At 43.6% G+C, this 60,948-nt stretch overlaps 2 protein-coding genes and 1 long non-coding RNA gene across 11 annotated transcripts in view; 2 read left to right on the top strand and 1 right to left on the bottom strand.

The window, feature by feature from the left end:
- Positions 1-1,765: 1,765 nt before the first annotated feature.
- LOC106575657 (uncharacterized) lies at positions 1,766-20,531 on the bottom strand. 5 transcript variants are annotated; one of them, XR_006760035.1, is made up of 5 exons: positions 18,992-19,326; positions 18,849-18,909; positions 18,586-18,699; positions 18,093-18,210; positions 1,766-2,812 (listed from the first exon to the last, which is right to left on the bottom strand). It is a non-coding gene; the product is annotated as an uncharacterized lncRNA (long non-coding RNA). The 5 variants fall into 5 exon arrangements; XR_001321817.2 differs by lacking the exons at positions 18,849-18,909; positions 18,992-19,326 and adding an exon at positions 19,350-20,458; XR_006760037.1 differs by having other exon boundaries at positions 18,586-18,909; positions 18,992-19,330.
- Positions 20,532-20,547: 16 nt separating this feature from the next.
- LOC106575656 (sentrin-specific protease 7) lies at positions 20,548-48,065 on the top strand. 4 transcript variants are annotated; one of them, XM_045699206.1, is made up of 22 exons: positions 20,549-20,753; positions 21,025-21,132; positions 22,457-22,545; positions 24,687-25,052; positions 25,441-25,541; positions 26,831-27,018; positions 27,604-27,967; positions 32,980-33,101; positions 33,957-34,103; positions 35,785-35,818; positions 37,291-37,515; positions 38,052-38,290; positions 41,736-41,812; positions 41,940-42,056; positions 42,403-42,522; positions 42,810-42,902; positions 44,582-44,754; positions 45,333-45,376; positions 45,483-45,526; positions 45,615-45,683; positions 45,799-45,949; positions 46,135-48,065. In XM_045699206.1, the coding sequence occupies exons 2-22, from the start codon at positions 21,025-21,027 to the stop codon at positions 46,276-46,278; spliced, it is 3,015 nt and encodes a 1,004-aa protein (XP_045555162.1). In that variant the 5' UTR covers positions 20,549-20,753; the 3' UTR covers positions 46,279-48,065. The 4 variants fall into 4 exon arrangements, with proteins under 4 accessions (XP_045555163.1, XP_045555162.1, XP_045555161.1 ...); XM_045699205.1 differs by having other exon boundaries at positions 27,601-27,967; XM_014152277.2 differs by lacking the exon at positions 37,291-37,515 and having other exon boundaries at positions 27,601-27,967.
- Positions 48,066-56,168: 8,103 nt separating this feature from the next.
- The window catches only part of LOC106574749 (interphotoreceptor matrix proteoglycan 2), a 37,632-nt gene continuing 32,852 nt past the window's right edge, over positions 56,169-60,948 (top strand). The window contains exons 1-5 of one of the 2 annotated variants that reach the window (XM_045699203.1): positions 56,169-56,462; positions 56,539-56,790; positions 58,558-58,724; positions 58,871-58,899; positions 59,143-59,175. In XM_045699203.1, the coding sequence (XP_045555159.1) occupies positions 56,390-56,462; positions 56,539-56,790; positions 58,558-58,724; positions 58,871-58,899; positions 59,143-59,175 (554 nt within the window). In that variant the 5' untranslated portion in view covers positions 56,169-56,389. The remainder of the gene's footprint in view (positions 56,463-56,538; positions 56,791-58,557; positions 58,725-58,870; positions 58,900-59,142; positions 59,176-60,948) is intronic. The other variant, XM_045699204.1, reaches the window with a different exon arrangement.

The following is a 60,948-nucleotide window of genomic DNA, read 5'->3' as shown; positions in this document are numbered from 1 at the left end:
GGCCAGTGGAGGCTGTGGGTGGCGATGTAGGTACCAGTGTGCATTAGTTACAATAAGAGAACAGCTCAGGGTTGCATTGTGTCCAAGTTCTACCAGTGTCTCTGTCAAAGCCTCAGTTCCAACACACAGTCTTAAGACACCTAAGAACAGAAGAATCCATGAGACACTTCATTTATTGTCAAATGAAAGTTAAATAAATAGGAAAAATAAATGGTCTTACAGAACAGACAGGCAACAATCCTCGACATCCTCAGAGCTGTGATAAATCTTTGAGACTGAACTGACTTCCTCCTTCTAACAGACATCTGACTGAACACACAGTGCGACCACATGATCAAACCATAGTTTACAAAAAGCTAAAAGAAACACTCTTTAATAAAAAGCATTGAGGAAGTGAATGTTTTTCCTTTAGTAACACTGTGGTGTTCAAGTAAATAACTTTCTAATTGAAAAGTTGACTAAAATAACAATGTTCTTCCTGTGCACCACATGTTCAATCTCAAGTTCTCAACAAAACGTCTGTCATTTGGTAGTACAATATTAATAACTAATCTTGAAATATTTCAAAATCTAAGTAAGTAAAGCGGCATCTTGTTGACAGGAGGGACACACTGACTCAATGCTATTTCAATCCCATTTCCAATTTTGACTTTACAGACGGCCGTGGTTTATGCATTGACTCGGAAACAAATATTATATTAAAAGTGCATTAAATATAAGTTGCAATGGTTAGTGCGTTGGGCCAGTACCCGAAAAGGTTATTGGATCGAATCCCCGAGCTGACAAGGTAAAAATCTGTCGTTCTGCGACTGAGCAATGCAGTTAACCCACTGTTCCCCAAGCGCCTAAAATGTGGATGTCGATTAAGGCAGCCCCCCGCACCTCTCTGATTCAGATGGGTTGGGTTAAATGCGGAAGACGCATTTCAGTTGTACAACTGACTAGATATCCCCCTTTCCCTTTAAGTGGTCCTATCAGTAAACACACCGTGGCTACAAGCAATTTGGAATAGCTTTTTTCCTCACCTCTAGAAAAGTGGTTGTTGCAAGAGGTATATTTGCAGTCTTCTATTACATACATTCCAGAAAACAATAAGTATTTCATCAGTTTAAACACTCAGTACTTGTCAACAGTTTCATAAGAGGTACAATGACGAATTTCTGTGCTGTAAGTCAAAGGAAGTGGAGAGTTGGACTGAGGAGGAGTAACAGGAAGATGCTGAGGTTCTGTCCTCTGATGCTCATGCTGCTGCTATTATAATCACCTTTAGACTCAGGAGCGGTTTGTCTGTAAAATAAAGAGTTATCATAGCTGTTTAGGCCCCTTACTTTTTTCAGTCTTTACTAACGACATGCCACTGGCTTTGAGTTAAGTTCGTTTCAGAATGGGTGGCAAGGAATAAGTTAGTCCTACATTTTTCCAAAACTAAAAGCATTGTATTTGGGACAAATCATTCACTAAACCCTAAACCTCAACTACATCTCACAATGAATAATGTGGAAATTGAGCAAGTTGAGGTGACTAAACTGCTTGTAGTAACCCTGGATTGTAAACTGTCACGGTCAAAACATATTGATTCAACAGTAGCTGAGATGGGGGGGGGGTCTGTCCATAATACAGCGCTGCTCTGCCTTCTTAACAACACCATCAACAAGGCAGGTCCTACAGGCCCTAGTTTTGTCGCACCTAGACTACTGTTCAGTAGTGTGGCCAGGTGCCACAAAGAGGGACTTAGGAAAATTGCAGTTGGCTCAGAACAGGGCAGCACGGCTGGCCCTTAAAAGTACACGGAGAGCTAACAATGATATGCATGTCAATCTCTCCTGGCTCAAAGTGGAAGAGAAATTGACGTCATCACTACTTGGTTTTTGTAAGAAGTGTTGAGAAGCTGACACCCATGCATACCCCACAAGACATGCCACCAGAGGTCTCTTCACAATCCCCAAGTCCAGAACAGACTATGGGAGGCACACAGTACTACATAGAGCCATGACTACATGGAACTCTATTCCACATCAGGCAACTAATAATGTTATATGATGTACTGTTTTACATGCAATGTAACTGCTTTAATGTGTTTTCACCCTGTGAGGACAGACACTGGTAGAGACGAAAAGCAGGCACAGGGAGTGAACATTTAATGAACAACTGACATGGAACAGGACAGGACAGCGTCTGGAAATGAAAACATAACGACATTAATTCTGACACAGGGAATAAAGTGAGGAGTAGACCAATATAGAGGGGATAATCAACAAAGTAATGGAGTCCAGGTGAGTAAAATATTGCGCAGCTGCGCGTAATGATGGTGACAGGTGTGCGTAATGAAGGCTGTTTGGTGCCAGAGAGCGCCAGAGAGGGAGAGCAGGTGTGACAGTACCCCCCCCTCTAGGGGCGCCACCCGGCGTCCCACCTGGGCGAGCCTGATGGGCCTGCCGAGGCATGGGCGCTGGACAAGCCAGCTGGGGTGTAGAAGGCCAACGAACCGGCAGAGGCATGGGAGCCTGGTGAGCCGACTCAGGCGTGGAGCCTGACAATCCGACTGAGGCGTGAAAGCCCGACGATCCCGCTGAGGCGTGGGAACCGACAAAACGGCTGAGGCGTGGGAGCCTGATAGACCGGCTGAGGATTGATGTGGGGTGGGAACCTGCCGAACCAACCGGGGCAAGGAAACCTCTCGAGCCAGCTAAGGTGTGGAAGGCCGACCCGCCAGCTGAGGCACCCCTCGGTTCCATCGGCGGCGGCACCCGGATCCGATGTCACCAACCAACAAAAAAAACTCCCTGTTGCTTCCAGCAGTGGTGTCAGCATTCTGTGAGGACAGACAATGATAGAGACGAGAAGCAGGTACAGGGAGTGAACATTTAATTAACAACGGACAAGGAACATGACAGGACAGGGTCTGGACATGAAAACATAACAACATTAATGCTGACACAGGGAATAAAGTGAGGAGCAGACCAATATAGAGGGGATAATCAACAAAGTAATGGAGTCCAGGTGAGTCCAATATTACGCAGCAGCGCGTAATGATGGTGACAGGTGTGTGTAATGAAGGCAGTCTGGTGCCAGAGAGGGAGCAGGTGTGACAGACCCCAGGAAGCGTGCCTTGGCAGGAGCTAATGGGGATCCCTAATTAATACAAATACTGTATCAACTTCTTAAAACTGTTCATGTAAATTCCAATACTGTATAGATAAGCAAAAGCAGAATCATGACTATTCTCTATGAATTGTCTGCTAGACTTGGTTTTAATACAAACCTTGAACAGAAAGTTCCACTTGACAAATAATGTTCACTGTTGGTATGAAACATGAATAACTCCCACTATCGGTGTCCTTGAGATCAGTCAGTAGGAGAGAAGTTGCCGTTTGCCCGTTCCTCAGGGAAAATCCTGATTCTGTCACTGTACTGACGGTCTTGATCTGTCAAGATTTTCCACGGACAATATTGTAGACATTACGGTCATCCTTATATCGCCAAAATATGATTACCTCTTCAGTAGGCATTGTATTGTACCTACATGGTAAAATAACCTCCCCTCTTGTAACTGTGTTGCTAATTCACAACACCAATCTTGCAAATAAATCTAAATTTGATCAAATTTCTTCTTAACCTTACGTAGACGACCTGTTATAATTTGCTTTGCCTACACTACACGCCAATTGTAGGCCACTTAATAAATATACCGGCCTTGTTATGGGCACCAACCATCAAAAACAGGTTGAGCCTGAACACGCTTTCACCAATTTCCTATTAACACTAGAGAGGGGTCATGTCTTCTTCTTTGGGATTTGGTTGGCGGATCGCATCCAACCTACTGTACTGGTGTGTGAGGCCATTCACGGCCTACCTACATTATATTCTTTGATACAGTAATACAAAATTGGGGGAAATGAAAATTGCCCTATCACCTATTAGTCCTAGAAATGCACCACCCATTGCACTATTTAACCCTATCTAGTCCTACTCCAGACCAACGGTCTTAGAGGACAAATCACTACCACTCAACACCCCCTGCAGCTGCCACCACAACCTCTATGTTCTGTGACTTTCAATCCATTTCTACAGTGCAATGAACAACCAAGGTTATAAATGCTAAAGATCTCACTTTACTGAAGCACATATTATTCCCATCACTCTCTGTTGATCTCTGCCTACTCACATGAATCCTCTCAGGATCCCTCACCCTGTACCATCTTACTCTACCACTCTCTTCACTGCTACAGCATACACCACTTTCTGTACTACTCTGACCCTGGCAACCTCAACCTGCCTTTCTCTCACCGGACACCTCCGATCTCCAGCCTCATGATCACCCCCACAACCAACACAAACAACTTTCTCCACTGATACTACACATTCCTTAGTCTCATGCCCTCCTGCACACTTCTCACATCTAGGCATCTCACTCCTACACACCACTGCAATATGCCCATAAACTTGACACCTAAAACACTGTAATATTTTTGGAACATAAACTCTCACGGGATAACTGACAGATCCTACCTTGACCTTATCTGGTAACGACTCTGCATCAAAACTCAGCATGACAGATGTCTTTTCCGTATCCCACCGGATCTACGGCTCACCAAACGGCAGGCGTCACAGACACCGGGAACCGAGGTAAAGACAGTTTCAGGTTAGATATTCAACAGATATTCGCCTGTAGTTTTCCTTACGTCCACCAACAGCAGTTAGGGACCGTCAACATAGTGTAAAATCACATTTTTCAAATTTCATTAGCTCTTTAACCATTACTCCTAACATTTTCAAAACTGGTTGTAGCTAACCCGATGGCATAGACACACATTGCACACCCTTTAGTTTGTCCATTTTCATCTCACATGATTTTACATGAATCTTTCAAAATTTTGAATTTCAATAGCTCCTTGATCATGTGACCTAGTGACTTCGAACAAGGTTCAGAATATCCACTCAGTGGACCTACACATTGCACACCCTTTAGTTTGTCTATTTTCATCTCACATGGTGTTACATTAATTTTTCCAAATGTAGAATTTCAATTGCTCCTTGGTCATGTGACCTAGTGACTTCAAACAAGGTTCAGAATGTCCGCTGACTACCCTTCTATATTGCACACCATTTAGTTTGTCCATTTTCATCTCACACATTTGAACATTAATTTTTCAAAATGTAGAATTTCAATAGCTCCTTGGTCATGTGACCTAGTGACTTCAAACAAGGTTCAGAATGTCCACTCAGTGGACCTACACATTGCACACCCTTTAGTTTGTCTATTTTCATCTCACATGGTGTTACATGAATTTTTCAACATTTTGAATTTCAATAGCTCCTTGGTCATGTGACCTAATGTCCCACAGACTACCCTTCTATATTGCACACTCTTGGTTGTTAACTGTAAAATCACATGGTGTAACGTACATTTTTTATAGTTTCAAATTTGCAATAGCTCCTTGGTCATGTCAATTACACACCTAAGAAGCATGCAGTGGATATACACCCATATTGCATAACCTCTAGTCATGTATCTTCTATATTGTTGTACATTATTATTAGTTTGACAATTAGTTGGTTCAGTCCAGTGTTGTGTTTACCATTTTCTTTAATATTTATCTACAATAATTGGTAGTTCTAAGTACTTATTGTCCCTGTTTTTTATTTTTCCACAGTATTTAACAGTGGTACACAATAGGAGAGAGACAGATAATATCTCCTTTCATCATTAATATCAACCATAAAGGAAAAGGGTAAAGTACGAGAGTCATGTTATTAATTGCCCAAAGCAGGGATGGAGAGTGAGCTGGTGAGGTAGGCTCCAATGGGTTTGCTGGTCAATACATATACTGAACATGTAACCACAGTAATGGTGGCCAGTAAATCAATGAATAAAAATGTAATACTGAGAATTTAAACAAATTGTAGACTTTTAATAATTATAATTAATTATACTTCAGTATTGCATAGTAACATCTGACAAAAATATCTAAAGACACTGAAGCAGCAAACTTTGTGAAAATTAATATTTGTGTCATTCTCAAAACTTTTGGCCACGACTGTAGAGCGTTTGTAGACTTCAAGAAAAAAATATTAACTGACAGTTTCATCAGTACGTGCTTAAAGAAAGTCATATCACAAAGATCACAGATGACAGTGCCCACCAAATCTATGACACTAGAGAATGAATTGTAAGCACCAAAGTGTGTGTGTCAAAATAATATCTGAAAATGTCAGTTGTTGAACATAATACTTCTATTTGCAATAGCAATTTATGATATATGCAGTTGAGGAATATTCCATGTACCAACTCTACATGTAGGACGGACATAAGACATTCCCACATACTGTAATAAGGGTTGTCTAAAGGAGACCAAAATGCGGCGTGTGAAGTGCTCATATTTACTTTTAATGAAAACACTTTGCAAAATTACAAAACGACCAACAGTCCCATCAGGTACAAACAACTAAATGGAAAACAACCACCCACAAAACCCCATGAAAAACAGGCTGCCTAAGTATGGCCTCCAATCAGAGACAACAAAAAACACCTGCATCTGATTGGAAACCATACCCGGCCACAACATAGAAAATACAACATAGAACGACAATCTAGCCAACCCACATAGAAAACAGAAAACCCAAAATACATAGACAAAAACCCCCCCCTGTCATGCCCTGACCAATCTACTATGGAAAAATGACCTCATTATAAGGTCAGAACGTGACACATACAGTATTTTTAAATATTTTTTATTTCACCTTTATTCAACCAGTTAAGCCTGATGAGAACAAGTTCTCATTTACAACTGCGACCTGGCCAAGATAAAGCAAAGCAGTGTGACACAAAAAACAACACAGAGTTACACATAATATAAACAAACGTACAGTCAATAACACAATACAAAAGTCTATATACAGTGTTTGCAAATTAAGTAAGATTAGGGAGGTAAGGCAATAAATAGCCCGTAGTGGCGAAATAATTACAGTTTCGCAAATAAACACTGGAGTGAGATGTGCAGAAGATGAATGTGCAAGTAGAGATAATGTGGTGCAAAGGAGAGAAAAAAAATATATAAATAAAATAAATAACAATATGGGGATGAGGTAGTTGGATGGGCTATTTACAGATGGGCTACGTACAGGTGCAATGATCTGTAAGCTGCTCTGATAGCTGATGCTTAAAGATAGTGAGGGAGATATCAGTCTCCAACTTCAGTGATTTTTGCAATTCACTCCAGTCATTGGCAGAAGAGAACTGGAAGGAAAGGCAGCCAAAGGAGGAATTGGCTTTGGGGGTGACCAGTGAAATATACCTGCTGGAGCGCGTGCTACGAGTGGGTGCTGCTATGGTGACCCGTGAGCTGAGACAAGGCGGGGCTTTACCTAGCAAGGACTTATAGATGACTTGGAGCCAGTGGGTTTGGTGACGAATATGAAGTGAGGGCCAGCCAACGAGAGCATACAGGTCGCAGTGGTGGGTAGCATATGGGGCTTTGATGATGAAACGGATGGCACTGTGATAGACTGCATCCAATTTTCTGAGTAGAGTGTTGGAGGCTATTTTGTAAATGGCATCGCCAAAGTCGAGGATCGGCAGGATAGTCCGTTTTACGAGGGTATGTTTGGCAGCATGAGTGAATGATGCTTTGTTGCGAAATAGGAAGCCGATTCTAGATTAAATTTTGGACTGGAGACGCTTAATATGAGTCTGGAAGGAGAGTTTACAGTCTAACCAGACACCTAGGTATTTGTAGTTGTCCATATATTCTAAGTCAGAACCATCCAGAGTAGTGATGCTAGGCGGCTGGGCAGATGCGGGCAGCAATCGGTTGAAGAGCATGCATTTAGTTTTACTTGCATTTAAGAGCAGTTGGAGGCCACGGAAGGAGAGCTGTATGGGATTGAAGCCCGTCTGGAGGTTTGTTAACACAGTGTCCAAAGAAGGGCCAGAAGTATACAGAATGGTGTCGTTTGCATAGAGGTGGATCAGAGAATCACCAGCCGCAAGAGCGACATCATTGATGTATACAGAGAAAAGACTCGGCCCGAGAATTGAACCCTGTGGCACCCCCATAGAGACTGGCAGAGGTCCAGACAACAGGCCATCCCATTTGACACACTGAACTCTGTCTGAGAAGTAGTTGGTGAACCAGGCGAGACAGTCATTTGGGAAACCAAGGCTGTTGAGTCTGCCGAAAAGAATGTGGTGATTGACAGAGTAGAAAGCCTTGGCCAGGTCGATGGATACGGCTGCACAGTATTGTCTTTTGTCGATGGCGATTATGATATTGTTTAGGACCTTGAGCGTGGCTGAGGTGCACCCATGACCAGCTCGGGAAACCAGATTGCATAGCGGAGAAGGTACGGTGGGATTCGAAATGGTCGGGGATCTGTTTGTTAACTTGGCTTTCGAAGACCTTAGAAAGGCAGGGTAGGACAGGTCTGTAACAGTTTGGGTCTAGAGTGTCTCCCCCTTTGAAGAGAGGGATGACCGCGGCAGCTTTCCAATCTTTGGTGATCTCAGACGATACGAAAGAGAGGTTGAACAGGCTAGTAATAGGGGTTGCAACAATTGCGGCGGATAATTTTAGAAAGAGAGGGTCCAGATTGTCTAGCCCAGCTGATTTGTAGGGGTCCAGATTTTGCAGCTCTTTCAGAACATCAGCTATCTGGATTTGGGTGAAGGAGAAATGGGGGAGGCTTGGGCAAGTTGCTGTGGGGGGTGCAGAGCTGTTGACCGGGGTAAGGGTAGCCAGGTGGAAAGCAAGCCCAGCCTTAGAAAAATGCTTATTGAAATTCTTGATAATCGTAGATTTATCGGTGGTGACAGTGTTTCCTAGCCTCAGTGCAGTGGGCAGCTGGGAGGAGGTGCTCTTATTCTCCATGGACTTTACAGTGTCCCAGAACTTTTTGGAGTTTGTGCTACAGGATGTAAATTTCTGTTTGAAAAAGCTAGCCTTTGCTTTCCTAACTGCCTGTGTATATTGGTTTCTAACTTCCCTGAAAAGTTGCATATCACGGGGGCTATTCGATGCTAATGCAGTACGCCACAGGATGTTTTTCTGCTGGTCAAGGGCAGTCAGGTCTGGAGTGAACCAAGGGCTATATCTGTTCCTGGTTCTACATTTTTTGAATGGGGCATGCTTATTTAAGATGGTGAGGAAAGCACTTTTAAAGAATAATCCTCTACTGACGGAATGAGGTCCATATCCTTCCAGGATACCCGGGCCAGGTCGATTAGAAAGGCCTGCTCGCTGAAGTGTTTTAGGGAGCGTTTGACTGTGATGAGGGGTGGTCGTTTGACCGTGGACTCATTACTAGCGCAGGCAATGAGGCAGTGATCGCTGAGATCCTGGTTGAAGACAGCAGAGGTGTATTTAGAGGACAGGTTGGTCAGGATGATATCTATGAGGGTGCCCGAGTTTACGGATTTGGGGTTGTAACTTGTAGGTTCCATGATAATTTGGGTGAGATTGAGGGCATCTAGCTTAGATTGTAGGACGGGTGTTAAGCATATCCCAGTTTAGGTCACCTAACATTACGAACTCTGAAGATAAATGGGGGGCAATTAATTCACATATGGTGTCCAGGGCGCAGCTGGGGGCTGAGGGGCGGCAACTGTGAGAGACTTATTTCTGGAAAGGTGGATTTTTAAAAGTAGAAGCTCGAACTGTTTGGGCACAGACCTGGATAGCATGACAGAACTCTGCAGGCTGTCTCTGCAGTAGATTGCAACTCCACCCCCTTTGGCAGTTCTGTCTTGGCGGAAAATGTATACACATACTTAAGGCATTTTTCAGCTATGATTTTACCACTCAGAATTCAGAATGGATATGACAATGGGGCCAGCACAGGATGTAATACACCCTTACAACAATCTACTTTTTGTTCTTCTTGACTTGTTATCTGGTAAACTGCTACTATGTGTCAAGAAAAGAGCCCCAATTAGGGGTTAATGTACTCCAGTATAAAAGGGCTGGTTTAGATTAAAAACTATTTCCCTGTGTCCCCGTTCATAGGAGCATGAGACTAGTCAGTGGTAGAATTGAGTTGGCACTTTATTGGCCCAAACACCCATAGACCCACAAGGTTGAGGTTACTCATGGACAGTAATTAGTCATACATTTTTTCTGCATTGATGCATTGTGTCTTCTAACTGTCCAAGAATAGGATCCAAAGTGTTAGGAAATATTTGTTCCCATAAATACAAAGGAGGATGTCTCTCCTCATACCTTTGGCACTTTAGTCAGACTGCCAGACTGTGCACCACAGAGCCAATCAGGAGAGAATACATACAGGTCAACGGTGCCAATAGAAAGTCAAGGGGTGTGTCTGTGCCTTTTGGATTACTCTCTCTTTACAGAGAACCCCTGTGGTTCAAGTCTGCTCTGCGCATGTCTGAAAGTGACAGAGCCAGCAGCCAAGAGAGTTTTTCACAGTATGTCATAAAAAAGTATTACCCTTATGAATGTATGTAAAATGCTAATATGTATTAGATCCACTACAATGGAATAACTAAGACCTGCATTTGAATGCAGCGAGTTCCGATTCTTCCTTCTCTTTCTGTCCAGCAGGGTCAACCAAAAACACTTGGCCTGATGGTTCATGCAGATACTGGGGAAGCAAAATAGAAATGTATTGATCCCTTAAATGATTTTACTATTAAATGACCCATATCACAACCCTCATACCTCTTCACAAAAATGTACCTAAATCAATTTTGGAAAAAGGATTTTACTCACAAAAGACAAGGGAATTTATTTTCTCAGTTAGAAATAGCAGGCCATGCATTAAATAACTATTTTCATCAGAAAAATTAACCCTCAAATGCAATATTGCATTTTGTAAGTTGTCTGCAGGTGGCTCATTGTGAATGCGCTCAAATATCAAGTCCTTATCAGGTTATGTAAACTGCGTTCTAATACTCAACGTAGAAGGATTTGTCTTAATGTACTTACTGTACACTGCGTGCACAATTATTTGGCAAATCGTATTCCTCGGGATTAATTTTATTGTTGAACAAACACAATGCTCTCAGTCAATCCAAAATGTTATTGAACCTCAAACCTGAATGTTTAACAAAGGAAAAGTGAGTTTTGTCTTTCTCAGGGAAATATATAAGTGTGCACAATTATTAGGCAACTATTAGTGTGCAGAATTATTAGGCAACTAAATTACAAAAATAATTTCTCTCAACTCACTTGTTTATTCTCCATTTTTAGAGTAAGTGTAACAGATAAGTAACACAAAATGACAATTATATAACATTTTTGACCTTTCAAAAATATTCAGTGACCAATATAGCCACCCTTATTTTCAATAACTGCCATGAGCCTTCCATCCATGGAGTCTGTCAGTTTCTTGATCTGTTCACGATCAATTTTCACTGAAGCAGCAACCACAGCCTCCCAAATGCTGTTCAAAAAGGTGTATTGTCTTCCATCACTGTAAATCTCACGTTTGAGAAGGGCCCACAAGTTCTCAATAGGATTTAAGTCAGGTGAGGAAGGGGGCCAGGTCATTATTCAGGCATCTTTGAGGCCCTTGCTGGCTAGCCAAGCAGTGGAGTACTTGGGTGTATGTGATGGAGCATTGTCCTGCATAAAGATCATGGCCTTCTAGAATGCTGAGGACTTCTTCCTGTACCACTGTTTGACGAAAGAATCTTCCAGAAACTGGCAGTAGGTTTGGGAGTTGAGTTTCAGTCCATCTTCAACCCGAAAAGGTCCAACTACCTCATCCTCAATGATAGCAGCCCATACCAGTACCCCTCCTTCACCTTGCTGGCACCTGACTCAAAGTGGTGCCCTGTGTCCATTACTGATCCAGCCATGGGCCCATCCATTTGGTCCATCAAGAGTCACTTTCATTTCATTTGTCCATAAAACCTTTGAAAAATCTGTCTTCGGGCATTTCTTTGCCCAATCTTGACACTTCAACTTGTGAATCTTATTCAGTGGTGATCTTGTTTCAGTCTTCTTGACCTTGGCCATGTCTCTGAGCACTTGACACCTTGTACTTCTGAACACTCCAGGTAGGTTGCAGTTCTGGAATACGGTGGCACTGGAGGATAATGGGTTCCTGGTAGTTTGACGTTTAATTCTTCTCAAGTCTTTTGCAGTTCATTTGCGCCTTTTCTTCCCCATGCGTTTTTTGCACCCCAGTTGACTATTCGCAACAAAACGTTTGAATGTCCGGTGGTCACACCTCAATAGTTTAGCTATTTAAAGAGTGTCGCATCCGTCTGAAAGGCATTTAAAAATGTTGGCTTTTCAGTGTCAGTTAAATTTCTTTTTTGGCCCATTTTACCTGAGGTAATGAGGCTGCCTAATAATTATGCACACCTTGATATAAGGTGTTATTCACTTTTGCCACACCCTCCCTCATTACACAAATACATATCACCTGAAAATGATTAAATCCAATAAGTATTCAAGTTTATATGGTTTGAAGTTTGAAAATGTGAATAGAAACAATGATAAGATCAGAATACTCACTTGCCTAATAATTGTGCACGCAGTGTATATGAAAGTGATCCTATGAAAAGGATTCTTTCGCGTTATCAAGCTCACTGTGACTGACAAATCACTGCCTATTACTGTGACTAAAAAGAGCATATGAAACATTGTTTTTCATGAGGCCTAGCTGTGCGTCGTCCTTTAAGCACCTCTGTTTGAACACCTCTCCTGTCCTTGATCCATACCACATACAGCCATTTGCAGATCTTTTCAGTGTCCATGTGAAAGACAGTTATTGCGAGGATGGAATATTTGTTGACTTAAAAGATTTTTTTTAACACCCATGTAAAATGAAGGCGTGCAAAGCTTACAGATTTAAGTCTAATAGCATGAGATGAAAGTAGACAAACATCAGAGTGTGCGATATGAAGGTATAGTCAGTGGACATTCTGAACCTTGTTTGAATTCACCAGGTCACATGACCCAGGAGCTATTGAAATTCTACATTTTGAAAAATTAATGTAAAACCATGTGAGATGAAAATGGACAAACTAAAGGGTGTGCAATGTGTAGGCCCACTGAGTGGACATTCTGAGCCTTGTTTGAAGTCACTAGGTCACATGACCAAGGAGCTATTGAAATTCTACATTTTGAAAAATGCATGTAAAACCATGTGAGACACAAATGGACAAACTAAAGGGTGTGCAATGTGTAGGGCCACTGAGTGGACATTCTGAACCTTGTTTGAAGTCACTAGGTCACATGACCAAGGAGCTATTGAAATTTGAATGTAAAAAAGGTTTGTACTTGGAATACAAAATGCTGCTCACATTTCCACATGTTTATTAGCTTTGGAAAGCGAATGAATGTCCAAATCGTGAAAATCGCAATTTTTCCAACATCATGACACTTATTTGGAGTCTGTGGCTCAAGTGGTTTGAAAGCTATTGAGGTTTGAAAGCGCGAAAATCCATCTTGAAACAGTCTTTACCTCGGTACACCGGGAATCTTCCATTTCAGCTGCCCCTCCTCAACACTTAATGCCACCCCTGTTATCACTCCATTCAACAACGCCCTGCTCCGGAGAGTAAAGCACGTCACAATTCTTGTCCCTAATCTCATAATCCGGAGCTCCCGCTCCCTCTGGGTGGAGGAAACACAACAAATCATCACCAGTCCACTCCGAGTTACCTTCACCAACTCAACAGTCCCCAACCTCCTCCACCTAATCTGACACCACATATGGATCAACCAAAATGCAAGAATCCATTCTTTCTACATATCTCACTTCTACTGGACCGAAATCATCCTTATCATCCTTGGGACAAGGCCCAAACTCAGCGTTCCTCACCACAGGTACTTTACCCTCACTCTCAACAAGTTCCATCACTGTTTTTACACTTGATGCACACGTTCCTGACCTCACTACTTCCCTCTACATTCAACTTATTTTCTACAGTCGTCACTGCACCTGCCACCACATTTAATTCATCCTTACTCTCATAATGAGGGGTCATGTCTCGAAAGCATAGAGCTTTAGTCAAATATATATATACTGCTCAAAAAAATAAAGGGAACACTTAAACAACACATCCTAGATCTGAATGAAAGAAATAATCTTATGAAATACTTTTTTCTTTACATAGTTGAATGTGCTGACAACAAAATCACACAAAAATAATCAATGGAAATCCAATTTATCTACCCATGGAGGTCTGGATTTGGAGTCACACTCAAAATTAAAGTGGAAAACCCCACTACAGGCTGATCCAACTTTGATGTAATGTCCTTAAAACAAGTCAAAATGAGGCTCAGTAGTGTGTGTGGCCTCCACGTGCCTGTATGACCTCCCAACAATGCCTGGGCATGCTCCTGATGAGGTGGCGGATAGTCTCCTGAGGGATCTCCTCCCAGACCTGGACTAAAGCATCCGCCAACTCCTGGACAGTCTGTGGTGCAACGTGGCGTTGGTGGGTGGAGCGAGACATGATGTCCCAGATGTGCTCAATTGGATTCAGGTCTGGGGAACGGACGGGCCAGTCCATAGCATCAATGCCTTCCTCTTGCAGCAACTGCTGACACACTCCAGCCACATGAGGTCTAGCATTGTCTTGCATTAGGAGGAACCCAGGGCCAACCGCACCAGCATATGGTCTCACAAGGGGTCTGAGGATCTCATCTCGGTACCTAATGGCAGTCAGGCTACCTCTGGCGAGCACATGGAGGGCTGTGCGGCCCCCCCAAAGAAATGCCACCCCACACCATGACTGACCCACTGCCAAACCGGTCATGCTGGAGGATGTTGCAGGCAGCAGAACGTTCTCCACGGCGTCTCCAGACTCTGTCACGTCTGTCACGTGCTCAGTGTGAACCTGCTTGCATCTGTGAAGAGCACAGGGCGCCAGTGGCGAATTTGCCAATCTTGGTGTTCTCTGGCAAATGCCAAACGTCCTGCACGGTGTTGGGCTGTAAGCACAACCCCCACCTGTGGACGTCGGGCCCTCATACCACCCTCATGGAGTCTGTTTCTGACCGTTTGAGCAGACACATGCACATTTGTGGCCTGCTGGAGGTCATTTTGCAGGGCTCTGGCAGTGCTCCTCCTGCTCCTCCTTGCACAAAGGCGGAGGTAGCGGTCCTGCTGCTGGGTTGTTGCCCTCCTATAGCTTCCTCCACGCCTCCTGATGTACTGGCCTGTCTCCTGGTAGCGCCTCCATGCTCTGGACACTACGCTGACAGACACAGCAAACCTTCTTGCCACAGCTCGCATTGATGTGCCATCCTGGATGAGCTGCACTACCTGAGCCACTTGTGTGGGTTGTAGACTCCGTCTCATGCTACCACTAGAGTGAAAGCACCACCAGCATTCAAAAGTGACCAAAACATCAGCCAGGAAGCATAGGAACTGAGAAGTGGTCTGTGGTCCCCACCTGCAGAACCACTCCTTTATTGGGGGTGTCTTGCAAATTGCCTATAATTTCCACCTGTTGTCTATTCCATTTGCACAACAGCATGTGAAATTTATTGTCAATCAGTGTTGCTTCCTAAGTGGACAGTTTGATTTCACAGAAGTGTGATTGACTTCGAGTTACATTGTGTTGTTTAAGTGTTCCCTTTATTTTTTTGAGCAGTGTATATATATATTATGTTTTTGCATTTTAGCTAACCCTAACCTCTTTTCTAACCTTAACCTAATTCTCCTAACCTGCTACGTTCATTATCCTAATCTACTGTGTAACTTCTCCTAAACTTGCTGCGAAAAGTCACTTTTGACAAAAGCTTTTCAATGAAAAGTGAAAGACTAAAGTTACATACATGGGATGCTTTAGTGAATTTCAGAATGTCTGGACTAGGAAAGGCAGAAATAAAACAATTCAATAAACATTCACAGCCAGTCATCCAATACATAGCCCTATGCAGTCGTTAAATTCCTATAGAAGGTGGCAAAGGCTGAGGATGTGTGTTCAACAGGCAAACAAGTTTCAAACCATTAAAATGCATTCAAATCATTTTTGTGAAGAACTTTAGTGTTGTTGTGTTTTACTTGATAGCTACCCACACAAATAGCTAGCACAAAGTGTTAATAAGATAAAAATTCATTAAAAAGATTTAAAACCAATACAAATAAGTTGTCCAGTAGGCATCTACAGAGGGAGCTAACAATGGCAGACAAACATTATTTTTTTATCAGTCTTTTTACAAAGCAAGAGTTTTAATTAAAAAACAAATACTAGAGAGAACTCTAGGTAATGAACGTAAAAGACGTAAGTAAGAAAAGCTAAATTCACCGTGTTTGAAATAACGAGGACTTTGGGTGGGGTGTGATTGCCCTGCTCCAGGAGAGGATCGACTATGCAACATTATGTTTACACATCTGCCTACAGAAGTTTTTGGAAAGATTGAGTTTATTTAACAAAATATGGAGGACAGGAGTGCTGCCATCAGGATAGAAACATGCTGTGGTGTAGCCTTATGTGAAGCCTGGTAAAGATCCATCAAGTCCTGCAAGGGTATAGACCTATTGCACTTGCAACAAATCTCTGTAAATTAATGGACAAGTTGATTGTAGGTAGATTGATGTATCATCTGGAACATAGGGGTCTATTGAGTCCATACCAGAGTGGATTCAGAAAAGGAAGGACTACCCTTGAAACATTGTTTACAGTTTGTAGTGAAGTGACCAAAGCATTGGAAAGGAAGTGACGTCAATAGTATATTTTCACATTTAAAAAGCATATGATACAATGTGAGGGGAAGGTTTACTGATTAAATTGAATGGAATGGGTATTAGTGGGCAGTGGGAGAATGTCCAACTGGATTATGGATTTCTTGTTTGACCCAATCTTCCAGGTCAGGGTGGGATCGGAGTTATCAAGAGAATATGAGGTGGAAAATGGAACTCCACAGGTAGTGCTTTTAGTCCTCTCTTATTCACGTTGATGATGGATGATATGTTTGGGGATATCGGACAGGGTATAGGGGCGGCCTTATACGCAAATGATGGTGCAATTTGGAAAAGGGGAAGGAATACTCCTTATGTCATAGAGAACATGCAAGGTGCTTTTGTAGCTGTAGAGGAATGGTCCTTATCATGGCATTTCCAGTTATCTGTATCTGAATCTTGCCACAGGCTGTTTGCTAACAAAAAGATGAAGGAAGATGTCAGTGTTCGATTACATGGAGAATTTGTTTGCAGCACACCTAACCAGCCTGAGAGGATGATGTCACAGAGGGTATTTGGAAGCCCAGTAGAGTCCCTGTAGACGGAGACATTTCCCTGATATGTAGACCCCATAGTGCCAGGCCCTGGAACCTGCCTTAACTAACACCTGTACCCTGTCATAACACACACACACCTTGCCCTGCCACAACCGGGAAAATGAAGTGTCATCAAGGACAGACACTCTGAAGAGTTTTGTGAATATTGTATCATTGGACCAGAAGCTATGGCTAAATCCTTATTCATGATTTACTGGACATGTGTAGGCTATACCTTATCTCAAAGTTGTTTTTGTTTTGTTCAAGACAACTTTGTTAAGGCAGGGTAAGAATTCCTGTGAAGGCATTCATTCTAAAAGTGTATTGCAACAGACAACCTCTTGCCAGACAAATTCCTTCACAAGCATCACTGGAACAAATATTGTTATAAAACCACAGCCTGTGACCATTTACATGAGCTGTTTGTGTTGTGGTGAAATGTGTTACTTTCCACTGTGCAAGATCTTTCTCACAACTTCTGCTGAGTGGGTCATGAGTCATATGTTTCTTTTGTTCCTGTGATCTCCACTGCAATTTCATTGACAATTTCCACAGAAGTCACAGCTTTATAACAAAAAGGAAATTAAGCAGTTGAACTGTAATCATTACATTTTACTAAAAGATAGTTTCACTAATGGACCCAGACAAGGAGTAGAATGATAGCTAAAGAGACTGGTACCCAGGTAAGGAGTAGAATGATAGCTAAAGAGACGGGTACCCAGGCAAGGAGTAGAATGATAGCTAAAGAGACTGGTACCCAGGCAAGGAGTAGAATGATAGCTAAAGAGACTGGTACCCAGGCAAGGAGTAGAACGATAGCTAAAGAGACTGGGACCCCGACTAGCATTAGCCCAGGTATGATTTGAAAAGGAAGGGTACATACAGATATGGCACCTTATTAAGCAGTAGTTGTGAGTTCAGGATTTGAAAACTGGACTCTGGAGTAAATAGTTGAGGCTATGCGGTCGGGCCTTGGTCCTCTTGGTGGGGGTACCAGCTGTATCACGCCATACTGAAAAACAATATGGAAATGAGTGAAAACAACCTGTCCCTACTAGAGTGTACACGTTTTTCTCAATGTATACAATTTCTTGTCACTACAATTTCAATGTGTTATAACATTTATGTTGCCGCATCATCAACCCTTACAAAAAAAGATTGCACTTTTGAAACTGCAGTAACTGCAGTCCTCTGTGGTATTTCGGACCCAGTAATTGCAGAATATAATGCACTCTAACTGCAGTTACACTGCAAAACTACTGCAGCAAAAAAAGTGTTATTTTGGACTTCAGTCCTTGCTGGTTTGTGTGCATTATAAACATGAAAAAGGGCCTATTAAAAATATATTACAGACAAAATGTTATCATTGAATACTATGTGCGCTTACTAATGGTGATGAGTCTGTTGCCATTGTTGAACAGGAACTGTTGTTTTTCTTTCATTGCACAGTAGTACTCTCCACAATCATCTTCTGTTACATTCTGTATGACCACTCTAAATTCTGTTAGGAATAAATATGTCGGTTTTAACATAATGTATCATGGAAATAAGTACCATGAGAACTCACACAGAATATGGCCAGTGGAGGCTGTGGTTGCCGCTGTATGTATTTTCTGCACTAGTGGGTGGAAAAGTACAATTTATAGTCACATTGTGTCCAAGTTCCACCAGTGTGTCTGTCAAAGCCTTAGCTCCAACAGTTTTAAGACACCTAAGAACAGAAGAATCTATGAAACACTTCACTTAATACGTTAAATGAACAAGTCAATCCACATAAAAAGTAAATATCTTACAGAATACACTGGCAACAATATGTAATATCCTCAGTGCTGTGATCTTTGAGACAGAACTGACTTCCTCCTAAGGCAGACGTCTGACTGAACACACTGTGCAAGTGCTAACCACATGATCTAACCACTGATTATGGATGTGTAATGTGTGTGTGTCTGATTGACACTTGTGTGACCTTTGTACAGTATGTGGGGGTGCATGGAGAATGACGGAATGCAATGCCAGAGCTCTAGTGCTAAATACTTTAAAATACTTATATGAAACCATAAAGAATGAAGGTGGGAGTTCAAAAAGTGTGGCACCAACAAATGCGTAAACAATGGAACAATGACATTTTCAGATGCATGTACTGTAGCTTACTTGATTCCTATGATACAGTGTATGTGTCGTGGGAGAGATCTGAATCCTGGTCTCCAACGTCTTGACCATTAGACCAAGAGGAGGGCTCTCACATCACCAGAACTTGAGCCAGACTCATGTCTGCTACATATGTATTGCTCAAGGAATGATATTGCACTTCTTCTAAACATCTATGCAGACACAGAGTGCTCCTTTTGCTTTATTTTTCAGGGACATGTCACATGTTGACGTGCCAAATCCAATCAAATCAAATATTATTTGTCATATGCACAGGATACAGCAGGGTGTAAACCATGATTTAAAAAACAATCTATAAAGAAAATGTGAAAAACGTTTTTACCATAGGTATTATTTACATAAGTAGGGAGAGGGATAAAGTGGGATAAGGGGAAGCTCACATTCTGTCCAGACCTGGCCAGGAAATAGTTGTATTTGTAGTTTATTTGAAAATACCAACTTTTCACTTGAGGTTAGAGTTTCAAAAATATATATTTTCTTTGATATTCAAATACAAGTCTCAGAAAACCAAATATTATTTGAATATATTTTGAATACCTCTCAGAAAACCAAATAATATTTGAATTTATTTGAAAGCAAAAAAATATTCATTTGATGGCTGCCAAATATTTGATGAAGTTAGCTAGTTTCTCAAGTCCATATCAGATGAAAACAAAAGCAGGCCTAAAATGTTGATAATTAGTTAGCTAGCCTGGATCTAACACAAAGCTAGCTTGCTGCTAGCAACAGCGTCTGTTTAACTGGTAGCTAATAGTACGTGGTTAGTTCAACACCAACGGTAGATCGCACAAATAAATCCAAATTGTATCAATTTCTTCTTAGCCTTTCGTATACGACACGTTCTAGGTGCTAAATTGTCTAGTAGTTACTAAATATGCTAGAAAGCTATTTGTTGTAACGTTATTTACAGTAGATAGCTAGATACGGAAGTCTTGCACTGCGCAACCGTAGCATTACGCCGTCGCACTACTAGTATATTTTATTGTGCATTGTACACATTTGCAATTCATAAACCTCTTATGTATCACCAGAGCTGATCCATAAATAATGCTTTTGTGGCTTTATTGCCTTTGCCTACACATGACATACCAATTTTAGGTCTAGTAATAAACCTACCAGACCTGTTTGGGCTTTAAGAGTGCAAACAGGTTGCGGTTGAAAATGCTTTCAACAACTTCCTGTTAACGCTAGAGGCGCATCTGTTGTTGATGGCTTCCTGCTGCTAGATTGATGTAGCATTTTACTGGAAGCAGTCATCCCTTGCTTGCTAGCCAATATGATAACATTTAATTGGTTGCAAATGACAACGTAATGGCGTCTTTACAATGCTTCTTGTTTTCGTTCTTTAGCCATCTCTCCTTCTGATTCAGCACCCTTGACAGTTAAGTAAGTTTGCTTGTTAGCTAACTATGTTGGCAAACCAAAGGCTTTTCATATTACAGGTATCTAGCTAACTGTGTCACATCTTTCTGAACATAACCTGTGCATTGTTGTTCAGGCTAATTTGATTAGGAGGTGTTGGAAAATAGCTAGTTCTGGTCCAGTAACGTTAGTGGACGGATGCGCACTAACGGCCTGGACCAGAGCTACAGCATAGTTGGCTACAAGCAGGTCAGCGTAAGTGGCACCACCGTAATACAGTAATTCTTCATTTCAGATGGCAGTTCCCTTCAAAATCCCCAAGAGAAAACAGCCATCAGAAGCTGACAACATGCACATGCAATCCCCTCTCTCACGTCTCCAGGATACCTCCAGCCCATTCGAGGTATCCCGTATAATTTCCATTTGAAGTGGACATAGCCCCAATGAACTGCATTTTCACACAGTGACTCATTATTTGTGAATGAATATTGTGCTTATATTTGCTCATGGTGAATTTTTAAGCCTTGAGACAATTATGACATGGATTGTGTGTGTGCCATTCAGAAGGTGAATGGGCAAGACAGAAGATTTAAGTGTATGGTAGTAGATGCCAGGCGCACTGGTTTGAGTGTCGAACTGCAACGCTGCTGGGTTTTTCACACTCGACAGTTTCCCGTGTGTATCAAGAATGGTCCACCACCCAAAGGACATCCAGCCAACTTGACCCAACTGTGGAAAGTATTGGAGTCAACATGGGCCAGCATCCCTGTGGAACACTTTCAACACCAATGAATTGAGGCTGTTCTGAGGTCAACTCAATATTAGGTGTTAATAATAATATTATATGTCATGCTAATGAAACCTCCCAAAGTGCTGCCCAAATAACTCTACCTACATGTACATATTACCTCAATTACCTTGACTAACTGGTGCCCCCACACATTGACTCTGTACCGGTACATTTAGATTTACATTTTAGTCATTTAGCAGACGCTCTTATCCAGAGTGACTTACAGTAGTGAATGCATACATTTCATTTCATGCATAATTTTTTGTTGTTGTTGTACTGGCCCCCCGTGGGAATCGAACCCACAACCCTGGCATTGCACACACCATGCTCTACCAACTGAGCCACAGGGAAGGCTATGTACCCCCTGTATATAATCTCACTATTGTTATTTTATTGCTGCTCTTTAATTACTTGTTCCTTTGTATTTCTTATTCATATTTTTTACACTGCATTGTTGGTTAGGGGATTGTACGCATTTCACTGTAAGGTCTACACCTGTTGTATTCGGTGCATGTGACTAATAAAATTTGATTTGATTTTGAAATGGCACCCTATTTCCTATATAATCAATGCACTACTTTTGACCAAAACCCACAGGGTGGCTAGTGCACAACAGGGACAATGGCAGAGGAGGCTGGTGGGAGGAGCTATAGGACGATGGGCTCATTTTAATGGCTGGAATGGAATTAATGGAACGGTATCAAACATATGAAAACCACATTTGACTCTGTTCTATTAATTCCATTCCAGCCATTGCAAGGAGCCCATCCTCCGATAGTGCCTCCTACCAGCCTCCTCTGGAATAGGGTGCCATTTGCGACCCAACCCCAGACTAATTTAAACCTATCTCTCTCAAGACACTTTAAAAGCTGTAGGTCAATGTACTATGTAGCCTATGGGTTAATAGTTAAGATGAAAACACTGTGCGTCATTTCAGACAAGCTGGTGCAATGGCTCTTCAAATGGAAAAAGGCCTGAACAGGTTGGCTCTCTGAATGGACACATCTCCAGAGCAGGGAAAGAGAGGTATGTATAGAAATGATCTGTACATAGCTCTGGTCCATAGCATTCATGCTGCTGAGATTAATGAACAGCATCGACAAGTGACGTGACGCACTGGACCAGAGCTTATTTGGACAGTGCTGCTGGATTAAAAATGTCAATTATCTCTACTAGGTGACTTACTTGACTCACCTCTTGACCCCGTTGGGAGCATAATGTGTCAACCATGACACTCTCTCCACCACTTTTCTGCGCTTTCGCCTCATGCCTGGTTTTTGTTGGTTATTTTGTTGCCAGGATGCAGTGGTCATGGATATCTGCAGTGCTTACTATTTTCAGTAGATGGTGCTCTTCAACCAGTTAAATGTACCTGGTCAAAATGTCTAGTACAGTGTGTATAGCTGGAAATCATGATGACAAAAAAAGTGCAGGTTATATTACACAGATGATATTACCGTTACAGTTGAAGTCGGAAGTTTACATACACCATAGCCAAATACATTTAAACAATTCACAATTACTGACATTTAATACTAGTAAAAATTCCCTGTCTTAGGTCAGTTAGGATCAAAACTTTATTTTAAGAATGTGACATGTCAGAATAATAGTAGAAAGAATGATTTACTTCAGCTTTTATTTCTTTCATCACATTCCCAGTGGGTCAGAAGTTTACATACACTCAATTAGTATTTGGTAGCATTGCCTTTAAATTGTTTAACTTGGGTCAAACGTTCAGGTAGCCTTCCACAAGGTTCCGACAATAAGTTGGGTAAATTTTGTCCCAATCCTCCTGACAGAGCTGGTGTAACTGAGTACGGTTTCTAGGCCTCCATGCTCACACACACTTTATCAGTTCTTCCCACAAATTGTCTATGGGATTGAGGCCAAGGCTTTGTGATGGCCACTCCAATACCTTGACTTTGTTGTCCTTAAGCCATTTTGCCACAACTTTGGAAGTATGCTTGGGGTCATTGTCCATTTGGAAGACCCATTTGCGACCAAGCTTTAACTTCCTGACTGATGTCTTGATGTTGCTTCAATATATCCACATAATTTTCCTCCTCATGATGCCATCTATTTTGTGAAGTGCACCAGTCCCTCCTGCAGCAAAGCACCCCCACAACATGATGCTGCCACTCCCGTGCTTCACGGTTGGGATGGTGTTCTTCGGCTTGCAAGCATCCCCCTTTTCCTCCTAACATAACGATGGTCATTATGGCCAAACTGTTCTATTTTTGTTTCATCAGACCAGAGGACATTTCTCCAAAAAGTACAATCTTTGTCCCCATGTGCCGTTGCAAACCGTAGTCTGGCTTTCTTATGGCGGTTTTGGAGCAGTGGCTTCTTCCTTGGTAAGTGACCTTTCAGGTTATGTCGATATAGGACTCGTTTTACTGTGGATATAGATACTTTTGTACCGGTTTCCTCCAGCATCTTCACAAGGTCCTTTGCTGTTGTTCTGAGATTGATTTGCACGTTTCGCACCAAAGTACGTTCATCTCTAGGAGACAGAACGCGTCTCCTTCCTGAGCGGTATGATGGCTGCGTGGTCCCATGGTGTGTATACTTGCGTACTATTGTTTGTACAGATGAACGTGGTACCTTCAGGCGTTTGGAAATTGTTCCCAAGGATGAACCAGACTTGGGGAGGTCTACCATTTTTTTTATGAGGTCTTGGCTGATTTCTTTACATTTTCCCATGATGTCAAGCAAAGAGGCACTGAGTTTGAAGGTAGGCCTTGAAATACATCCACAGGTACACCTCCAATTGACTCAAATGATGTCAATTAGCCAATTAGAAGCTTCTAAAGCCATGACATACTTTTCTGGAATTTTCCAAGATGTTTAAAGGCACAGTCAACTTAGTGTGTGTAAACTTCTGACCCACTGGAATTGTGATTCAGTGAATTATAAGTTAACTAATCTGTCTGTAAACAATTGTTGGAAAAATGACTTGTGTCATGGACAAAGTAGATGTTCTTACTGACTTGCTCAAACTATAGTTTGTTAACAAGAAATGTGTGGAGTGGTTGAAAAGCGAGTTTTAATAACTCCAACCTAAGTGTATGTAAACGTCTGACTTCAACTGTACATGGTATTGATGTAGTTCCTGAGATGTTAGATAGACTTTTCTGAGACTTTGATCATTGTTTGCTTGTTTGCAGCACTCCTAACCGGCTAGTTTTGAGGGATGTCTGTGAAGCGCGTCTTGGACCTGGCCCATCAGACAAATGGACCTCCAGCCAGTCAACAGGCTTCCAGAGACCAGCTCAGACCCCAGAACACCGTCCAGTTGCCAGCCAAAGAGGGAATTCCCCGGAGCACAGCAAATGGAGAGAGACCCACATGCCCAGCACACTGTGGAGATCACCCCCTCGCTGTCAGCTAGCAGTCAACGGAACACCTAGGAAGCAGACAGAGTCTCTGACTCATAAGAATCCACCTCACATCCAATCAAGCCCTGTGACATCATCAACACACAAAGCTGAACAAAGACTCCCAGCAGTCTCTCCTCCCTGCTTCAAAAATGGGTATGTCATCAGGGCGGCACATAGCCTAGCGGTTAAGAGCGTTGGGCCAATAATCGAAAGGTTTTTGTTTCGAATCCCAGAGCTGACTACGTGAAAAATCTGCTAATGTGCCCTTGAGCAAGGCACTTAACCCTAATTGCTCCTGTAAGTCGATATGGATAAATGTAAATAAAATTACAATGTAATAGATTGATAACTGAAAAATGGAAAACTTTAAGTCTAGGAATTAGAACTTAGGTGATTTTTTAAATGTGAATTGACGTCTGATTCTGCTTGTTCGGTTCACACTTGTTCTGGTATCTGTCACTCTGTCAGAACTAGAAGTGACACCGACCATAGAAATCTGCTTGGAATCATTTGAACTGACTGTACCATTCTCCTCCACTAGATGGCGCCCCAAGAGGGCATCAGACACACTGTGCCGGAACAAGAATCAAGAGACGGGGTGTGTATCGCCACTGCTCAAGACGCGCCGTGCAGAGTTCAGTGGTCAGTGTGTCTCTCTCACACACACACACACACACACACACACACACACACACACACACACACACACACACACACACACACACACACACACACACACACACACAGAGAGAGAGTTCATGAGGTGAAATCCTAGCCTACCATTCAATCTTTCTCACACAGTCCAAAACAATCCCTAGACAATGTGCTCAGCTTAGGGAGGCCTGATGAAGACAATCTACACTTGTGGATGCTACGGTATTTTTGAAAAAATGTATTATTTGTCTAAAAACATTTTTCTTAAATCTCGGTGCCCAGTCTAGGCTGTAGATCCACAGCAGTTGGAGGCCACTTATATCTACATAGGCCTAACCAATTAAGGTTCAAACATACTTGTGTAATCAGGAGTTTTCCTCGTTAAGTGTTTTGTTGGAGTTTCAAATCAAATTTTATTGGTCACATACACATGGTTAGCAGATGTTAATGCGAGTGTAGCGAAATGCTTGTGTTTCTAGTTCCGACAGAAGGGTCGAGACCCAGGGTCTCGAGCCTAATGACGAGTTTGGAGGGTACTATGGTGTTAAATGCTGAGCTGTAATCGATGAACAGCATTCTTACATAGGTATTCCTCTTGTCCAGATGGGTTAGGGCAGTGCGATTGCGTCGTCTGTGGACCTATTGGGGCGGTAAGCAAATTGGAGTGGGTCTAGGGTGTCAGGTAGGGTGGGAGGTGATATGATCCTTGACTAGTCTCTCAAAGCACTTCATGATGACGGAAGTGAGTGGTACGGGGCGATAGTCGTTTAGCTCAGTTACCTTAGCTTTCTTGCGAACAGGAACAATGGTGGCCCTCTTGAAGCATGAGCAGTGGGCTTAACATTTAGCAGGTGTTGCTGTGTCTAACCAAACCTCCCCTTACGTTTCCCTCTTCTTCTATATTGTGTTGGCAAGCCTGACCATTTTCCTGGTTGGATAAACAAATGCTTAACTTTATGGCCTTGTTAAAAATGCCTGCAGTAAACAATCTCTTGCCGTTAGACTGCTTTTCTTTTAACTCTTTCTCGTTCAGGAGACGTCACATTTAGCTGTGTGCTTTAGCCAACTCCTGTGGCTATCGCTGTCATGTCATACATGTAGACACCCAGGCTACTGTCTCTTCAACAAGGGTCAAAATGGAACTGTTGCGTTTTACTAGCTTATTTAGTTGTTTCGCTTCCCGCTGGGGCCACCCATACGAAAACATTTATCAAAGTCACTTTGGATAAAAGTGTCTGCTAAATGGCATATATTTTATTATTCTTTTTCTTCCTCAGGAGATTCCCAAATGTCTGTGAGATGCAGCCCAGTGGAGTCGGAGCAGGATTCTGCATCAGAACCGTCTCCAGAAAGAGAGGTGGACACTTCCTCAAAGACGGACGACAGGCGCTCTGTCTCCCCGGGAGACTCAACATGGAGGAGACATGACTCTGGGATGAATGGATCTCCTCCACAAAACACAGAGGTAGGACTATAGCTGTGTCTCAAGTGGGACCCTCTTCCCTAGATAGTGCACTATAGTTAATAGGATGCCATGTGGGACGCATACAGTTGACTGGCCTCAGGACTCACATAAATATATGTCTAGTAGAAAACAATTCCTTATACTTACTAGTCTGGTACATGGTTATTGGTCGTAACCATACTTGTTAGCTAGCTAGGTTGAGCGTTGGCTAGCTTTTTCAGGCATTGTTTGTTAGTGTTGGCTAACTCAGTGTTGCTAGGTCTATTCCTCACAGTGAAATGACAACAGTGAACAGCCAAGTTGCTTAACTTCCACCCTATACAGATAGTCCTGATTCAGCGGAGCTGATAGCTCCATATCTTGCAACAGGATAACACCCCAGGGTAGCTTGGTCTATAGAATAGTATAAAGTCTTGTAAAGTGTAGAGAACTATATGAGAACAAACTGGTTAGTGTAGGGGCATATGCAGGCTCATAGGTTTTCGTTTAGGATTTCTTTTTCTAGTTGATCGTAATCATTTCTAGGGGAATTTCTGTTCGGTAAACCCCTGTGACTAGTAGTCCTACCTGGTGTGCTTTCAGAAGGAGAGGAAGGGAAGCTCAGGATCACTGCAGAACCAGATCAAGAGGACTAGTGGTTCACCAGGGACGGGCCCCAGGAGAAGTGTCCCTGTCCCAGCAGGCCACCAAAGCCAGAGCCCAGATAGTGACGACCCTCCCGACCGCCCCTTGACGTCAGGGGCCAGAGGTGCATCCACAGGGTCCCCGAGACGCCCCCGCTCTGCTGTGGCTTCAGTGACCCAGGCCACACAGGAGAAGCGTTTTTCCTTTAGCATGCCTCCCCTCCGGGCTAACCCCAACCTCACAGACAGAGAGAGGAGACCTCCAACCAAGTGTCTCTCCCTCCATCTCAGGCTGAGGAGGCCCAAGCCCACCTCCACAGAACCTAGTAAGTTGACCCACTGTTGAACCCTTCATAACATATTGATCAGAACATACCACATCACGCATAGACTGGCGGTTTGACGTCACATACTACTCTGTAATATGAGTGTTGTTACGCTGAACCAACATTCTAAACGAAGCAAAATGCCCTCCTCACCCAGTGGCGTCAGTATAGAATATCATCCGACACCAATGGATGAAGAGGCGAGGAAGCGGCTTCAGCTGTATGTCTTAGTGGGGTTCAGGGCCATTACATAACAGGCTGGCTAGTATCACCATACTCGATACTAAAACGTTACCACAACAACAACAGAAAGAAGGCCTATTAGCCAAATTCCCAGAATGGCACTTGATCCAGACAGATAAACTCAGCTACAGCTGCAATCAGTTTGACTTTCTTTTACTAATCTAAGTACCAAACAACATAATGGTCATTTATTTGAATGGTAAATCTGCATTGATAAACCGGGTAAATCAAGATGTAGCCTAGGTCTAGTCACAATACAGGTGAATGCATATTATTCAACAGGAGTGTGTGCATGCAGTGAGTTATTGAGCTTGTTTTAGCTGATATTATGGAGCTACAGATGATAAACAATCCTTTCTATTTAGGACTTATTTTATTGGCAACTGTTAGAACATATTTTATTGTACTGATCAATATTTGCATAGAAGAAGCAATATATTTTATCAAAGTGTGCGGTGTCTCTTTAAGAAAGTAATGAGGTCATTTGCAAGGCAGAATGTGGCTGTGGAATCTGACTTTGTGGCTATGCAAACCAGACTCGAGGCGAGGGAGACTAAGGGTGCGTTCGTAAATTCACTCTGGCTAGAGCCGATTAAAAACTGATGAATTTACAAACGCGCAACACCTGTTGAATATTACCGGTGTCAGTGAACGTTGGCAAAAAACAACTAAATTGTTGCCAGAATCACAGTTAGTCACCAATGCTCTGGATAACATGAAAACAGCCTAACCAGCTCTGCTAGGGTGAGTAACATGGTCAGGGTGAGATGTTCTCTCATTTATGTCTGGAAGTAGCTAGCATGCTACAGAACGCTCGGATCAACCTTTCTCCTCGGCCAGAGCGTCCAGTGTACAATCTGAACGCTCCCGAGAGCGAAACACTCTGAATTTACGAACAACCCAGAGCACATTCTGACACACTGGAAGCAATTTACAGGGAAGCTCCCTCTGTTGGCAAGGTGCACCACCACCGTGGTGTTAGAATAGATCCTCTGGAAGGACCTAAGCTCCACCCCTATAACCAACACTAACCTTAACTTCTATGCAACTAAGCCACGCCCATAGCCACTGATTGGATCTGTGGACCTGTTCTAGCAGAGACCCATGGGCTTCCTCTCTCTAGTGGAGTCTTGGCCTTCAAATCCCCAGTGATTAGGTAGTAACGAGTACAGGAGCCTTCATAATGATGACGACATGGGGAGCTGGGGAGCCAAGAAGCAGTTGGAAGAGAGAGGAAACTCAAGCTTGGGTTTGTAATTTTTGGTACAGGCAATATTTGCCATTAAAATACATTTTTGTCAACATGGGGCTGGGGCATCACCAGGGGAAGGATGAGGACACAACATCCGATGAGGATCCTCATCTGGTCTGCATTTGTTCTCTCTTCTCCTAATGGGTCCTAGTTCCAGCTTTACAAGCTCTTTGTGTTCAGAGATGTGTAGCCAGAGGCGGGCATGGGAAACCATCAGCTGTCAGCGGTGCTGAGAGATTAATGCCTGCCTCCACCGCAGAGGGGTGGCTCACTGTTTTTGAGGTGTGTGTGTTTGAATATGTGTGTGTGTCTTCACGTGCACTCAAAGTGCTGACAAGGAAAAGACCATAGTGATAACGAGAGCAGAATTGGTTATTCTCAGTCCCCTTTGTCCCTCCATTTTAATGTTCCATGCATTAGGGAGGAGGCAGGCAGGCAGGGAGAGGGAGGAGGCAGGCAGGCAGGGAGAGGGAGGAGGCAGGCAGGCAGGGAGAGGGAGGAGGCAGGCAGGCAGGGAGAGGGAGGAGGCAGGCAGGCAGGGAGAGGGAGGAGGCAGGCAGGCAGGGAGAGGGAGGAGGCAGGCAGGCAGGGAGAGGGAGGCAGGCAGGCAGGCAGGGAGAGGGAGGCAGGCAGGCAGGGAGAGGGAGGCAGGCAGGCAGGGAGAGGGAGGGAGGCGGCAGGCAGGGGAGAGGGAGGAGGCAGGCAGGGAGAGGGAGGGAGGAGGCAGGCAGGGAGAGAGAGAGGGAGGGAGGAGGCAGGCAGGGAGAGAGAGAGGGAGGGAGGAGGCAGGCAGGGGGGAGGGAGGAGGCAGGCAGGGGGGAGGGAGGAGGCAGGCAGGGAGAGGGAGGGAGGAGGCAGGCAGGGAGAGGGAGGGAGGTGGCAGGCAGGGAGAGGGAGGCAGGCAGGCAGGGAGAGGGAGGAGGCAGGCAGGCAGGGAGAGGGAGGGAGGAGGCAGGCAGGGAGAGGGAAACGGCAGGAAGTGGGAGGAGGAGGAGAGAAGAGGGATGAGACAGGAGGGGAGGAAGAGGGAGGAGGAGGGACGAATATGTAGGTGCCGTGTGGATCAGTTGGTAGAGCATGGCGCTGCAACACCAGGGTTGTGGGGAGGAGGAGGAGGAGGGAGAGGAATATGTAGATCTCGTGTGGATCAGTTGGTAGAGCATGGCGCTGCAACACCAGGGTTGTGGGGAGGAGGGAGAGGAATGTGTGGATCAGTTGGTAGAGCATGGTGCTGCAACACCAGGGTTGTGGGGAGGAGGGAGAGAAATGTGTGGATCAGTTGGTAGAGCATGGCGCTGCAACACCAGGGTTGTGGGGAGGAGGAGGAGGAGGAGGAGGGAGAGGAATATGTAGATCTCGTGTGGATCAGTTGGTAGAGCATGGTGCTGCAACACCAGGGTTGTGGGGAGGAGGGAGAGGAATGTGTGGATCAGTTGGTAGAGCATGGTGCTGCAACACCAGGGTTGTGGGGAGGAGGGAGAGAAATGTGTGGATCAGTTGGTAGAGCATGGCGCTGCAACACCAGGGTTGTGGGGAGGAGGAGGAGGAGGAGGAGGGAGAGGAATATGTAGATCAGTTGGTAGAGCATGGCGCTGCAACACCAGGGTTGTGGGGAGGAGGAGGAGGAGGAGGAGGAGGGAGAGGAATATGTAGATCTCGTGTGGATCAGTTGGTAGAGCATGGCGCTGCAACACCAGGGTTGTGGGGAGGAGGAGGAGGAGGGAGAGGAATATGTAGATCTCGTGTGGATCAGTTGGTAGAGCATGGTGCTGCAACACCAGGGTTGTGGGGAGGAGGAGGAGGAGGGAGAGGAATATGTAGATCTCGTGTGGATCAGTTGGTAGAGCATGGCGCTGCAACACCAGGATTGTGGGGAGGAGGAGGAGGAGGGAGACAAGTAGTCACCCAGATTACTGTGGATAGCCAAAGCTCCCTATAAAGCCCATTAGTCCTGTGTCTGTCTACTGGCACTTGACCCACACTGACCCAATCCCCTTCCCCCCTCCACTTCCCCCTCCGACTCTGGGTCCTTCCGCTGCTACCAGGAGCTTCTAGTCCCCCCTTAAAACTAACCCATTGACTTTGCGTGAGCAGCTAACAGCCATCTCCAGCTAGGTCCGTGGTCCTATGTCAGGACCTGGACAATGTAGGCTAATCTGTATTTATGTCAAAGGTATTGGTGAACAACAGGATATAGGCTAATGTTGCGTACTTCATCATAATCAATGTGATATAGTAAAAGGGGAGGTGCAGTTAAAAACGTGATTATTCTTAAAAAATATGATGCTATTTTCACACTATGTTGTAATATCACAGAAATTAAGATAATTATGATAATGCCCTTTTTGTGTAAGAGATGTTAGAAAACAATGCCTTGAATTTCAGCTTGTTCAGGTGGGATGGAACTTTTGGCCCACATCATGACATCACAATGTGATCTGATTATAATAGAGCAATGACTGTTCATCTGGGTAAGGGGATGGGCTCTAGACCATCCTATCAGCCAATCAGGGCTGTCTATGTAAATATCTTCACATTTGTTTCCTAACGCCCACATGATCAGACAGTGTTTGAAGGGCGAAAGGAGGCTCAGGGAAATGCACTCAGTTCCTGATGTTTGGTCAACTCAGTGTAAATTATAAAAAAATATATATGTTGGAGTTATTTTCATTAAATAAATAGACTGATTTATTAGACATACAGTGATTTAAAAATAAGATTACAAAGACTGCTTGGGGGCTTTAAAAATTGTGATAATGGCCCATTGCAATGCTCATCCTCCCTACAGTGTATTAGCTAATTATTCATCATAGTCATCTTGAATACAAATTGATACCACTCCAATCCTCTTAAGTCCTTCACTGACTGTTAGTGTGCCAGCATCTGACACACTCATTAACACACTGACTTGAAAGTGACAGTCTCAGTCGGTGGTAGAGCACAGAAAGGACCTCCTGCTCTAACTTCAGTGACAGTCAGTGTGCCAGCAGGTCCTTCGTGAAGCCACCCCATTGACACATTAACGGTGTCAGTGTCACTTCAAGGTGTCAGTCTCAGTAGGTGGCGCCATAGATATACAACAGTTATGGGTGGTACAGCAGGACAAGGTGCTCCAGTTCTGGCTAGCTCAGCGCTGAGCATCACACTCCAGATTACTCCCTGGCAAGCCTATTACCCTGGGCCCACCAACCCCAGCCTTGGCATTGACCGGCCTTAGTGTGTGTAGGCACATTACTATATACAGTGCAATCCCCTCACCTACAGACTGGTGTGTGTACACATCTGTCTCTCTCTCCTCTCTCTTTCTCCTCTCTTTCTCTCTCTTTCTCTCTTCCCTCATTTTGAAAGAAAGGCTTGTATATTCTGGGTGTAGCTACCTTCTGCTTATCATTTAAGCCCAACTTTTTTACGCCCAGCTGCTGCAACAGACCGCCGGCCTGTAATATTATCAGTCCCCGTTGTTTGTATAACGACAGTGTATAATCACCATACTAAGTTGAGTGTGTCTGTGTGTCAGTTGTGCTTTCCAGTGAGGATGAGGAGGACATGAACGATGAAGAAGAGTGCCCCAAGCTGAAGACCCCACAACAGAGCCCCAGGCAAGGCCAACCCACCCCAGAGGAACATGTACCCAAACAGGTAGGAGGGATGAGGAGGGGGCATGATCATGGTACGTCATCACGTCAGAGGCCTATTCACTTTAATTGAGTAGAATTCTAATGATATGGTTCTAATTCTATGGTTGCCTGGGCAAATAACATATTGTCTGGTTTTGAAAAATATTAGAGCATTTGACAGTCAGAGAGCATCAACTCAAGCAAACAAATCAAGATGGACATTTGTATATGCAGTACTCAGAGATGCCAGCTATTTCAGACTTGGATTGAGAGGTCAGACTTGGAGAAGACAACATTGTAGCCTATATCACGACTGAGGTGAGGTTTGCCAGCTCTTGTCAGCTAACTAACTGCCTGTCTGTAACACATGTAGAGGTTTAGCTAACAGACAGTGGGGACTGGGAATGTGTAAGTAATAAAATAAACCAGTCTGGTGCTGGGAGATAATTAGTAGTAGAAGCGGGTAACTCTGGTTAAGATCCAACATGTTTGTTATTGTGTTTCGAGACGCTGTAGAGGAACAGATGTAACCCCTGTTGTTGAGCATCTTGAACAGAGCTTCCCATCTCTGTTCTAGGATTTCTATGTTGCTCAGTGCAGTGTTTCTTCTACCATTACTGTAGCTGGAGGGGCCTAGCTGAAGGGCCTCCACCTTAAACTCCATCCACTGTAACTTGTTGCAACTAAAAGACAAGACATCACCAATTGAAAATATTCTAGGAAATCGTGGTCGATTTAAAGCATTTGCTTCCAGGAGGTCCTTTGTTTCATGCCTGGGAAGAAATCTATTTAAGCAGTTAAGGTGGATATGAGGTGTTTTATGCAATGCTGTGAATTATCTCAACGTGTGCCGGTGCCTCTGTGTTGTGATTGGCAGGCTGTGGTCGGAGAGAAGGTCACGGGGTCACAGAGCGTATCGGAGCACCAAACTGGCAGCACACAGCCACTGCCTCCTATCATGGAACTGTCCTTCTCTACACTGCACGCTGGGGTGGTCCGAGCACAGGCCAATGGAAACCTGGTGGTAAGACACTTTGGCTAGTGGTGTGTGTGTGTAGGTCACTCTATCTTTGTGTACACATAGGCGCGTGCTTATGCTCCACATTCAAAATTAGCTGTGCATAATACATGTGCGTTCCAAATTTGTGTCTCAGTTGAAGCCTGTATGAATGTAAGACAGAAACAACCAGGTTCTTTCCCCACTGTCCTGATTTCACATCAATATTTGCCCAGCTTCTCTTTCTTTCTTTCTTTCTTTCTTTCTTTCTTTCTTTCTTTCTTTCTTTCTTTCTTTCTTTCTTTCTTTCTTTCTTTCTTTCTTTCTTTCTTTCTTTTTCTTTCTTTCTTTCTTTCTTTCTTTCTTTCTTTTTTTCTTTCTTTCTTTTTTTCTTTCTTTTTTTCTTTCTTTCTTTCTTTCTTTCTTTTTTTCTCTTTCTTTCTTTCTTTCTTTTTCTTCTTTCTTTCTTTCTTTCTTTCTTTCTTTCTTTCTTTTTTCTTTTTTCTTTCTTTTCTTTCTTTCTTTCTTTCTTTCTTTCTTTCTTTCTTTCTTTCTTTCTTTCTTTCTTTCTTTCTTTCCATGCTTTCTTTCTGATAGCTTCCCCCTTAATGTGATTGGCCCATCACTAGTTTTTGTTCCTGGTTTATATTTTAATAAAGGACATGTGTTGTCCAACGTCTTAATGGGCCAGCCCTCACAAAATAGGGCTTACATATTACACTCATGGGATGGATGGAGAGAGCTGTAATAAAACAGAAGATCAAATATGTGTCGCTACTTTGAACACTTCGAACACAACCTTCACTGGCAGTCTCAAAAACCCACATGCCAGTCTCTTGCTGGAACAATAACATGATAAGCAACTCAAGACCATAACTGGCAAAACATCGGCAGTTTATCACCAGGTGTTCTCCAAACTCCCATCAAGTCCATTCCAGGGCCATAAAATCCTTTAACAAGCAATTAAGAAATAGTGTGGTGCTAATGACAGAGTCCCGGGGTGAATTAAACCGTGGTCAGTGAGTCCGGAGCAGTTGCCTTGTGGTCAATAGATTACTGTGTCAAACTGTTGTTGTTTTCCACTGTGAGATTAGCAAAACAACAGGGAAGTCCCCATTGCCTATTTTATTTATTGATTTATTTAGCTGCTTTTGTCATGTCTGGAAACTTTCCTTCCGTTGTTGAACGAGGCATGGTCTTTTTTTATTGACAACCCCTTTAAACAGAATATGTATTATTCTGTTATGATTGGTATTGTTTCCATAGCATCCATGCTAAATATGTCCAATGTGAATACCTATTCAATCCTTTCAGATCTATACAAGTGCGTCTGGTCTAGGGGAATAAGGGCCTAGGGGAATAAGGGTCTAGGGGAATAAGGGTCTAGGGGAATAAGGGCCTAGGGGAATAAGGGCCTAGGGGAATAAGGGTCTAGGGGAATAAGGGCCTAGGGGAATAAGGGCCTAGGGGAATAAGGGCCTAGGGGTTGGTCAAGACTGAGCATCAGGGTCAGGGGTCAGTCTACCCTCCTTAGTATATAAACCCAACAGGATGCTTTATAATATCCCTCCACCTGTCTTCAATCTCTTTACCTCTTCTCTAATTAGCTATTTTATTCATCCTCCCTTCCTCTTATTACATACCGTAATGACAACATGTCAGCATTTTCTTCCTGCTAATATATTTCATCTCCCTCCTCTTTTTATAGGTAACAGATGATGGCATCACTCTACCGCTGAAAGGTAATCACTGACAGCTTGACATTGCAGGTGTGTGGTGGAGTATGACCTAGCCTAATGATCAGATGAGGAAAGATGATAAAAAGGTCTCAATAAGTCTCAGAGGGTGAAGTCACTGTGTGTTTTAGTCTTTACTGCAACACACGCAGGGTCCTTCCCTTCCCCATGGGGATCATATGGGCTCCATAGCCTCCCTGATCCACCATCTTCCGCATAGATTGCGGCCTCAGTGTCTTTGTGATGAGACTTAGGTCAAGGTATTCAGATGAGGAGGGCAGATGAGTGGCAGTCTGTTTGTGCCATCGTGCCAACTCCTTGGCCCTCATTGTCATGCTAAACATGTTTGGCTTGACAATAAGCAAATGAGTTGGCAAGAGCACAAACAGATCTGGAACCAGGCTTGTGAAGTCAGACTGGCAAACACACTTCTGTTCTGAAAGTGTAGTGCTGAAATCCATTGTCCAGGAAGGAAAGGTAGGCGGCCAGTACGATGCAAAAAACCTGTAGTTAATGATTTACAGGTATTATATACATGTAGAAGGATCAGATCAGCCTATTCTATATTTAAGCAATAAGGCCCGAGGAGGTGTGGTATATGGCCAAACAACTGTATACCCCGGCTAAGTTCTGTTCTTAAGCACGACGCAACGCGGAGTGCATGTATACAGCCCTTAGGCCGTGGTATATTGGCCATATACCACAACCCCCTGATGTGCCTTATTGCTATTATAAACTGGTTACCAACGTAATCAGAGCAATAAAAATACATGTTTTGTTATACCCGTGGTATATGGTGAAATATACCACGGCTGTCAGCCAATCAGCATTAAGGGCTCGACCCACCCAGTTTGTAATATTAATGATGTATAATGATTTAATTCCAGCTTGACGTTCCCTTAGATAACCCATCTTTAATCCTTTATATAAATCTCATTACGGTTACTCTTGTTATTGTCCCATGGCTTACCCTGTTGTTTACTGTAGGTGAGCATGTAACGACCCTGGTCAACCCTGGTCAACTGTCTGTGACCACACATGTGCCCCCATACACACACTTACACCTGAACACACACACACCTCTACACACTTACCTGTTTTTCTCTGGACTGGGTTAGGGTTAAGAAGCTCAGCTTAGGGTTCTATTTCCGTTTGGCGACGGTAGGCCATACTGGTTTGCACAACTTTTTCACCCCACTTGACTCCAGGTGCATATGTGGATCTTACTAGTGTCCTAAGACGCTTATGTTGAGCAGGAGGTGGTCAGTTAGTGAGAGCATGGTGCTAGTAACTCCAGGGTCTTGGATTCGTAACCCGTGATAGTCAGTGTATTAGACAGTCTTTCTGTCTTCTCCAAAATACTGTATAAGACCCTTAAATAAATGATAGAAATAATCCAACAAAAAAGACTTCCCTGTCATCAGATATCCAGTATGATCAAAACAGAATTATTACACCTCACCCCCCTTCTCCAACAGATTCCAGGGTGTCATCCGAGGAGGAGGGGGGGGTGTCGGTGAGCCTGGTGGCGTCTCAGCTCAGGGGGTACGCGGTGTGGGACGGGGGTCTAGCCCAAGACGGGAGTCTCTTCCAGGGTTGTCCCAGCCGAGCGGCCCCCTCCCTGCTCTTCCTCTGGGTGTCTGAGGCCCAGGCCAACCTGGTGCAGACAGAGCTCTCAGCCCTCCACCCCATTACACTGCCTGGTAAGACTACCGTACCAACTGGGAGAATTAAGACGAGACTTGAGAGTCCATGTTAACTTTAAAAGAGCTCACTTGAAAAAGAGACGTCAATCTCAATGTGACTTTCCTGGTTAAATGGAGGATAAATACATCTATAGTAATATGAATAGTGGGTCAACATATTTTCACCAGATGCAGAGAATTTGATGCACGAGGCGGGATCAATTAGGACTGGTGTTCCGTCCGATCCAGAGGTGGATTAATCGAGTAAAGGTTCAATCAAGCTGTGAAGGTCAACAGGAAAACAAACTTCCCAAGATTTTGCCTCCAAAACCTAAAGAAAGACAAGGAAGTGTAGAAGTGGTGTGTTGTCCTTAATGTGGGCCAGTTACTGAGTGTTAGTGGGCGGATGACAACGCAGCACACCGTCATGACTCAACCACACTTTCTAGAGGAAAGTATGTCATCACCTGCCAACGTGTGGAACAGTGTGTGTCTCTGTGTGCATCTGTCCGTGTGTTAATGTGTGTGTGTTCCCTCCTATTGTGGCTATATAGGTCAGGCCTGTCCATTCCTCCTCCTGGTCCTAAGAGAACAGCTGGGTGATCTGCAGGCTGCTCTGCTAGCCTCCATGCTGGATGTAGAGGCCTTCCGTCAGGGCCGCTCCTACGACCTGAAGAGCCCCCTGTCCTGGGCAGACGGCCTGGCACTGATACACAGCTGTCCCCAGGACGCCCACCTCCTCACCCTGCTGGGGCAGAGCCTGGTGGCAGACCCCGGCCTGGGGACAGCAAAGGTCAGTATAGTCACTCAGGAGCTCAGAACTGTGTGAATATGTCTGTGTGTCTGTGTGTGTTTATGTGCTTGACATTGTGTAAATACCTCTGTGCTCTTTCGTCCCCTGGCCCCCCCAACTCTCCATCCCTCTGCCTTAAGATGCAGGCTCAGCCTCAGAGGTATAAATTGATAAACCTGTTATAATAATGTCTGTGTTATTCAATCCACTGTGAGGTCTGGGTGCACAACATAACAACAGGTTCCATGAAGGCCAGTTAGTGGCGCCAGCTAGAAGAAGTGGCCCTGTCAGCACGCACACACACGGTGTGAGTGGCCCCTGACTCAGTTTTGATGAAGTGACAGTGTCCAGTGAGGGGAGAGATGGAGGGATGGGGAAATTGGAGGGATGGAGATTGGGAGATTGATGGATGGAGATGGGGAGACTGAGGGGTGGAGATGTAGAGATGGTGAGACTGAGTGGTGGAGATTAGAGGTCGACCAATTCATCGTAATGGCCGATTAATTAGGGCCCATTTCAAGTTTTCATAACAATTGGTAATCGGCATTTTTGGAAACCGATTATGGCCGATTACATTGCACTCCACGAGGAGACTGCGTGGCAGGCTGACTACCTGTTATGCGAGTGCAGCAAGGAGCCAAGGTAAGGTGCTAGCTAGCATTAAACTTATCTTATAAAAAAACAATCAATCTTAACATAATCACTAGTTAACTACACATGGTTGATGATATTACTTGTCCTGCGTTGCATATAATCGATGCGGTGCCTGTTAATTTATCATTGAATCACAGCCTACTTTGCCAAATGGGTGATTTAACAAGCGCATTCGTGAAAAAAGCACTGTCGTTGCACCAATGTGTACCTAACCATAAACATCAATGCCTTTCTTAAAATCAATACACAAGTATATCTTTTTAAACCTGCGTATTTAGTTAATATTGCCTGCTAAGATGAATTTATTTTAACTAGGGAAATTGTGTCACTTCCCTTGCGTTCTGTGCAAGCAGTCAGGGTATAGGCAGCAGTTTGGGCCGCCTGGCTCGTTGCGAACTGTGTGACGTCCATTTATTCCTAACAAAGACCCTAATTAATTTGCCAGAATTGTACATAATTATGACATAACATTGAAGGTTGTGCAATGTAACAGGAATATTTAGACTTAGGGATGCACCCGTTAGATAAAATACGGAACGGTTCCGTATTTCACTGAAATAATAAACGTTTCGTTTTCGAAATGATAGTTTCTGGATTTGACCATATTAATGACCTAAGGCTCATATTTCTGCGTGTTTATTATATTATAATTAAGTCTATGATTTCATAGAGCAGTCTGACTGAGCAGTGGTAGGCGGCTCGTAAGCATTCATTCAAACAGCACTTTCCTGCGTTTGCCAGCAGCTCTTCTCTGTGCTTCAAGCATTGCGTTGTTTATGACTTCAAACTTATCAACTCCCGAGATTAGGCTGGCAATACTAAAGTACCTATTAGAACTACCAATAGTCAAAGGTATATGAAATACAAATGGTATAGAGAGAAATAGTCTTATAATAACTACAACCTAAAACTTCTTACCTGGGAATATTGAAGACTCATGTTAAAAGGAACCACCAGCTTTCATATGTTCTGAGCAAGGAACTTAAACGTTAGCTTTTTTACATGGCACATATTTCACATTTTCTTTCTTCTCCAACACTTTGTTTTTGCATTATTTAAACCAAATTGAACATGTTTCATTATTTATTTGAGACTAAATTGATTTTATTGATGATTTATATTAGGTTAAAATAATTGTTCCTTCAGTATTGTTGTAATTGTCATTATCACAAATATATATATATATATATATATATATATATATATATATGTATAAATAAATAAATCGGCCGATTAATCGGTATCGGCTTTTTTTGGCCCTCCAATAATTGGTATCGGCGTTGAAAAATCATAATCGGTCGACCTCTAGTGGAGATGGCTTGTTGGACAGAGTTAGGGGGGGTAGGATCACACCCAACCAGCTGCAGAAGTGAGCTTGGTCTCTACTGCCTCACAGGTCCTAGAAGGATGGAGGAATTACACAGGCAGTTAGAAGGGATCTGGGTGGGCGAAGGTGTGTGTGTGTGGTGGGGATGATGAGTACCGCAGGGGTGATATGTGATTGGCGGGGAGTGTGTGTGTGTGGCGGGGGTTGTGTGTGTGGTGTGTCTGTTCCAGGGAGGGCCCAGGAACGTCAGGGTTTTTGGGGCCAGCTGGCATAGACCAAAGTAGGCCACCTCGTTGGGGTCTTTATGAGCTGGCTCCCTTGACCTCCTCTGTGGACGCAGTAACATGCAAGCATTTTGCGTACCAACTACACAATTCTCTGTCCATGTACGCCGGTACAAGATCCCAGTTAAAAGTACCAAGAAATGAATAGGGCCCGATATTTTTATTTTTAACATTTTAATTTAAAAGAAATCCACTGAGTAAATCTAACATCCCGATTCTCGAGCTGCAACACACAGACATGTACGGAGTTTGTGTCAACGGATATGGAGATTAATGCATAATTATTCGACGGAGCTACCCGGTGTCTGCCCCTCCTATTTGTTGTGATGCTGAGTTATCCGACTGTGTAGGTAAACACTTGGACAAATCCATTTTCAACTCCGTGTGTTGTGGAAAGGTAAACATTAATTGTTTCAAGCTAACGTTAGCGAACATAAGATGGACATTCAGTGAGCTCTAAAGTGCCAACAGTTCACTCGCATTTGCTAGTGAAAGAAATTAAATGCAAATACGAAAAATAACTAGTCGCATTTGTGCGATTGTGATATACATTTAATTCTGCGTCCCATTAGTTGTATTTTCACGTAACATTACGAGGATCACGCAACCTGATAGACTAACTTTAATTATGATCCACGTCACAAAAAGCATAAAAGTATAATAAAAAATAAATATAAACATATTGGCATTAAATGGAATGCTGTCAAGAAAGAAAGTCTTCCAACCTTTTATAGACTTGATTTTGTACAATTCTATAATTGAGATCAGACTCACAAACAGCGCGCGTGCGGGGAAAGAAAACCCCAATTCGGCTGTGCTATGCTCGCGTGTTGAATCTCCAATTTGCAGCGCGCGTCTGGTACTCTAAAAAGTTGGACAGAGTTGGCAGGTCTGCAGCATGTCTGGCCAACACACACACAGTGAGTGGCGTCATCCTCTTCCTCTCTGCTGTTCATCATCAGAGCAGACCTTGACTTTATCATCTCGACCCCCCTCATTCTCATCACTCACCAAAACGTTGAATTTGATCACCTGTTCCCCTTGTCCAAAATACATTTGAGGAAAATCCCCCATGCAGTCAGATGAATCTGTAGAGTAAAGTCTGAGGTGTTTGACTGGGGTGATGACTTCTGACGGGTGATTCTGTAATGTTTTTCTGTTCTGTTCTTGTTCCGATCAGGGGAGCCCCAGTCGGACCAGAGGGAACCACAGAAGCAGAGAGCCTTACTCCAGACTCAAGGGCCTGCTGCCCACCAGGTGAGGGCAGTACATCCTGCTGCTCACCAGTTTATTGTTATGGATGGTTTTCAATGTAGAATATACATTAGTTGTTGTTGTATTAGTTGTTGTTTACACATGAACTATTGTATCTCTTCATCATCAGGTTGATCCAGTACCCACCCCTCCCTTCTAAAGGAGGAATCACCGTGACAACAGAGGACCTAGACTGTCTGGACAGTGGCCAGTTCCTCAATGATGTCATCATCGACTTCTACCTTAAGTGAGTTCTAGTGATCTGCCTGTGGACCAATGTTTTTCTCCTGTCATGTGAACATCTTAGCCAGCTGGCAGACGTGTAACCTGTGATTATACAACGGGTGGATTTAATCCTGAATGCTGATTGGTTCAAACCACAACTAAGTACAGTGAAGCAAGACTGAGGGGACTTTTCCGACCAGCATCCCATTGACAGGCTAGCCAAAACCTAAAACTGACCATTATCATAACCAAACCCTAACATTAGCTTCATTTAACATATATGGAAATCAGCCACGTCCCCTTAGTTTAGCCCAGCCACACAGCATGTGACAGTACAGCAAAACCTCAGCATCTTCCTGTCCCCTCAGGTATCTTCTCCTGGAGCGGGCCCCGGGGCCTCTGGCAGAGAGATGTCATGTCTTCAGCAGCTTCTTCTACAAGCAGCTGACCCGCCGGGACACGTCCCTGGAGGAGGAGGCTGCCATCCCGTAAGGAGATCAGCACTCAGCGTCTTTTAACAGCTTAGTGGGCGGCTCGACCGCGCGTCACATGGTGCCACGCGGGGGGCTCATGTTTGGCCTTAGGCTCCTGGCGGCGTGCTCTACGTGGGCTGGTGGCTTAGTCACATGCTAACGATGTTAATGATGGTATTGACAGAGAAGTTAAGGAGCATTTTACTCTTGTTAAGAGTATTGTTAAGAGATATTCTACCTGGATTGTGATGGAAGGAGTAGTATGTGTTGCTGTGAAGTGTTTCCCCTCTCCTTCCTCTCAGGGCCAGGGACAGGAGACACCAGAGGGTGAGGACGTGGACCCGCCATGTTGACATCTTCAACAAGGACTACCTGTTTGTGCCTGTCAATCACAAGTGAGTGAGAATCATAGACACGCATGCGCTCACACACACTCTCTCACACACACTCTCTCACACACACTCTCTCACACACACTCTCTCTCACACACTCTCTCTCGCACACACACGCGCGCACACACACACACACACACACACACACACACACACACACACACACACACACACACACACACACACACACACAGAGAGAGGGTAGAGCCAAGACTTGGACCAATAACGACACCATTTCTGTCGACCTCACAAAGCGGAACAGAATACTACTACTCTACAGAATACACCACTCTACTTTACCCTACTCTGCACTACACTATACTACACTGCCTCGCCCTACACTACACTGCCTTACCCCGCCCTACACTGCACTGCCTTACCCTACACTATACTACACTGCCCTATACTACACTATACTACGCTACTCTACTCTACTCAACACTACACTACTTTACTCTACACTACTCTACTGTACACTGCTCTATACTACACTACACTACTCTGCTGTACACCACATTCCCCTTGATTGGGGAAAACAGTGCTCTTTTCTTCATCTTTCCCTCTAGCTGTCATGGCTCTGACAAGGAGACATGAAAACAGGGACATTAAACTGGAGCGGAGGCAGTGTCCAGGCAGGGCAGGGCTCCAGCATAGTGGAGATGTGGCCTGAGCTGTAGTCTGTCTGTCTCTGTCTGTCTGTCTCTCTCTGTCTGTCTGTCTGTCTCTGTCTGTGTACTAGTCTCAAGGCTGCCTCTGTCATGCCTGACAGAGACAGGGCCGGATGTGCGTACCTTCATTCATATGGCTGCACAGCGTCATGTTCCCTGTTCCCTCAACTCCCCACTTCACTTTAGGACCACAGTAGAAGGGTTTTAGTCTACATACTGTACCTTTGTCAACCCCGGCACATTGATTTAGAACCCTGGCTCAGTCCGTGGAGTGTGGCTCTTGCAATGCCAAGTGCTGTAGGTTCAATTCCACCCATACGGAAAATGTCTGCAGGCATGACACTAAGTTGCTTTGGATACCTGTGCCTGCTAAATGGCATATATTATGATATACAACTACAGACCTATTGTACATATCTTAATGGGTTTTCAATAGAAAAGCATCAATGACAATACCTCCCGACTGACGTGTAGCTGGAAAATGGGCTAAGCTCCAGATACGGATTTATATTCTGACACGGTATGTTCCTATACAAGATAATCAGGCCAGGCTAGGACAGGGGCCACGGCCAGGCCGGGACAGGGGCCACGGCCAGGCCGGGACAGGGGCCACGGCCAGGCCGGGGGACACAGCTGTTCCCTATAGTGTCTTGTGAATGCCATTTACTCCACTAGACTGACAGGTTTCTATCTTTACACATTGAAACAACACATACTGCCGGTTGCTCTGTATTGCCATGATCAAATCCATCTAGATATCTAGATGAGAATGTAGATATGGTAACACAGATCTCTGTATCCCCAGTCCATTACGCTTTCTCTCCTAGGATTGGATGAACTGTAATGTCCCAGAGGGAAAGATGTCTTAGACACAGTACTGCTGTATACAAAATAGACACTGTACATCATTTATACGTAACCCTTATCATACACATTGAACACTTCTCATATAGCCACATTCATGATACATTGCACATTCCCTTGTGTCTGATTCCCTTGTGTCTGATTCCCCAGAGCACACTGGTACCTTGTGGTGATCTGTTTCCCTGGCCTGGAGCAGGCCCAGCATGAGGAGTGGTCTGGCCCAGCTGGAGCGGAGGCCAACGGGGGGAAGAGGAAATGCCAGCCCCAGGCTTCAACTGGGCCTTCTCCAGAGGCCAGCAACCCCAAACTGCAGAACGGAGCAGGTGCGTTTGGACAGCGCCGATGCATTGTGTGTTTGTGATATTTACCTTGGCAGAACCTCACTTCTCTCACCAGGGCCCTGTAACAGCGTTTCTAATCTGCCCGGGTTGCATTCACACGCTTTGTTTAACTTTAACTTTGGGTTCGATCGTTTTTTTTTGCCTCAATATTGTTGGAAGTTAGCCAGGGGTCTTTTTAGGCTGCGATGTCAGTCCCTAACTACCCGTTAAAACCCTATGTTAGGGTTATGTTGTTATATACAACTGCAGACCTCTGAAAATGAGGTCTCTCTAAAACAAACTGTTCTAGCCATACCTGGATGTGATGTTTGTGTTATGTGTGCATGTTCATGCGTGTGTGTAATTGAATCCCAACTGCAGATGGAATTATTTGGTTGGCCTGGTGGCTATAGCGCAGGTCTAGCGTGCCCTCCATACCCAGCCAAGAAACACTGAGAAACGGAGCATGCACATTTGGCCATAACGCCACAGAACAAAATCAAAGTAACTAAACAATTGCTGCTGATTTAAAAGGGACGTGTGTGTGTGTGTGTGTGTGTGTGCGTGTGTACGTACTTCAGGGGGAGCCAGTGGGACACCTACATTGAGGCCCCACAACCCACCAGTAAATATCACCCTCTTTTGTAAAACAATTAAAAAAAATTACAAAAAATATCAGATGTTTTGAGCGTGTGTGCACCATTCTAAATGACATTATCTCAATTTTGAAGGCGTGTACCCAAGATGGTTGTCAGAGGGAGACCATCATTAAGAAGTGAGTGCATTAACTGTGAGTTAACTGGCTGTACTTCCTCCATCTATAACAGTGTGTGTAATGTCACAGGGTTGTCTTCTCTCTGTAGACCCTGCATTCTCATCATGGACTCCCTGAAGATCTCTTACCATGAAAGCATCTATAAGCTCTTGCGGGAGTGAGTACTCTCTGTGTGTGTCTGTCGCACTTGCATTGTTTTGTGTGTGTGTGTGTGTGTGTGTGGTTCATATATGTGTGTAGACTAGTTTCAATCTCTCCCGTCTGTCCTCCAGTTACCTACATGTAGAGTGGGAGGTGCGTAGAGGAACACGCAGAGACTTCACTGTAGACAGTATGAAGGCTTCCCACTGTACAGTCCCTCTACAGGACAACAGCAGCGACTGTGGCCTCTACCTCCTGCAGTACGTGGAGAGCTTTCTGCAGGTACGGCCCTCCCCCTCTAACCTCCCACGCTTAACAACAAGCTGACATCAACCATCCATTTCATTGGCATTTTTCTGACTCCACTACACTGTCTAAAACACTTGATCTGAAATGATAACTGCCTGTCCCATGCATGACATCACACCTTAATCCAAACCTCTGGTTGGCTCACTGACTTTCTCCAGAACCCAGTGGTGCACTTTGACCTCCCCCTGCGTTTGGAGCGCTGGTTTCCACGGCAACAGGTGTGGAGGAAGAGGGAGGAGATCCGGACCCTGGTGATGGAGTTGCACGGTCGTCATGGCAATGGTGGGAGCAGCTGCAGGTAGCCAAGGTACCTGACCAGCAATGCACTACTACTACAATACCCCTAAACTGTGAAGGACTTTTATTTTTCAAATGTACAATACATGTAATATTTATACTATTTTTGTATTACTATTTTTTTTATAGAATGTCACAGGATGTTTGTTTCTCACTTGTATGTAATGTGAATGTACAAAATAATAGGATCGTAAAATTGAATAAAATTGTTCATTTGTAATGTTTAGTTTTTATGTTATAGAAGAGAGCATTTGGAATGGACATTATTACACAAGGATATGAGTGAACACACATCTAGTTTGCTGAGCAAAAGTGTAACTCATGTACTCAGAACAGGTTTATTTTTCAAATGACTCACACTTAAAACCACTATAAATATTAAAGTCAATATTACTCAGTTATTCCTGTTCAGGCTGTTGTTTCTGACCATCAGTCATAGAGGTCTCAATATGCATGATTGTTTGCAGCTGCTAAACAATAGTGTTATCACTACAGACAAGTCCACATGTTGGCAGTGTTTTAGTTTTGGCTCCTCATATTGTAGCTGCTTAGTTCGTAAGAAAAACCCAATGTTCCAGTGGGGAACACCGAGTAAGCTTACACAATGACCGCTTATAATATGATGATTAGAACAGCACCTCTCCCCTGTTCTGTTTACAGGCAGAACTAAATTCCCCTCTAAGTTTGTGCTATATGAAAGTCTAGGGACCTGACTCACTCTTTCATAAGAAACAGAAATAACTCTCCCCACACAGTAAGGGTTTCCATTTGGGTTTCTGTTTGTTTTCATGGTGTAAACGTTGATTTGTTAATGGCATGTTTATAATGATGTATTTATAATGATGTATTTATAATGTGGTATATTCCTGGATTAAAGATGCCCCCAAAGTCTACCTAGCAACAGCTTGACAGAACTCTCTTCTGTCACCATCACAATATTGTAGAGCGAGAATTCCAGATATTACCTTTAAGTTGTTATTGTGTTTTTCACACGGGCACGGTTAATAGGTTTTACAGTTTGGGTCGTTAACACTAAGTCTGATAGGATATGTGCTTAACCATATGTACTTAATTGGGTTAAGTTGGTAGAATGAGCGTTTTTGGATAATTGGAGTCTTTGGTGCAGCCTCTCACAGCATGTGGGCCCCAGACAGAGCCCTCTTAGACAGGACAGAGCCCTCCTCCTCCACCCCTACTGCTGTTGGAAGGGTAAAGGTCACCTCCCCACACCTCCCAAATTAGTTGGGCTACCCTTTTCCTATTCGCCCCATCCAAATCTCTACTCCATTGATTTAGCCACTGTCAGAAAATGGCCCCACTACTACAGTATAAAAACTAGTGTTTATCAATTTTTCCATATTGTTATCCTAATACTATAATTATGTTGGCTTTAATTCTGTCTTATAGTTCAGTTAAAGCCGTATAGTCAAATGCAGTAGCCGGTTTGAAGGTTTAAATTGTGCTGTTAAGGTAGCCATAGGTTGACTGGTTCACTATGGCTGGGCTTTACGGCTGGGTTCAAGGGTTCCATAGAATGAACCAAGGACATCCATACTGCTTAACTCGTCTTATACCTTCCAGCCTACAACTACTGATGCATTGGTTTAGGGTCTGGAGATCAGGACTGAGATCAATGTCCTTCCAATAGACCGGTCCAGATAGTCAACAGGTAGTCTGGAGACGTGTTTATAGAGAACCGTGTTAAAGCAGATACATTTACAGATAGTTTAACTCATTTAAATGGGCTAACATCAAATCTACTTTGTAATGACAATAAAGAAACTCCATCAAATGACTGAGTGAAAGTCTTCATTGTGAACAATAATTGTTAACTGGCATGTTTAGATGAAAACACAATGACGTGTTGGACAAAAGAACCATGTATCTTGTCATCTTGGCCACCTCAGCAGGTGGTCAAGGTCAAAGGTTATTAGGTTGCTGTAGAAGACGTTTAACCCCAGATATCTCTGAAAGGGGGTGGTCATCTACTGCTGTTATTTTCCCGAGGTCAGGACGTCGAGGGTGCGACCATGTGGGGCGAACAGCCGGGAACCTACCAACCATGTCAACAAAGATGGGAACCACAGAAACACCGAGCATATGGGACCTCTGATGGCAAGAGGATTTGGGGACTGAGGAGCTCTGCTGTTTGCTCTGGCCTTCATTCTTTTGACCGGTGTCCAAAATTGTACCCTACTCCCTATGCAGTGCACTATTCTTGACCAGAGCCCTATGTGCCCTTGTCAAAAGTGGTGCACTATCAAGGGAATAGGGTGCCATTTGGAATACACTTGCTGAAATGCGTTGGCTGAAGGAGAGGTTCATCCCCAGGTAATTAGCAGGGTCCCTGCTGGGGCCAAGCAGGATTACAGGTCATTGCCTGTATAAGAATGCTACTCATTTCATTAGATGGTGGGTCAGTGGGGTCGCTTGCTGAAAGGAAGTGTTCATTAAGAGGATTTTGTACAGTAAATTGTAGCCTATGTTTAAAAGAATAGAAGCACAATTTAACTGTAATTTTCAAATGTCTTGTGGTGCCTTGTCGGCATCAATGACGTTCATTTGATTGATAAGTATTCATTTGACTTGAGCTGCTGTTATTTAGTATTAATGACAGCATTGTTATGATGAGTATGCCTCACACTCTCAACTGTGTCCTTGCTTACTGTGGGTCACCATAGTTACAGACTGAATGGAATGGAGGTTGGGTCTGTGGCCAAAAGCAACTGAGCTAGGATTGGGCGCATTTCCGTTAATCACTGTTGACGTGTAGTAGTCCAGTTCTCTGGGCTTGGCCTTGTCCGTCTGTCTGCGTCCCAAATGACACCCTATTCCCTATATAGTACACAACTTTTGACCAGAGCACTATATAGGGGATAGGGTACCATTTGGGATGCATACTCTGTCTTGTAGACAGTTGGCTAGGCCATGATGAGGTAACTGTGCTCCACTAGGGGCCACAGGAAAGCTAATCTGAGCCGGACTGCTGGATTAGACAGATTTAGCTAGTTCTTTGGACACGATGCCCCCCCCCTACTGTTCTTCTGTAGTGTCTTCATAGAAAACCAGCTTCCAATCCAAGCATTTCTGCAGGGGTCGAGACTCGTTGACCTTAGGCAACTTTATAATTCGCCTTGCTACATTACAATATTTGTCAAAGGCTGCTGGTAATACAGTATTCACATGGTGAGAGACACCTTTTGATTAGGTCCACCCTGTCCATTCATTATAATCTACAAGGCAAAAACTGATCCTAGATCAGCACTCCAATAATACGTGCCATTGTGTGTTGTAATCCTGTATGTTTATGTTTGACTTTGTCCTTACATGTCCTTATTGGTTTCCATTAACTCATTGACCGGTGTGAATATCTCATTGTGAGGTTAGTATTACAGGTCTAATCAGAGGGTGTTGTTTTTCTTTGCCTTGCAGGACAGTGGTATCATCTTGATATCTGGACAGGAGCCCAGACCTAACGAAGACACTGGCCCATCTGCTGATCACATTATGCAATAAACCATGTTACCATTGTTGATTCACCTTTGCCGTAACGTCACCGTCATCAGCTGAGTGAGTGTCCAACTGTAGTCTGGCAAGACACTAATGGCAAGGCAACGAAAAGCAATAGATTATTTAATTATAGCATATATTCTGTGTATACTGCCCCCCCTTGGGTTGTGCCGTGGCAGAGATCTTAGTGGGCTATACTTGGCCTTGTCTCAGGATGGTAAATTGGTGGTTGAAGATATCCCTCTAGTGGTGTGGGGGCTGTGCTTTGGCAAAGTGGGTGGGGTTATATCCTTCCTGTTTGGCACTGTCCGGGGGTATCATCGGATGGGGCCACAGTGTCTCCTGACCCCTCCTGTCTCAGCCTCCAGTATTTATGCTGCAGTAGTTTGTGTCGGGGGGCTAGGGTCAGTGTTATATCTGGAGTATTTTTCCTGTCTTATCTGGTGTCCTGTGTGAATTTAACTTCTATGGGCTAGGTGGGACGTGACCGTCCCACCTGCGGGACACACTATTCAACAGCCAGTGAAATAGCATGGAGCGAAATACAAAACAGCAAAGATCTCATAATTTCATTTTCTCAAACAATCAACTATTTTACACCATTTTAAAGATAAACTTCTCGTTAATCTAACCACATTGTCGGATTTCAAAAAGGCTTTACGGCAAAAGCATAAAATTAGATTATGTTAAGACATGAACTTCACAAGAAAAACCACACAGCCATTTTCCAAGCAAGGACATGCATCACAAAAACCCAGAAATACAGCTAAAATATTCACTAACCTTTGATGATCTTCATCAGATGGCACTCATAGGACTTCATGTTACACAATACATGTATGTTTTGCTCGATAAAGTTCATATTTATATCCAAAAACCCCATTTTACATTGGCGCGTGATGTTCAGAAAATGTATTCCCACCAAAACCCCCAGTGAATGTGCACATCAATTTACAAAAATACTCATCATAAATGTTAATAAAATTTACAACAGTTATTGAAAGAATTATAGATATACTTCTTCTTAATGCAACCGCTGTGTCAGATTTTAAAATAGCTTTACGGAGAAAGCACATTTTTCAATATTCTGAGTACATAGCTCAACCATCAAAGCAAGTTATACAGATACCCGCCAAGTTCTGGGGTCAACTAAAATCAGAATTAGTATTATAAATATTCTCTTACCTTTGCTGATCTTTGTCAGAATGCACTACCAGGAATCCTACTTCCACAAGAAATGTTATTTTGTTCGAAATACTCCATATTTATGTCCAAATACCTCAATTTTGTTAGTGCGTTCAGATCACTATCCAAAGGCATAACGCGCGAGCGTAAATCCAGACACGAAAAGTCAAATAGTTCCATCACCGTTCGTAGAAACATTTCAAACGTTGTTTACAATCAATCCTTAGGGTCATTTTAACATAAAACGTTGATAATATTCCAACCGGACAATAGCGTATTAATTCAAGAAGAAAAAGAAGGAGGGGCGCGCTGGCGGGCTTGCGCATCACCAAGTCCTTTGTCCATAGGCAGTCCACTCATTGACTGAGCTCCTACTTTCTGCCCAGTAACAGGAGAAGGATGAAACACCTTTCTAAAGGCTGTTGACAGCCAATGGAAGCCTTAGGAAGTGCAACGTGACCCCACAGACACTGTAGTTTTGATAGGGATTCAAAAGAAGAACTACAATTCTCAGATTTCCCACTTCCTGGTTGGATTTTTCTCAGGTTTTTGCCTGCCATATGAGTTCTGTTATACTCACAGACATCATTCAAACAGTTTTAGAAACTTCCGAGTGTTGTCTATCCAAATCTACTAATAATATGCAAATATTTGACTCTGGGCCTGAGTATTAGGCAGTTTACTCTGGGCACGCTTTTCATCCGAAAATGAAAATACTGCCCCAATACCTTAAAAAGTTAAGTATGCTCTCTCTAATTCTCTCTTTCTCTCTTTCTTTCTTTCTTTCTCTCTCTTGGAGAACCTGAGCCCTAGGACCATGCCTCAGGACTACCTGACATGATGACTCCTTGCTGTCTCCAAGTCCACCTGGCCGTGCTGCTGCTCCAGTTTCAACTGTTCTGCCTGCGGCTATGGAACCCTGACCTGTTCACTGGACGTGCTACCTGTCCCAGACCTGCTGTTTTCGACTCTCTAGAAACAGCAGGAGCGGTAGAGATACTCTCAATGATCGGCTATGAAAAGCCAACTGACATTTACTCTTGAGGTGCTGACTTGTTGCACCCTCGACAACTACTGTGATTATTATTATTTGAACATTTGAACTTCTTGGCCATGTTCTGTTATAATCTCCAACCGGCACAGCCAGAAGAGGACTTGCATCCCCTCATAGACTGGTTGCTCTCTAGGTTTCTTCCTAGGTTTTGGCCTTTCTAGGGAGTTTTTCCTAGCCACCGTGCTTCTACATGTGCATTGCTTGCTGTTTGGGGTTTTAGGCTGGGTTTCTGTACAGCACTATGAGATATCAGCTGATGTAGGAAGGGCTATATAAATTGATTTGATTTGATTTTAAGTATAATTAGTTGCTGGCTACCTACCTACCTCTGTTTTTAATTGTATTTCCTATTTCCTGATCTGTTGATAATATGTCACCAGACTATAATGTGAAAACAACAAAGTTAGCCATTTGACACAGAGAGATCTCAACTGTATACAGGTACTTGGAGAAAGCTAAGTCAATTCAGAAACAGTGGTTCATTTCAATATCTGAAATGTATTGAGTTGAGATTGAATTGACCCCAAGCCCTATTATAGACAGCCTGAAGTTTTACTGAATCAGTGAAAATGACTGAAGCTGGCGACATAAGCAGTCCAGAGAGAGTTTTGGGGTGAGAGTGAGTAGATGAAGGTGAGGTCATAAAGGCAGCCCTCTGAGCCTTTGTCATTTTAAGACTCCACCTACCCTTCTAGCGCTAACTTCCAAATAAGCCTCATTCTGTCAATCAGGCCTCACCAGAGAGAGAGACCACCTGGCTGCCTTGTTATTCCCTAGTCTCAGCCACCTCACCTCAGCAACCACCTACTCTGCTCTCTGAGAAGGCATGCAAGGCAGTTATCCACTAATGACCGGATGTGTGACAGGTCTCGACCCGATCCCAAGCCCAGTGACATGCACATCCTTACTGACCTATTCACTGGATGTGCTACCTGTCCCAGACCTGCTGTTTTCAACTCTCTAGAGACAGCAGGAGCGGTAGAGATACTCTCAATGATCGGCTATGAAAAGCCAACTGACATTTACTCCTGAGGTGCTGACCTGTTGCACCCTCGACAAACACTGTGATTATTATTATTTGACCCTGCTGGTCATTTATGAACATTTGAACATCTTGGCCATGTTCTGTTATAATCTCCACCTGGCACAGCTAGAAGAGGACTGGCCACCCCTCATAGCCTGGTTCCTCTCTAGGCTTCTTCCTAGGTTCTGGCCTTTCTAGGGAGTTTTTCCTAGCCACCGTGCTTCTACACCTGCATTGCTTGCTGTTTGGGGTTTTAGGCTGGGTTTCTGTACAGCACTTTGTGACATCAGCTGATGTAAGAAGGGCTTTAAAAATAAATTTGATTGATTGAACCCTACCTCTAAACCTACCTCTAATCCTAACCCTAACCCTACCTCTAACCCTACTTCTACCTCTAACCCTACCCCTACATCTAACCCTACCTCTAACCCTACCTCTAACCCTAACCCTACCTCTAACCCTACCTCTACATCTAACCCTACCTCTAACCATAACCCTCGCTTTATGTCCACATCCTGGTTCAACCCTAACCCTAGCTTCATGTCCACATCCTGGTTCAACCCTAACCCTAGCTTCATGTCCACATCCTGGTTCAACCCTAACCCTAGCTTCATGTCCACATCCTGGTTCAACCCTAAACCTAGCTTCATGTCCACATTCTGGTTCAACCCTAACCCTAGCTTCATGTCCACATTCTGGTTCAACCCTAACCCTAGCTTCATGTCCACATCCTGTTCAATCCTAGCCTCAACCATACCCATAACCCTAACCCTAGCTCAATCCTAACCCTTGAATGGAACACCCATATCCCCTCTGAGATGTTTCAGTGGTTTTACTCCACCCCCCTGGAAACAAGGATAACCCTCTGATTTCTTCTTCTTCTCTGTACGACGCCACTATTGGGTGTCAACTTCTTGTCTAGATAATTTATGGAACCTTCAGACAAGTGAACCCATGCGTGGACGGGAAAATTACGGCATATTCAATAGACTCCCCAATGACATAGAAAATGACTTCCACTGGATGATATGCTAGCTATGCTATTCTACTTCCAAAACCACAATGGCTTTAATAACAGCTCTCCCCCACGCATAGTCTCTAAGTATCCATAGCACCGATAAAAAACAGTGCTATCAAGTCTTACTAAGGGGTCCCAGTTGGGACACAGTCGAGTCACTGAACTACATGCACGTCAGTTATGTTACCATGCAAAGAGGAGATTTATCAACCAGCTGTGCATTTGCTTGGGATTCAGGACTAATGGAAAGGTCATCGGGTGTAGCTCAAATCTGATCATGTAGTGCTTCTCCAATGATGTGATCATGCAGTACTTCTCCAATGATGTGAATGCCATGACACCAATAGATAAGTGAATCATCCCTTTGATGGGCCAGATCACTTCCTGTTTTCTTCTCCTTGTGTTTTGAAACACAGGAAGACATAGTGGAGTGACACGAGGTCTTTATAATAAAGAAGTGTTAGTTTAAAGTTGCACTATGCAGAAATCGCCCCATTTCCTGGTTGCTAAAGTTCTAATAGTTTGCCTAATTTCAGTTTATGTGACAAAACAAGCAAGTATAGTGTACCATCTAAACCGCTGTTGAAATATCTGTTTGAAGCTGGTGTGCAAAACCGAAAGTAAAAGATGCAAAACCTAAACTTAAGAATAGGAAGCATAAAAATAGCACACACAGAACAGATCTACCACTTCTTAGACTTTCTTTCCAAGAGACCACCCCCTATGGCCACCCCTCATAGCCTGGTTCCTCTCTAGGTTTCTTCCTAGGTTCTGGCCTTTCTAGGGAGTTTTTCCTAGCCACCGTGCTTCTACACCTGCATTGCTTGCTGTTTGTGGTTTAGGCTGGGTATCTGTACATTACTTTGTGACATCAGCTGATGTAAGAAGGGCTTTATAAATACATTTGATTGATACTGGAATGAATCCAATGTTCTATTCCAAACACTTGCCCTTATTTGAAGTCCTATTTACAGATGTCAATTGTCTGCCACAACAATGTTACACGCTGTGAATACAATAGACAGACGGACAATTCCGTTTGCTGTTCTGTTCTGATTTCCTCGGTCCTGAAGGGAATAAGCACCTTTCCTGTCAGAAAGGATAAGTAGCATCTAGTCACCTGGGTCTTCCCCCCTGAGCTGCACTGTCCTGCTACAGGTCAGACGAGCTTATTGGCAGCAATGTTCATTACTCACCACCAAATCAGCCTGCTGGGAAGATTGTATGTCTGTGTTGTGGTACAGCAGGTTCCACAAACACTGACCTCTACTGACTCACCTACACATACAGATGTAATATCTTAATTGGAGCCAGTTTGCTACAGCAGGAAAATAATCCTGGAGAAACAGGACATTTGAATTATGTGGATTATAATGAATGAACATTTCTTGTAGGGTTCGAGACATTTTAAAGTGGAAATTATGAACTTTAGAAGCCTTTTTAAAACTTGAATACACTACAAGTTTGCATTTCCTGCTGCGCAGGAAAATTCTCAGCAACAAAAGAGTGATCAAATTAAGATCCTACATCTGTACTCACCTGAATTTATACTGACCTACCTATACTTACTGCTGTGTGTAATGGCATTGGGCAGAGAGGTTTCAAGATTGCCATGAAAGACAGAGACAAAGGACACATTCACAGACTCTCTAGCTTAAATGAAGGCCACAATCAATTTGTGGTGATTTTGAATGCATTTCACATTTGTTGATAATGTCACTGTGAGAATCACATTTCACATTGTGAATCTCTCCCATACTGTAAATATAAAAGGAATGAGTAAGTAATGAATTAATGTTTTAATAATTTAATAAGCAGACCAAGCCAATCATATCACTTACATTAGCAACTTATAGGATATAAAGTGTGTCCAAGTAGGATAAATTGTTATTGCATGTTTTGCAGCTGTGAAAATATGCAATTATGTAAAAAATAAAATGACCATCACTATGCCTATTCCCCACATTGGTCTACACAGATTATTCACAAGTTAAACAACCATGCACTGTTAGACTACTAAAGTCTTGCAGAGGCACCACTAAAGCTTATCAAATAGGATTAGGAAGCAGAAAAAAATCTCTTGCCAAAGTCCCATCTGCTTACCTGAGTAAGGCTGGGGAGCTGTCTTCAGCACTGTAACCACATCCCGTTACACTGGGGGGATAGCCTAGCCCCATGAGGAATAACCAGAGGAATAGCCCTATTTTTACACAATGCTATCAAGTGGATGGACAGCATACAAAACCCTCTTGTTGATGAACTGAGAAGGATTGAGAAGATTTCATCTAGACTGGAGCTGCGTCTTGGATCTTGGCTCTTTCAGAAATGCCAGGGCTAATGAGGAACTGTGTTTTTTGGGTTGTGTCTGCCATCCTTCTGACAGGATACTTTGACACGGGTAGGTACAGTAGAGGATTTAATGATGACTGTTTGACTTCTGATCACATATATAACTGTCTCATGTACTTTTACAGATGCTTCGCACGGGGTTGCTATGGATAGTGGTTTGGTAGTGAAACACTTGAAATCTCAAGACCCCTCTGGGATATCAAGCCAACTGGAGTCAGATGAAGGTCTGGAGGCTTTGACCCACAAGACATACAAAGGAAAGGGTGCTATTTCTAGAAGAAAGCGTAATATTCTTTTTCCCAGTGGAGTGAAGCTTTGTTCTCAAGAGACTGTAGACCAAGCAATAGAAAACCACCTGAAGTACTTTCACCAGCGAGGTAAGCTTTTTCACTACTGTAGCTCATGGGCACAGGGGATTCATTATGACCTGGAGTCTATTCATCTACAATCTTTGTTGTTCAGCCAGATTAATTTAATTCCTGTGATGCGTACACTCTTATGCAAAAGTGTTTCAAAAGGGTTCTTCGGCTGTCCCCATAGAATAACCCTTTTGGTTCCAGGTAAAACCCTTTTGGGTTCCAGGTAGAACCCTTTTGGGCTCCTTGTAGAACTCCTTGTGGAAATGGTCTTACGTGGAACCCAAAAGGGTTCTACCCGGAAACAAAAGGGGTCTACCGGGAACCAAAAAGGGTTCCTCAAAAGGTTCTCCTATGGGGACAGCCGAAGAACCCTTCTAGGTTCTAGATAGCGGCTTTTTTTCTAAGAGAGGAGGTAACAGTAGGCTACGCTCACTCCTTTTATCATATGGCCGTCTATGACTTATTACAGATTTTATATGCATTTATTGTAATAACACAACTATTATATACCATCAAAGTGAGTACAACTTTCTGTGATGATCTCATATTTAATTGGGAATGGACAGGTGGGGAAGATAAATAGATGTTTGTCATGTAAATGTGTGCTCTTTAATCACCTCCAACATGAACCATGCAGTAACCAGTAATTTTCCAGCCTCTTTATTAAAGCCCTATGGTCATCCACATGCATGTCTTCAGCCGTTGAAATACAGCCCTGTGTTACCATTCTCTATCAGTGGTTTGTTTGAAACAATGGTTCAGAACCTTGTTGGAACTCAAGGGAAATTACTAGAAGTCAATCAATGACAGTAACTAATCTATCATGATTCAAGGGCTATAGTTATAGTATTCAGTCATGGAGGCTGAGAAATGTTCCACGTTTAAGGTCAAACGTCCAACCTCCTTTTGGTATAGACTGATTGATACAGGTAAGGGACAGATTTCAGGTGAGGCCAGGCAGAGAGCCTGGCACCAGACAGCCTTGCACCAGGGTGCCCTTCTGTTAGGTCAACCCGAACACGTGGTGCTCCACCTGGGGAAGCTTAGAGAGAAAGCCCCGGTCCTCGGTCTGAACCCTGCCTCGCTACCGAAATAGTAGTCCTCTAGACATTGATCAGATGAGCCATGCTGCCAGGAAAATATGAGAGCCCTCAGGCCTGCTCCCGCTAGCTCCTCTACCAAGGGATTTCTGGTTGTCCTCAGCCTCCAAACCTGAAATGTAGTCTACAGATGTGGCCACAGATTGAGAGAAAAAGAAAGGGGGTTAATGTTTTTTGCCAGCTTTTTTTGTTCCAAAGCAGAGGTACTGGTACGTTGTGAAAATGACGTGCAATACCACATGTCTTGAACTGAGAAGTAATTTCAATGTCAGCAGTGGTGGTGAAATGGTGATGCTGTCTGGAACGTGGGAGTGTATGTGTGTATGGATCAAAAAATGACCTCACATTTCCCTTATTGCCTTCATTTTTCATAGCTGTCCATTGGAGAGATTTTTCCTGTCAGGATCGCTGGCTAAATGTCAGCTAAATGTCAATGTTTGTTTTGATTTCCGTGTCCTTGTAGTACACGGTATTATTTAAATCTAGATTGAATATTCATATACGTAAAGCGGGTCTTCTTCTACATCCATCTGTGTCACAGAGTGCGACCTCTGTGTCACATGTCTCTGTGTCAATCAGGGTTGGGGTCAATTCCATTTAAATTCTGTCCAATCAGGAAGTACACAATAAAGTCAGGGTGTGAACGCTAGTCTCTGACCCATTCCTGTGTCTGTGTGCTGCCCAGTGTGTCAGGAGACTGTGTGGGAGGCGTTCAAGATCTTCTGGGACCGTCTACCTGAGAGAGACGAGTACCAGGCCTGGGTTAACTTATGTCAGGATGGAGCCGTCAGCGTGATGGAGATCGGCAGCAACTTCAGCCGATCAGAGGAGCACGTCTCTCTTGTTAGGGCTGTGAGTGAGAATTTTGTACAATTTGATATGTAAAACATTACGGATATTGATTTGTGTGAGTATGCGTGTGTGTGTACAAGTGTGTGTAGTTTATTGGTATGTGATTGAGAAGCTTTATTTATCAATGGATTCTGTTTTTATTTCAGAGAGTGGTGATGACTGCTGCTCCGAATAGGTGAGCTCCAAACATTGCAATGTCTCTATGAGATACTAGCACTTGCATTCTGTCACAATGCAAAATAAGTACATGCCTGGGTCACGTTCAGCAGGGTGCAACGTTACAGAACGTTCAGATCACTTAGAGCAGACGTACAGAATGTTGCATCCCGCTGATCGTCACTCAACCTCAACCCCTCATCAATCACATTGTATTTACACCACTTCCATGTTCTCCTCATCCCCGTCCCATCCACGTCAGCGAGCCCACAAGCTCAGGGTCCAAAGTGTGCAGGTAGGCCTGTTCACAACACTAAAGCCTGCTGTCTTGGTGCCCACACGCTCTATAGAAACACAGCTGTGTTGTATGCTATCCATAACAGTGATGTAGTCCCGTGTAGCTCAGTTGGTAGAGCATGGCGCTTGCAACACCAGGGTTGTGGGTTCGATTCCCACAGGGACTAGTATGAAAATGTATATAAGTCGCTCTGGATAAGAGTCTGCTAAATGATGAAAATGTAAAATGTAAATGTGACGTGACGGCAGCCTCTGTGCACCACACAGCTCTGCAGACTGCTCAACCTTTCCCCCCTCGCTTCAACCAGCTTCATACAACTGCTACATTGTTGTATGATCATAGCCACTGCTGTAGACAGCTTGCTGTGCCTGTAAGCTACATGCATGTAGACAGTAACAGCAAAGTATTATAGCAGGTCTACTTTTGTAATACCTGGTAGTTCCATACAGGGGTACAGTGTAATACCTGGTAGTTACATACAGGGGTACAGTGTAATACCTGGTAGTTCCATACAGGGGTACAGTGTAATACCTAATAGTTCCATACAGGGGTACAGTGTAATACCTGGTAGTTCCATACAGGGGTACAGTTTTATACCTGGTAGTTCCATACAGGGGTACAGTGTAACAACATGTAATACCTGGTAGTTCCATACAGGGGTACAATGTAACAACATGTAATACCTGGTAGTTCCATACAGGGGTACAGTGTAATACCTGGTAGTTACATACAGGGGTACAGTGTAACAACATGTAATACCTGGTAGTTCCATACAGGGGTACAGTGTAATACCTGGTAGTTACATACAAGGGTACAGTGTAACAACATGTAATACCTGGTAGTTGCATACAGGGGTACAGTGTAATATCTGGTAGTTATATACAGGGGTACAGTGTAACAACATGTAATACCTGGTAGTTCCATACAGGGGTACAGTGTAATACCTGGTAGTTCCATACAGGGGTACAGTGTAATACCTGGTAGTTACATACAGGGGTACAGTGTAACAACATGTAATACCTGGTAGTTCCATACAGGGGTACAGTGTAATACCTGGTAGTTACATACAAGGGTACAGTGTAACAACATGTAATACCTGGTAGTTCCATACAGGGGTACAGTGTAATACCTGGTAGTTACATACAAGGGTACAGTGTAACAACATGTAATACCTGGTAGTTCCATACAGGGGTACAGTGTAATACCTGGTAGTTCCATACAGGGGTACAGTGTAATACCTGGTAGTTACATACAGGGGTACAGTGTAATACCTGGTAGTTCCATACAGGGGTACAGTGTAATACCTGGTAGTTCCATACAGGGGTACAGTGTAATACCTGGTAGTTCCATACAGGGGTACAGTGTAATACCTGGTAGTTACATACAGGGGTACTGTGTAATACCTGGTAGTTACATACAGGGGTGCAGTGTAACAACATGTAATACCTGGTTTTGATTTGCAAAATGTTAAAGATTTGCAAATGACATCACAATAGCATGAAAGCCATTTGAACAGGTATACCAGTTTTAAGTACTATGTAATTATTGTAATGACGCTGTACATTCCTGCGTAACTGCAATTTCATTACACAGGTATGAGGGGTACTTATTGTAAAGTGGGAGCTTTACAACCTACAATCTTTTGTATCACATGTGGAAGTTACTGATTGATTGTCTCTCTGTTACACAGTCCAACATGTTGACGTTACTGATTGATTGTCTCTCTGTTACACAGTCCAACATGTTGAAGTTACTGATTGATTGTCTCTC

Source organism: Salmo salar, chromosome ssa17 (assembly GCF_905237065.1).
Source record: "Salmo salar chromosome ssa17, Ssal_v3.1, whole genome shotgun sequence".
In the NCBI taxonomy this organism is placed as follows: domain Eukaryota; kingdom Metazoa; phylum Chordata; class Actinopteri; order Salmoniformes; family Salmonidae; genus Salmo; species Salmo salar.
Note: the sequence above shows the minus strand (reverse complement) of the source record. Positions and strands in the feature narration are given on the sequence as shown.

Bases quoted from the DNA above. Each gene is read 5' to 3' on its own strand.
- LOC106575656 (XM_045699205.1), top strand. From the start codon at position 21,025: ATGGCAGTTCCCTTCAAAATCCCCAAGAGAAAACAGCCATCAGAAGCT. The intron at 42,057-42,402 runs GTGAGTTCTAGT...CTGTCCCCTCAG, and splicing joins ATCATCGACTTCTACCTTAA to GTATCTTCTCCTGGAGCGGG. The intron at 42,903-44,581 runs GTGAGTGAGAAT...CTGATTCCCCAG, and splicing joins TTTGTGCCTGTCAATCACAA to AGCACACTGGTACCTTGTGG.